The sequence below is a fragment of the Brienomyrus brachyistius genome, chromosome 3, assembly GCF_023856365.1.
Source record: "Brienomyrus brachyistius isolate T26 chromosome 3, BBRACH_0.4, whole genome shotgun sequence".
NCBI classification, from domain to species: Eukaryota; Metazoa; Chordata; class Actinopteri; order Osteoglossiformes; family Mormyridae; genus Brienomyrus; species Brienomyrus brachyistius.
The window spans coordinates 66,266-128,494 of record NC_064535.1 but is presented as its reverse complement, the minus strand read 5'-3'; the positions used below and the strand labels follow the sequence as shown (position 1 = coordinate 128,494).

The window sequence follows — 62,229 nt, the reverse complement described above, 5'->3', positions numbered from 1 at the left end:
CTCGGGGCATATGGAGACATGGCACATAGAGACACGGCACCCAACAGCGCATACAGACATGGCGCATAGAGACAGCGCACTCCGCAGTGCATACAGACATGGTGCATCAAGACACGGCGCCTCGTGGCACATAGAGACATGGCACATGGAGACAGCGCACCCCGCAGTGCATACAGACATGGTGCATCGAGACACGTCGCCTCGTGGCACATAGAGACACGTTACCCAACAGCGCATACAGACATGGCACATAGAGACAGCACACCCCGCAGTGCATACAGACATGGTGCATCGAAACACGGCACCTCGTGGGACATAGAGACATGGCACATAGAGCCACGGCACCCAACAGCGCATACAGACATGGCACATAGAGACAGCGCACTCCGCAGTGCATACAGACATGGTGCATCGAGTCACGGCGCCTCGTGAGATATAGAGACATGGCACATAGAGACAGAGCACCCTACAGCGCATTCAGACATTGCACACAGAGACAGCGCACCCCGCAGTGCATACAGACATGGTGCATCAAGTCACGGCGCCTCGTGCCATATAGAGACATGGCACATAGATACACAGCACCCAACAGCGCATACAGACATTGCACATAGAGACAGCGCACCCCGCAGTGCATATAGACATGGCACATACAGACACGGCACCCAACAGTGCATACAGACATGGCACATACAGACAGCGCACCCCGCAGTGCATACAAACATGATGCATCGAGACACTGCGCCTTGTGGCATATAGAGACATGGCACATAGACACACGGCACCCAACAGCGCATACAGACATGGCACATAGAGACAGCACACCCCGCAGTGCATACAGACATGGTGCATCGAGACACGGCGCCTCGTGGCATATAGAGACATGGCACATAGAGACACAGCACCCAACAGCACAAACAGACATGGCACATAGAGACAGCACACCCCGCAGTGCATACAGACATGGTGCATCGAGACACGGCGCCTCGTGGCATATAGAGACATGGCACATAGAGACACGGTACCCAACAGCGCATACAGACATGGCACATAGAGACAGCGCACCCCGCAGTGCATACAGACATGGTGCATCGAGACACGGCGCCTCGTGGCATATAGAGACATGGCACATAGAGACACGGTACCCAACAGCGCATACAGACATGGCACATAGAGACAGCACACCCCGCAGTGCATACAGACATGATGCATCGAGACACGGCACCTCGTGGCATACAGAGACATGGCACATAGAGACACAGCACCCAACAGTGCATACAGACAAAGCACATAGAGACACAGCACCCAACAGCACAAACAGACATGGCATATAGAGACAGCACACCCCGCAGTGCATACAGACATGGTGCATCGAGACACGGCGCATCGTGGCATACAGAGACATGGCACATAGAGACACAGCACCCAACAGTGCATACAGACAAGGCACATAAAGACAGCGCACCCCGCAGTGTATACAGACATGGTGCCCTGAAGGCTCATAGGGGAAAAGCTCATAGGTACCAGCTGTCCCACAACGCATTGAGACATGACAAATAGAGATACGGCGAATACAGACAATGCACCCCTTGGTTATAGAGAAATGGTACATAGAGACATGGCACCCCACAGGGTATAGAGAAACAGCGCCACACGGCACAATCAGGCATTGAATTTAGAGACACTGCTCTATGGTATATAGAAACATGGTGTATAGAGACACGGCACCCCACTTACTGCACTGCATGTTCACTGCACTGCTTAATAAGGCCCACTGAATTCACTACATATTTCCTTGAACCCTGAAAATACAGGACAAAGTACAAAGTGAGAATTATTTCGCCATTGACTCAGCATGCAATGATGGTGTAAAACATAGCAACAGACCATAAACTGCCATCCAACAGCGCACAGTTAATTGGCCAATTTTGCACATGCAACATCCTCCTTCTTTTGCTTCAAATATTCTGCCACTACTTGCTTTCCATTCCCAACTACTTACATGTGATTTACTAGTTGTTTGGTTTTTTTGCATTAATGAACAAAGTGTTAGTTTAGCAGCACAGAAATCTCTGGGAAAAGAGTGAGATGCATGTGAAGGAAACTTCATTTGCAAAACACGTGTGAGATGTAGGTGTGGCTCTGAGTATTGAATAGTTGGCCCTTGCTTGGGATTTGAACTTTCTACTAACTGAGCTCGTTGCAGTGCCTGTCTTTAGCAGCTCTTACTCTTAGTGGGTGTTTATTTATCTTTATGCTGAGGCACCACATGTCACTTCCTGTGTTAAGATCCAGCGTAACCACTTCCTGTGCTGAACAGTCACCTATCAGTTGAGAACAAGTATGAAGAGACCGATAAGTCTTCTTGACATGACTGAGGGAAACATCTTCAGAAATGTCTCTTCCACTCTCTTCTGTAGTAAGCTGACCTGCTTACTCTGAGACCAGTGATCTTGCTAGTCACATGGGCTGCTGTTTCCTGCCTGTGCAGAAAATGGACATTCAACTCTCCATGATGGAGCAGCCTTTCTCAGCTGACCAATGGAGATTCTTGGTTACTTTTTCTACTGCATGACATCACCCAGTGAACCTTGCTATCTATGTGAACCATGAGAGCCAGAAATTGAGGTCGCAGAGCTGCTGATGCTACAGCACCTCGCTGCTGGTGGAGCTGCCATGGGCTGGAGCAGAAACTTCTATAATCATCCTCAGAGACCCATGTACAAAATTACCAATTGCTCTGCCATCCTGAGCCTAATGCTGCCTGAAACACAGGATTTGGCCATTTTGGGAATATCTGCTAAGAGTATCAGTTCTGCGTTTCAGACGACTTGAGACCTTCCCTCCCGTTTCTGTAAATGTTCTCGGTCGCATAAGAGCTTCTCTTATCAATCCATGTCTCTCTCTCTAAAATCCTCAAAAGTACGTTGATGTATGTTCAGAATGCAGACACATGCTTGGTAGGTAAATCCACATCTCTGAAAATTCCTCTTGTCTCATTTGTTTAATTCACATCTGTTGACACTGGGAGGGTTTTTTTGGACTAAAAATACAGCAAAAATAGTTTTGGCTGAAAGTGAAAGATGAAAGAACAAACACTAGAAGTCAAAATGAAAAAGTGGTTAAAAATGATGGCCTTGTTTTTTGTCAGGAGGGGCTAGTGGGTGGGGTGGAGGTAAAGCCAATTGGAGGTTTGTTGTCATTATTCATTTATTCTATTTACATCTATTGTATAGATGTTTTAAGCAAATAAACCTGCACACATTACCTAGCGTTCATTAGTAAGTTCATGTGTGCCTGCATGAAATTTGAATAGTTGCTTGGTATTTGAAGGGTAATAATTGCACTCGGATGATAAATACCAGCCAGGGACGGATTATGGGTTGTGTGGGCCCCTGGGCAAAACGTTCGCGAGCCCCCACCACCACCACAACCACCATAACTCAAGGGCCCTTAGCAGCCAAATGCCCTCCCTTTAGGGTCAGGGGCCCTTGTAGGCAGAGCATCAAAGACTGTAGGCCCTCTAAAATAGACAAACGAAAATACATTGTTGATAAGCGTTGCAAATTGTTTTGGGCTAGGGGCCCCACGGGCCCCCTGCACCCCAAGACCCCCTGGGCAGCGGCCCCACTGGCCCGGTCCGTAATCCGTCCCTGACCACAGCTTCCTAGACACTATATAACAATCAAAAGAGTGGAGATTGGGTCCTAACTCTGATGGTTTATATTTTATTTGCCTCACCATGAATTCCACAATAATGTTTTGGCATTATGCCTTCAACAGTGTGTCTCTAATAAAATACTAACCAGCAGAGTTTGGACCTGATCTCCATTATTTTGATAGTATGTATGAAATGCATGTAGTGAAATGCCACTCAGACTGTTGTTCAGGGAACCTTTTCCATCACGCACAGTTGTTATTTATCTGCTGAAACATATTGTTTTCATATCTAGTACACTGTCCTTTTTACTAAATTGCTTTAGGGTACAACAGCAATTTCTGTGCTGGGATTTGATGGGGAACATTGACTTATGATGGTTAAAAGGAGCTTTTTAATTCATCATTGGTAAAAATATTAGTTATTATCCATTTCATAATTTTCATTTGTGATGATGATTCAGTCTTAATGATGATGAAATAATACTAATAATAATAATAATCGATACTTTATTGATCTCTGTGGGGAAATTGTCTTTACTGTACGCCTCCCTCAACTTGCTCTTTGTAGAGTAAGCTGTCTGTAAAGGGCTGCCACCCATAGCGGCGCCCAGGGACCTGGGGGTTAAGAGCCTTGCTGAAGGACCCACAGACATGCTGAGGCTGACCTTCTGATTACAGGCACACAGGCTTAGCCCACAGAGCCACATGCTGCCCCCTCAATGTATCACAATGCAACCATGTAAAGCCATTGGGATGGTTCTGAAAGGTTCTGTATGAAAATGAAATTAAATGATGCAATACTTTAAGGTAACACCTCACCCGATTCGTTTGAACTCTTTGGCCAATGAGAACAGCTGCTGGTCTCCTGGCTGTTTTGATTTGAGTACGGGGCAGGGAGGGGAGTGTCCTTTATAAATATTTCTCAGGTCATTATTAAAGTCTCCATGCATGGCTGGGTGATGTTGCCATCGGCTTCAGGCCTGTCCTTTATGACATTCCTTGCATTCCCCACTCTGAGCTGAGTTAATAAAAACTCGGCTGCCTGAAACACTCCTTCTCTTTTTTCCATAATCCAAAGTAAAAACAAAGGCATCCATAAATATAGCCCAGTATCAGCTAAAGTATGACAGTCCCATTTGAGGTGAAAGAGTGGAGAGCTCGTCCACAGAGAGGAAAACAATAACAAAGCGATGAAGTGATGGATCGCCGTGGTGAGAGACCCATTTGCACAGTGAGGCCTTGATTAAGGTTCATAAGGCTGCTCTTAACAGCTTGCCATCCCCTGTATTAAATAACTTCATTTTTCACCTTGATGCATCCCTGGCATTGGGCTTCAGCAGGGCTGATGGGAAAATCCTTGACAGGAACTCAAAGCAGTAGAGCACACCGCAGTGCTTGCGGTCAAAGGCCAGACCCTGCAAATAATGAGGCCACAGAATCGTAAAACACGAGGAAACTGAGTGTGTAATGGTGATAAGTATTGCTGTTGTTCTTGTCACTTTCTACTTTCTTTGATGCAGCTGCTGAGTTGCTGGGACACTAGGCAGGACTTTTCAAGCTCTGAACACCAGATTGTAGTCTATGTATGTCCTAATGAGGCCTTAGTACATTGGGAGTACAGCAGTAAGGCCCTTAAATGTGTGTATATGTGGTGCTGGGGGCACCGTATCTGTGCTGCCAGCATAAAACACACCAGAGAGCTCAGTGCATGAAGCACTGTGGACTGGCTGTGAGAAATTTGTATCTTCTCATCCTTTTCCAGGAAATATAAATGAAATTCGGGAGAATAAAGCCGAAATTACACAACAAGTGACTGCACTGCTGCTCATACTCTGCCTTCAGCAAGATGGGAGTCTCCCCAATCATCGCTGAGGTTTCTCAACTGGATGTCGAATCCACGCTTTGGTTGGAAAAGATGCTGAGTCAGACATGCTGCTTGTTTTGTTGATGACGGTGGCTGGCGGCTTCTGAGAAAGCTCTCCCTCACCCATCTGCCACGGGGAAGCCAGCAAAAAAAAGGCTAGTGAACATGGATCCAGTAGCATGCATACATTATGCTGAAGATGTCACTGGTGTTTAAAATGGAGATGGCCTTAAGGCTGCAGCATGACTGTGTGGGCGGCGATTGTGACATAATTCTCATCATAGGGGCTGGCCTTAAATTCCACGCATCACTTAAAAATGATTACAACGTTCACTGAGGCTCCACTCAGTGATGCAAGCGAACCTTGATCGTTCATTAGCTACAGGAAGTCAAACGTAGTCCAACCAAAGATTATATATAAACACCTTTTCTGCCCTCTGTGATGAGAATTATAACAAAATGACTAGTGGATCTGAAGAATGGTTGACAGAGAAAGTATGAAAATACTAGCATTTATATAATTCCGCCAAATAGGGTTATGAAGAATTCCAGATGGCTACAAACTAAAATGAAATATGTTTGTACTGCAACATCCTATGTATGTTTTTGCATGAGTGCTATCATTTAGATTTTTTTATTTAGTTTTATGTTATTGTTCATTTTCATTTGAAATCTAGTTTAGTTTTAGGTGTAGTTTCATTAGTTTTTATTTTGAAGATATAAATGTTATATATTTTATTTCAGGTTTTATTTCCAGCAATAGACAGAAAGTTTTAGGACTTTGTTTGCTTCTACAGAATGCCACGATGTCATGCAGGTGGCTATCTCTATGGTTCAACTGCATTGCATGACAAGGCTAAAAAATAAAAAAAATATTATTTTAGCTAAATAGTATAGCAATATTATACAGTAGTAATACTAAAAATGGTACCAGGAAGCATTTGACATTTGTTTTTATTTCAGTTAGCTTTGGAAGCAATTCTTGTTTAGTTGTAGTTTCTTTCCTATCTTATAGTGCATGGTTAGTTTCAGTAAAATTCTTGTTTATTTTAATAACATCCATTCCACTTCATACAGTAAATGTGACTTTTAAGAGCGGCTCTGCTCTACGGCGTCTGCCCAGGTCTGACATCGAAGTATATGGTTGCCTGATGTGTTGGCACTAGAAGTAAGAACAACACAGTGGTGTGGAATCCAGGCCCTAGTCACTCAGTATCACATGGATTACCATCATCCCAGATATAACTGGAAACTGCTCCTTTGTTTACAGAACAGTGTCAATGTCTTGCTAACTGAATAACGTTCCATGTGTGGTTCTTGGAATGATGACTATTCTTGAGATATATGAGAAGTACTACTCCTCACTTTCTGCTAAGTAGCGTCTTCCTTTTTAAAAATAAATCTCTTGCAATTTCTTCATCTTGGTGTTGCCTAAGTTTGTTCCATTTCTCTGCTAGAACGGGACACTAAGGTAGCATGAATAGATCAGCACGACAAGCCAGATCCATTGTAGGTATCCAGGCAAAACTCCTGATCGGAGCAAGGGTTGAGCGAAGCACTTTGGAACGAAGCAAGAGTATCACTCTGTGATTGTGATGAACAAAGCATATAAGGGGTGATCTCTGGGTTTCTGGTAAAGGAACTTGCCAAGATGTAGAGACTTTGTAAAAAGTGGAGTCTGAGGAGCAGGGCTGCCTCATTCTGAGTGAAGTTTCAAATGATGGCTCTTGTTTCTTCTCACGTGATTTAATGACATGTTGGCCACTCTGTCGCACCGTAAGTCACCCGCTGCTGTTTATTCCTGTCAGGAGGAAAAACAGTGGTCTGGCCCGAGAAACAGTGCAGAGAGGCCCCACGATAGCGATCAGAGGGGACGAGATCAATGATGAAAAAGGGTTCTGGAATTGCACCATTGCCACACCGCGATTGGCTGGCATGAACGCCCACAGACAGCCACAATGCAAACGGAAATGAAAGAGATAAGACATTATTTCTACATTTTTTTCTTTCTTATTTGAGAAACTTACATGTACAAAAGGCCTTTCTAGTACATGCCCACATAATAGTATAATAAACTGATTATCATTTATTGCTTTACTATAAATGTAATTGAATGCTAATTGACTAGAGAAAGAAATGTTCCATAAAAATATTTTATATACTGTGTTTCATCCAACTGCATTAAACTAGTCTTTATTTTATCTTTAGTATTGAGTTCAGGGATGTCAGAAGCATTTTGAATGTGGGAGGGACACACTGGCATAAAACTAATATTTCATATTAAATGTGGGGGCGGTGTCCAAACGAATAATAATGAAATGTGAGGGGGACACACTGGCATAAAACTAATATTTCATGTTAAATGTGGCCGCGGTGTCCAAACGAATAATTATGAAACGTGAGGGGACACGTCTCCCTCAGTTTTAATGGCGGCGACGCCCATGTTTGAGTTGTTTCTTTTCTGACAAAACATGGTACTTAAATCAGCAGGTCCTTAACCAGCTGTATCTTTTCTACTGTTTTAGTTCACACCTTTTCATGATAACTAAATTGGACAAAAAGAATTACAAGTCTCCTCCGTGTTCTTAATTCGTACTTCCCGCACATCAAAGGTGCTATATTTGTTAGTAATTGGGGGGGCAAGATTCGAAGAAATGCGACAATTTGCCGGATTTAACGGTGAATAAAGAGATTACTGTCGTAATTTCCAGTTGTTAAGTAGAAGGCCACGTGATGACAAAAAAACATATGATCAGCATATTCCGAAGTGTAATTATTCACGGTGTCGTCCCGTCGTCTGTGAAAAAAACCAGAAAGCGAGGTTAAAAAGTACTTTCCGTTTGCGGATGTTTCTGCTGCTTTTTTGGCTGCCGGAAACAGTGACGCGCTCGGCGGATAGGCTCAGTGCACTTGGTGGCCCCTCAGTTCTTTCTCTGCTTTATTATTGCAACTGCCACGTTAGGTAACGGAAAGCCATGGAACTAACCCTGAAAACGACGCTCGTGTTCATCACAGTTTCGTGCTTCCTTCTCCTCGGCGCCCAAGGTACGTCCCGGACATCAACATTTAACTTTTTACACTCCTTTACCCCATTTAAAAAATTTTTAAAAACTCAAGTAAAACATTTCGTCACACGTAATTCACGAAAAGGTTATATATGATAGTTAAAATCTTGTGATAGTTATCGTAACGGATGAACGATAAATATTCATTATGGTTATTTTGAGCTGGACTACTTAAAGTATCTTTACATTATACGAATAGTATATTTAAATCTATACAGTTCTGTTATTTACTAACCTCTGCTTATAATCATTTTTTGGGGTTCACATTGGTCGACAGCGTAGGGATGAACTTTATGTTAAGTCGTAAGGTATTTAGCTGTCTTTTCTGCGACGCAGGTGCTCCAACCAAGGGCAGGTACATGAAGGTCTCCTGCAAGCCAGACGCAAAAAACGCCAACTGTAATGTTATAAAGGGCCCGCTGATCGATATCCCCAACAGCAGGTGGGTTTGGTACACCGAACATAAGGGTCTGCTCTATAAAGGCCGAGGAGCGCACCAGGAGCGTATGGCTGCTGCATTTTAGTATACATTTCATAAGGAGCAATGTATATTGTACAGTTTTCCTCTACTGGAAATAATAATAGACAAGGTAGTCATACACAATGTAGGAGATGAAGAGCAAAAGTGAAAGTAATACTGGATAGAAGATGTTAGTATATTTCTTGTACCAGGTCTGGAAAAAAAAAAAGTTTTTCTGCCGTGACTGAAGGGTTCAACTGAAAAGTGAGTTTTTTTCTGGAACACAAATATGTTTACGTTTGGGCTAGCGTGGCATATTAATTACAGTTGATAACTCTTATCCAGTCTTGAGCTAAAATGCTCATTTGCTGCCAAGCACAATTTCCTCCTTGAACCTGCAACCAAGCTGAGACACCAGTTTGAACTTGAAGGCTGGTTTTAATGTACATAAATGAGTATTTTGTAATGCATGGAAATCTTTCGCATGATGAGTCATTTCCTTAGTTTGCTAAATCATCTGACATCTTCGGAAGCAAACAGAACAGCCCTTGTGCTGAACTAGTAAAAAAATTGCATTATGTTTTTATCTGTGTCATGCTCATAATGTGGAAAGGTACGGGTACGATCCTCAAAGGACATCTTTCTGTCTAAATTAAAGGTGACTTCTGACAAACATAAAAACTTCTTTTATCCATTTTTTTTAGAAAACAATCCCCACCAGAGGACGCTTCAGTTGGGTTTAATCCATAATTAAAATTATTAAAGGATTTTGAAACCGTGTTACACAGATACAGAAAGGCAGACTGACAGTGAAGCAGTGACAGTTAACTTTGTGATCTCAAACCCAGCAGGTTTCTGGTTTGAGTCCCAGTGTTTCAGTGTGAGGTGTTCAAATACTGGGTCATTATAAGGCTTTTTCAATGCAGGCATCGGTAGTTCAACTTTGATATACATTTAGAAATGCAGTTGGATCTTAAACATAGTGTAATCTCATTTTAGTATCTTTCAGTATCAGACAGTAGATAGGTGACACAATGTCCTGTTCCAATGTCACTATAAGCCGCAAGTCCAGTTAAGCAGTGCGTCACTGTGTGCACCCATTTTGTTAGCTTTTCAGAAGAGCCTGTGTCTATTCTTTTGTTATTATACTACTCTTTCTCTACAAATACGATGAGAATTTTTGTCTCATTTGAAAACTGACAGTAACTGACAGCCTTGCATGGAGCTGTCTAAGGCAGCGTTGTGGGCTATACATGGTTAGCCTGCCTCAGGCATCGGCGTGGGCTGGACATGGTTAGCCTGCTTCAGGCAGCACCACGGACTGGACGTGGTTAGCCTGCCTCAGGCATCGCCGCGGGCTGGACGTGGTTAGCCTGCCTCAGGCAGCGCCGCGGGCAGGACCTGGTTAGCCTGCCTCAAGCATCGCCTCAGGCTGCACGTGGTTGGCCTGCCTCAGGCATCGCCGTGGGCTGGACGTAGTTGGCCTGCCTCAGACATCGCCGCGGGCTGAACGTGGTTAGCCTGCCTCAGGCATCGCCACGGGCTGGACGTAGTTGGCCTGCCTCAGGCATCGCCTCAGGCTGCATGTGGTTGGCCTGCCTCAGGCATCGCCGCGGGCTGGACGTAGTTGGCCTGCCTCAGACATCGCCGCGGGCTGAACGTGGTTAGCCTGCCTCAGGCATCGCCGCGGGCTGGACGTGGTCAGCCTGCCTCAGGCATCGCCGCGGGCTGGACGTGGTTAGCCTGCCTCAGGCATCGCCGCGGGCTGGACGTGGTTAGCCTGCCTCAGGCAGCGCCGCGGACTGGACGTGGTTAGCCAGTTTATGTGTTGCATGTCTCCTGTTCTGAGAATTCATATTGTCGATGGAGGAAGCTCATTAAACAAAGCAGTTTGTAGGGAGGGGTTGTCCTACAGGAAAGAGGAAGGGGATGTGACCTCCGCCTCACCCGTTGCTGTATCCGCATTATTATTACAGAGAGAAGTTTAAATTCAGCCAAGACCCTATGGACGAGTCATCCGGTGACGGGTCCGGAGACAGCCAGTCCTTCACGGGCACTGGAGGCCAGCCGGCTGCTGAACGAAAAGTGCTGTCAGTGCTCTCACCAGCAGAGGGTAGCACCGAGCTTGATGAGGGAAGCGCTTTGGGAAACGACTCTTCCAGCATCATCTTCCCTGAAAAGGAGCTAAAGAAGAACCTGCCAGCTGAGAAGGAGTTAAAAGAAGAAGGTTTCATCCTGTAGCTGGCTATGGAGAAACCATCCGCTTCATGTCAGTTTTCAGCACAGCATGGAAAGTCGATCAGCCACATTGCTCAGGATTAAATTCTTATCGAAATGGTGTTTCCTTTACTCTCTTTATTTTGGAGTCTGCCTATTATTTTTAAGTAAAACTTATTATATATTATATATGAGACTACTTTATATTTTTGATAAATCTGGGAAATATACAGGTTATATTGTGCATTTTTGAAAATATGCTTTTTCCCCCAATGAATTCTATAAAGTTTAATGAACGACATAACCTTTAATCTTTTCACTGTCTATATATTTGGCTGGTGTGTCCAGTTATGTATGTTTTGGGTTTTTTTTTGCTCAATATTATAATTGACAATAGTGTTTGCAGGCATTACCTTCACCTGAATGGATCTGTAAGGACTAATATAACACCTGCATGTAAACTTTACTTATGCCAGTAAAATAAATTTACTATATACTCTTTTTAATTGGCTATTTCTGAAGAATGATTTAGATGTTATAAATACAGTATGCAATTTAATACATTCTTTGTGAATAGTATCAAATATTTAAACCAAAAGGATACTTAATGTAAGAGCAAAATTAAACTGTTTAAATGTTGTTCAAGTTTTCAAGTTGCTGATCTGCCGATGTGTATCTATTCAATAAGACAAAATAATAAGCACATTTATTTATGTGCACTGTGAAGAGTGAAGGTTTCTGTAGTTGGAATAGGGCTTGATTGTTCTGTTTTGTTTGTAACATTCTTCCACTGCGAAACGGCTAGTAGCCATGATGATAAGCACTTCCTGTAAAGCTGGGGAGTTCCGTAAGCAAACTACAGAAGCACATCACTGTTGGTACCATTTAACTCTTACATTTCTGTTCCCAAACTAGTTTTCCATGCAGTCCTGGGTATAATTTTGTGAAAGCATTGCCAAAGAAGAAATCTGAATGATTGCAATATGGTTCTGTGGAAGAAAAAAGTTGTTTATTTAAATGTGGCTGACTCCTGTCCTATCCCCCTGAGATGATTGTGGAGACAGGCATTTTGTTACTGGACGAGTGGGTGACCAGTTAGTTCATTTATTGTTTGTCATTATCCTACTACATCAAACAGCTACATTTTCAAGTCTGCAGTTTCTTTCCACCAAAGTCTCCCAATATCTTCCTACCACTTTCCAAAGAATTCTGGCTTTATTTACAAGTATATGACATTCATTAAAAATAAATGACGTGCAAACTTTTCGGACAGTTTAAAACAGTAAATGTCAGGGGCGTGGGTAGAAGTTCTGGGTCACTGACTAAATGTCGTCTTAGGCAAGTAGCTAGGTAATAAAATTACTGGTTTCACCCTCCCGCTTTCGGCAAAAACTACCAAGGGGACCCCCCCGGTCGGGAAAATCTACCGAGAGCTGGGAGGACCTATTTTACCTCACGGCTATGGGGGGACCGGGGGGGCAGGTATCCCGTTTGTCGTGATGTACGATTGGAGTGGTTATTAAATTAATGCCAATGTGGTTTTCCTATGAACCTGAAATGTATTTTATTACTACTGCTTATAATAAATATTTGTATAACCGGAGAAATGAAGCATGAAATTTTAACAGTTCTAATTAATAGCCTACAGATTGCGTTATTCTCACGACTGCGTGGCATTTCATGTTTTGTTTTTCCTTCCTGAGCTGCATTTCCGACATTGCAGATGTTTAACCGAGAAACTACGTTTACGATAAACCATCATTAAACACAATTATTAAAACTGATGCCATGACAAAGAATAATTTACGAAATGATTATTAATGTCTTTGTGTTGGCTTGATTTTTTTTCTTTTTGAAAGAAAATTGGCATCGGGGCTAAAATACTCGGGGCTATAGTGATCAGACCTAACGTCAATCGTGGGTGGATTACTAGTAAACATACTAGTAAACACCAACCCAAACTCCTGTTTTTCAGTGACCTTGACAGGGATCATGGTAAATACCTCGAGTCTGGATAAATACAATCTAGTACTAATTATAACCTTGTGCTTGAAATAAGCTTACAACTGTCTTGGGAGCCCGCACACACATATATACACACATACACACACACACGCATGTATGTGCAAGCAAGTAGGTATTGTGATTTTGGAGAGTATTTTCATTGTTCAAGCTTTACGCATAAAACACCACTTGCCTGAAACACACACTGACCTATGACAAATTGATCACATTCATTTATGACAAAATTCACAAATCAACTTGGTCAGTATGAGACTGAATTGGTTCGTGTGGGTCACTTTTTGGGAGGTTTTCGTCTCCTGCAATTCCACTTAGCCATAAACCTCATTGAAGTGCAATATGCAAAAATTAACAAACAAATCTGCTAAAATACGTTTGTGGCTTTTCCCACAAATCAGTGTTCGTCTAAAGCATTTTAATATGATTGACAGTGTGAGTTTTGGAAATATTGACGAAACGGCTGTTTCAACCCCTTCTGCCTCACGGACATACCAGTCACTGACAAACAAACTGTGTAGACTGTGAAAAAAAAAATCACAAATCAGACTGTTAAGAATGAGCCTGGTTAGACCTGTTTATATGGTCATTTTTATTATTCGAGTTTTTAAAAAAGGCAAAGCAAAATATCGACAGACTTCGAGGTGGGGGGTGACACCATCTGAATTCACAAATCACGAGCAACAAAATGCCACTCTCTTTACTAATGAACGTCACTGCACTCTCTAGATAAATGTATCGCTAACTACAATCTATTTTACTGCGGTACATTAGTTACATGGGGAGTGGACACACACACATGTGCGTAGTTAGATAACTTACTATGGTTTGATTTATTCTTGACATTGTTCATTAAATGGTAAACCTGTTTCAACACTAAGTTCGTTCCCGGTCTTTAGCCCGAGGGTTTGGGGACGAGCCACATGTTAAAAGAAGAGCCCCAAACCCGGAATGGGGGTCATATGACCGGAGCGGGAGTCCCGGGGTGGGTGGGACGAAATCACATGACCGGAGCGGGAGGGACGGGTGGATGGGGCAAAATCACATGACCGGAGCGAGAGGCCCGATGGTGGGTGGTAGTCACATGACCAAGGCGGATATAGCCAAGAGGATTTTTTGCAGGGATCCAGAGGTACGGACTTGGCTGTGCGACGGAGCTTTCCGACATGGTGAGTATTACTGGGCGCTGGTGGAGCGTCTCTCCACCGGTAAAAACCCGCTTCAATTCTTTTTTGGATTCTTTTTTTAAACAGGTCTGTTTTTTATTTGTCGTGGCACGAGCAGGAGGCCCCGGGAAAGTCGATGGGCGGAAATGCGCCGAGGCCGACTGTGTTTACCGCTCCAGTGTCCTCGCAGCTCTGTCCCTAGGTGTCGATGAGTCGCCCCGTCGCAATAAATTACACCGCTCCTCCGCGATATCGCTCCGAAACCACGCTCCGCCTTGGCTGCTTTGGGCAGCCGAGGGTCTCTTTGCACGGCTCTAAAGCAGCCAATTGCACATCTCGGTGGCGAACTTAAACGGGCCACCTGGGTTAGGTTGGGGACAGGGGGTAAAATTTAGTGAATAGATCCGCTTTTGCAAATTTTCGTGCAATATGTCAGGCGGATGACAACTGCAATATCCACAAAGCCCCAGCTCAGGTGTCATCTGCCGCGGTAACAATATCTGAAGGGCACCGTCTTGGGAAGCATGCAGCGTGGCCATGGGTTAGGCCATGGGGAGCGAGGAGGCTGCCGTCAGTTCTGATCTGAGTAAAAAGGCATGTTTGTCAGACCGCAGCGTCCGAATTGATTTTGACGCCTACCTGCGTGATATGTTGGTGCCTACTCACGGACGGAATGTGCTGTCCTTGAAATAGCCATTGGTCTGATGCCGTCTCGTTTTGACCGGTATTTGAGCTATTTAATGCGAAATCTCTAGTTTAACTAATAATTTGGTTCAGACTTGACATCAAACACCAGACGCTCCTTCATTAAGTTATAATTCATGTTGTTCTATAGGCCCAATACATTCGGCCTGTAACGTATCAGTATAGTACGTGTAAAAAGGCAAATTCTCACAGGCTGTTTATTTCTTAGTGCCCAATAGATCAGCTTGCTGTGACTCTGCGGAAATATACCCCCCCCCCCAAAAAAAAAAAAAGCATTTCGTTGCACTTCGCTTGCAGTTGTGCCATGTCTCTTTCAGAGTTTCCTGGGAAGCTTATTCGGCCCGGTGTGTGAGATCGACGTGGTCCTTAATGATGCGGACTCCCGGAAGACAGCTGAGCTTAAGATGGAGGACGGGAAAGTGGAGAAACACTTTTTATTCTACGATGGAGAGTCTGTCGCTGGGAAGGTCAGTCCCCCTGTCCCTTGCTGATCTCTTGGCTTTTCCATGGGGAGGGAATTGGGACCCATCTTCAATGCCTGTAAAACGTCCGGGGAGGTTATCGTTTTCATCTTACCGACTGTGTTCAAAATCAGTATCAGAGTGCGTCGTTCGCAATGACACCAGGTGATAAGTCATTTTTCAGGTTTGTATCCCCCATAATTCGTGTACACTTTAATAACTGTCGCTTGACTAGCAGAAGGAGCTCCTGCCTCTTATTGCCTCTTATTTTGTAACTTCTCCACATGAAATCTCCAGGTTCAAGGTGGCCCACTCGCAGGGTGATTTCAAAAACCTTTCTGGGGAAACGTATGTGATAAAAAGTTATCATCATACACATGGGAATGCACATGCTAATGGTTAGATAGGTTAGAAATATTTGCTGAAAGAAATAAATTCTAGGGCACATAAGTGCTCTATATGGTGCAGAACTGACTTGTATGATTTGGGTGCCGCTGGGTGCTGTTCAGTTTGCTGTCCTGGGTGGTTCCTTTCTTGGAATTAAAAAAGATTTTACGTCACCTGGCCTGGGGGCGGCATGGTGGTGCAGTGGTTAGCACTGTTGCCTCACACCGCTGGGACCCGGGTTCGAGTCAAGTCTCCGCCTGGGTCACATGTGTGCGGAGTTTGCATGTTCTCCCCATGTCATCGTGGGGTTTCCTCCGGGTACTCCGGTTTCCCCCCACAGTCCAAAAACATGCTGAGGTTATTTGGAGTTACGAAATTGCCCGTAGGTATGCATGCGTGAGTGACTGGTGTGTGAATGTGCCCTGCGATGGGCTGGCCCCCCATCCAGGGTTGTTCCCTGCTTCGTGCCCATTGATTCCGGGATAGGCTCCGGACCCCCCGCGACCCAGTAGGATAAGCGGTTTGGAAAATGGATGGATGGTGACCTGGCCTTTTTTGTGCTTTACTCTTCATTAGATTTTCTCAGTAATGGAGGGGCACTTTGGTGCAGTGATTTTATCATTGGGTTGAGGTAATGACTCAGAGATTGACGTGGCTGTTGTTAGATTAATGAAGAAAGGATGGGGACAGGATGAAGTCTTTCCTGCAGAGGGGACAACCTCTGAAAGTGTGTGAAGATGAACAGAACTTTTGCCACAAAATTTTCTTTGAATTAATAATATATCGTTAAGTGTAACAAGTCTATTATTGTAGCTGTCATGTGATGTGGTAATGATCTTTTAAAAGTTGCCCCTGCTGAAAGGGTTTGTATGTGAGGGTTTGCGATCTGCAGTGATCTTCAGTTGATTCCCACTTGTGAATGATCACAGCCTCTTTCCTTTGTGCCATAACATAATGAAAGTCCGAGTCCCCAGGAGAGCATCATTACAGCAGGCTGCTTGCTGTCATTTCCTGAGTGTGTGTTAGGCAGCATGAATCGCCACTGTACCATGTAACTGCCATGTGACCTGCATTCCAGGTGAACCTCACCGTGAAGCAGACTGGGAAGAGGCTGGAGCACCAGGGTATCCGTATCGAGTTTGTGGGCCAGATAGGTGGGTCTTCATCCTGCTGCCGTGTATGGCTGTCGGGGGGTGGGGGGGCAGGGTATACCTTTAAATTCCTGAATATGAGGACAAATTTAACTCTCTGGGTGTGGGGGCAGGGTGGCATTTATAGTCACGGGCTCCATTTCCCTAACAACTTCAGGATAAAGAGCTTAGTGGAGCATGTGTCTGTCACGTGAAGATGGAGGCCTAGAGCATGTTTCTCTGAGCCCCGTAGCCAGGGTTTGAAAAAGAGTGACACCCAGGGGTGAAGGGTGGGTCTCATCAGTCACATTATTGATACTGTCTGTTTCGTCTTTTATTTTTTAATCATTAGTTGCATGAAACGTGAGCCTGATTTTTTTTATTATTTTTTTTTTTATTCAGGTGAAAATTTAGCTTTATGTTTTATTTTTAGCTCTTACCTTCAGCTGCCTATGATTCTGCCTGTTGCTCTCATGTGACGTATTTATACAGGTGGTATTTTGGCCCTTTTTTCTGGGCTTTTGACATGGCTAACAGGAGGCATGGTGGCTCAGCAATTTTATTCAGCCGACGCTTTTATCCAAGGTGATGTATGTTTGCGGAAGCAGGGTCTGCGAGTAACAGGAGCAAGTGGGGGTTAGGGCCTTGTCCAAGAGCCCGATCATGGGCACATGGTCCTCCCAGCCAATCTGGGGGAGGTGCCGGGCTCACAGGTAACTGAGCGTCTTGAATGAGATGATGATGATGATGATGATGAAGCAGCTCCCTCTCCCGTGGCACTCAGAGCTCTTTGGCGACAAGAGCAACACACATGAGTTTGTGAACCTGGTGAAGGAGCTGGCACTGCCTGGCGAGCTGACGCAGAACCGCAGCTACGACTTCGAGTTCATGCAGGTGGAGAAGCCCTATGAGTCATACGTGGGGGCCAACGTGCGGCTCAGGTGGGTCTGGAAGCACGATGGGGTCTTGTTTGCTAGGGCTTGGTCCTGAGTGTGATCTGAGGAATTAGGGTGCAGCAATATGAGTTGTCAGTCTGGATGTGCCCAGGATTCAGACGGTGTGGATGTGTGTGGATGGATGGGGCTGCCCGCCTGTTTTACTCAGCGTTTCAGCGTTCTTGGCTCACATGCCTGTCTCCCCCCCCAAGATACTTCCTGAAAGTAACGATAGTGAGGAGACTGTCAGACTTGGTGAGGGAATATGACCTCGTCGTTCATCAGCTGGCCACGTACCCAGACGTCAACAACTCCATCAAGATGGAAGTGGGCATTGAGGATTGTCTTCACATAGAGTTTGAGTATAACAAGTCTAAGTAAGCATGCCACCGTGTGGCAGTGGGAAACTGGCGGTCTTGAGTAGCTGGTGAACTTAGACTTAATGAGAAACTCGGAGAATAACATGGGTGGTCCTGACACCTTTTTTTTTTGATAATTCAGTCAAACTAAGGTTGTGAGGGTCTAATGAAATGTGTGTTTTGACCATTAGGATGGATGCTTATAATTTTATATCTAATTTTATTTCCTTCCTAGATATCACCTGAAAGACGTCATTGTAGGCAAGATCTACTTCCTGTTGGTGAGAATCAAGATTCAGCACATGGAGCTTCAGCTGATCAAGAAGGAGATCACTGGAATCGGTGGGTCATTGATTCCTTGGAACTTCAGCCAGTTTGGCTATGAATGTACTTCTTACTGGTTTAAAACTGCACTTTACAATTGGTTGATTAATTCACTTCTTTCTTGGACATTGAAAATAAGTCTTAGCAACAACAGCCCTGAGTTATAATAATGTTCTAAATGTATATGAGAATTTAATTGCTAAAGGTCGGTGTCTGTGCCCTTCATCTGAACTTGCAGAATTCTTTAGACTTTGTGTGTAGAGCTACTCTTAGGATGCTTGTGTTGTGGGTGTTTCCTTTTTGAAAGATAACACCAGATTTGTTACAAAGGATGCTGTGGGCAATACACACAAAGCTCAGAAAAAAAGCTTTAGCTTTCTTGCTCTTAAATGTAAATGTAATTTTACCAAGTCACCAAAATAATTACTAGACAAACTAAAGTGCAGTTTTTCTCCATAGGACCGAGTACAACTACTGAAACAGAAACGGTAGCAAAGTATGAGATTATGGATGGAGCACCAGTGAAAGGTGGGTTTCCAGTAAAATTTGTGGATTCTGTGTTCACCAGTGCTGGAATGTCATGGAAACTGTAGTCAAGGAAACAGCAATAGTACCACTCACTGACTCTCCTGTCTCAGGGGAGTCTATTCCCATCCGACTGTTCCTGGCTGGGTATGACCTCACTGCCACTATGAGAGACGTCAACAAGAAGTTTTCTGTCCGCTACTTCCTGAACTTGGTGCTGGTAGATGAGGAGGATCGGAGATACTTCAAGCAGCAGGTAACAGGCCATGCCTTTGGCCTGGAAAACGGGCAGTCGATAGAAACGGCCATTAACTTGATTGAAGTCACCTAGTGTGCTTTCTGCAAGCATTGTTGGCCATCTGCTGCCGAAGTGATGATTGCTGAGGAAATTCCCTCTGATGCAGAAATGAGCCCTTTTACCCCCTTCTGATCCACAGGAGATCGTTCTATGGAGGAAGGCCCCCGAGAAACTGAGGAAGCGTAACTTCCACCAGCGGTACGAGTCCCCGGAATCCCGGCCGGCGGTCTCTGCTGAACAGCCGGAAATGTGAAGGACCGGGGGGGGAGGGACGGGGGGGATTCAGCACATCAGTGGATGGAATGAGGCCGAGAGCAGGTCCACCCCAGCCGTTGCAGTCATCTTTCTCACGTCCATTCTGCACGACTGAAACTGCCACGCTCACTGGCGCCATCTGGCTCCATGTTACAGTCTACAGGTGCCTATGTGTTACATGCAGAAAGGTCAAGAAACACTGGAACATTTCAAAGGTATCTTTTTTCAAATGCTGTTTGGCCCCATCCCCTATCCCTTCCAGACGGAGGAGAATAAGGAGGGAGGCCTACATCAGAGAGTGTTCCTCACACGCATGTGCAATGGTTCATTTGTGAGAGTGAGGAGTCATGTAGATAATGAGGGAGCCTGTTTTTAGGAATGCACCATTTTGAAGGAACACTACTTGTTTCCCTAGGTGTCCTATTCCTGATTTACTGAAATTAATACACGTCAGAATTTATTTATGGTTTATAGTTTGTATAATCTACATTTACTTTTCATTCACCTCTTATCTCTTGGCTGTGTTTTAATTCTAACACGAAAATATACATTTCAGCAAACTGTTTGGAAACGGATGCAGTTTAAAGCAAAAACACTAGAGGACAGCTTACGGTTTTAGAGTTTCTCCGAAGCCATCCGGTCCGCCGCGTGAGCCTAAGAAACACTCTGTACTGTACACGCGCTGTTTCGGGGGGGAGGGGGGGGTCTATTTAGTTTATCCTCAAATAAATATTTTTGTTTGTTATGGGTGAACTGGGTTTTTTTAGTAAGATGGAACACTTAGGAAAGCACTATGTTCTAACATAGTCCAGGCGACGCTGGATCCACTCGCGAATTCACTCTGCTGCAGAAGCCCACCACGGGGTGATCGTCATTCCTCCTCCTGATTTTTGTATGTAAGTGCCTGTAAGGAGCAAATATTACGTACAGTTATGCCAAATAATGTCTTGGCCACTTGCATGTTCACCCAATTTTTACAATGCCTGATTTGAACAATAGAAAAACGAGATTTCTGTACATTGAAAAGCTGTACATATCCACCTCGATATATTTATCCATGTGTCTACAATAAAAGATGAATTTTTACTTGCATAAATGTCTGTCGTCGCTGTGGTCTGTTGGAATGTTATATTGTTTGGAATGGATACAGACAGGTTACGTTTAAATTATTTATGCACATCTTTATTTTACTACAGTTGAATGAGAAATATTTCAGAAATGCTGAACACTGGGATTTAACGAATTTTGATAATACGGAACACCAAAGTACAGATTGCTAGCAACCTTACAACGTGATGCATACAGCTTGAACGATGTTTTGCTGTTCGTTGTTTTCTTAAGTGTTGCCCTTTGACCTTTTTGAGTTTGGGTCCTTAGTCGTTGATGTCATTCGACATGAAACAAATGCCTCTCCTGCAACTGTAGCAAAATTGTTTAAAATATGATGGCTACATATTAATATTGGGTCGAATCGGATTTTATACTCTGCATGTGCAGTGAATTCTATCATAAATTTAGTGCTATCTGGGTACATATTGTGACACGCTTTGTATATTTACAACAGGCATTTCGGAGGACACCTACTCCGAAACGGTCCTTCACCACGTTGACTGAGAGTCTGGTGTTGACCGTCCTCTGCCCCAGTGTATCGCTGTACAAGATGTGGAAATAGAGACTGACTAACTGAAAACAGTCATTTTGTTGGTTTTTGTATTTAAAGATGACCATGAATCGTTATATATTCTTGTTAACACGGGTCCAGCCCCGGGTTCGGCAGATCTCCTTCCGTAATGCTGCTGCTTCAGTAGCTGATCTGAGTCAGCCCAGGCGAATTATACCGATGTACGGAGATGGCAGGACACTGACCATAATTTCAAACCGAAATTTCTCAAGCAGCTCATCCAGACCTCCAGATACGTCTCTCTTTGTGCCAGTGGACATTAAATCTGAGTTTTCTGGCGACGGGACTGTTGGAGTTGAGCTCACCCAGCCGCTGGATAAAAGTACGTGAGCGGGTTTGAGGCAACATCATTTCAACTCCCATTATATTGATAGCAGTAAATGTGCGTGTAAATGATAACTGTGGAACGCAATTTGTTCTATATGGAAGCGATTATGCTTACGATATAGAGCTGCGCATGTCAGTCTGTGCTCATGCGTACGTTCTGTATGAAAGCAAGTTAGAGTTTGTGTCTAGCCGGAGGTCGGACGTGCTGGATCCCTCCTGGTGATGAGTTATTACCATGTTTGTGCCGTTTTAACAGGCGAACTTCTCAAGGCGCTGAACAAGTTCTACAAAAGGAAGGAGATGCAAAAGTTGGCATCTGAACACGGTCTAGACGGTGAGAAAAAAATTTCTAAACTCTTGGCTTCCCATGTTTATCGCTTTGCTTATTTTTCGAAGTAGTTAATTCAGGTTATTTCTCAAACCATTCTCCAGCTACTGGGCTTGCTGGGGGGACTGGAACCTGCCCCCACTAGTAGAGGCCACAAAGCAGGAGTATATTCACTAAGGGATGCTGGTTTATGGCATAGCACGTAAACATGCACATACACAGCGGCACGGTTTAGAGGTAACAGTCACCCCCGGTGCATGTCTTTGGGCTGCAGGAAGAAACCTGCATAACATCAGGACCCCCGCACAGTGAGTGTAGAATTCCAACCCCTGACCCTGTCAGTATGTTGGTGACCACCTTTTGATTATGGGTATAAACTAGGAACAGACTCCCCCTGCCCCTAGCACCACCAGAACATTCTTAATGTTCTACACCAGCAAGAACTGACCCAGATCATTGACTGTGTCCCCTCCTGTCCCTCAGCTCGCCTCTTCCACCAGGCCTTCATCAGCTTCAGGAAGTATGTCTTGGAAACTGAGACACTGGGTGCCGACCTACACATCACCCTCAGTGACATATGCTGTGGAGCAGGTGTTTTTCCGTTTTACTAATTTATATGAGGCTTTTATTCAAAATGATGTAAATTTGGGGGCAGACAATTCCTGGAGCAGGGGTTAAGGATCCAACTGTGAAATCACTCTAACCATGCTGAGATCTGAACTGGTGACGTTCCGATCACAGGCAAAGGGTCCGATCCTGCTGAGCCACCCACCTCACATTTATTTTTTATTATTGATGATTTCTTGACTGATTTCAGGGCACATAGATGACATCTATCCATACTTCATGAGGCACGCCAAACAGATTTTCCCCATGTTGGACTGCATGGATGACCTTCGCAAGATCAGCGATTTGCGTGTTCCAGCAAACTGGTAAGCTCTGCAGTCCCCGGTGCCAGCAAACTGGTAAGCACTGTGGTGCTGGGTTCCAGCAAACTGGTGAGTGCTGTGCTCCTCGGTCCTGGTACACTGGTAAGTGCTGCGGTCCTAGGTCCCAGCTTTGAGAGTCACACCTAGGTTTGTTGCTCTCTAATACATCATGTTTGTCAGAGACAGCTGCTGCTTCCTGTGTAGTGTTTGATATGATGGGGCACCACACCCTGTCAGACACAATATGTCCTGTTCTTTAGGTACCCTGAGGCCAGAGCCATCCAGAGGAAAGTCATCTTCCATGCTGGTCCCACCAACAGCGGGAAGACCTACCACGCCATTCAGAGGTACCTGGAAGCGAAATCTGCCGTCTACTGTGGCCCACTGAAGCTACTGGCCCACGAGATCTTCGAGAAGAGCAACAACGCTGTCAGTATGATTATTCCTGGCCTTCTACCTTGGTTTATCTGCTTATACCTGAAGCTTGAAATTGGCCCGTTGTAATCTCAGTACTAAATGAGCACTCGAGCATGGGATTATGGGAAACCAGCTAGCTTCATGGGCTCTTTGGTGTGTTAAAGAACTGCTTTGCTGCGTGATCTCTCCAGGACCCACTTTTGGTTACTGCCACAGTGACCTTCTCTGTCCCATTCAGTGTCTGGGCTTTTGTCCTCTCAGGGAGTGCCGTGTGACCTGGTGACGGGAGAGGAGCGCTCCTTTGTAGATGCAGATGGAAAGCCATCAAACCATGTTGCCTGCACCATTGAGATGTGCAGCGTCACAAATCCATGTCAGTAGATACTTTCAGCTTTCAGAATCGAGTTCATGCATCCATGCATCCATTTATCTAATCTGTCTTTCATCTAAAATGTAAAAGTTCCGGGTACCCACAAGCATTTTATTTCGCACTCTGGTAGCACAGCCAAATAAGGCAGAGCTGGCATTGTCTGAACTTTGTTGCTGTCCCCACACTCTGGGAAATATGCTGAGAGGGATTGGGTGGGACACACCTTTCAACACCCTCTTTCATTTCCAGATGAAGTGGCAGTGATTGATGAGATCCAAATGATCAGGGATCCCTCCAGAGGATGGGCCTGGACTAGGGCATTGCTGGGTGAGTCAGGTCACATGACCCAGCCCTCACAGAATGAGCTTCTCAGTTTCAGGTATTTTATAATTAAGGGTATACAGTGAGGGAAATATTTTTTTGACCCCATGCTGGATTCTTATGTTTGTCCATTAATAAAAAATGAGAAGTCTATAATTTCACTGGTAGGTTTATTTTAACAGCAAAAGATATATTATCAACAAAACAAGCAAGAAAAAAATCATTATGTAACACTGACAAACCAAATTGTCATTTATCTAGGAAAATAAGTATTTGATCCTTTGGAACACATGTTTTAGTACATGGTGGAATAACCATGGTTTGCAAGCACAGCTGTCAGACGTTTCTTGTAGTTGGTCACCAGGTTTGCATGCAAGTCAGCAGGAATTTTCATCTACTCCTCTTTGCAGAAGTCTCCCAGATCTTTAAGGTTTTTAGGCTGTCAAAGCTTGGGTTCCCTCCATAGGTTTTCTATGGGATTAAGGTCCGAAGACTGGTTAAGGCACTGCATGACCTTAATGTGCTTTTTCTTGAACCACTCCTTTGTTGCCTTGGCCATATGTTTAGCGTCATGGTCTTATTGGAAGACTCGCCCACAATGCATTTTCAGTGCCTTGGCTGAAGGAAGGAGGTTCTCATCCAAGATTTTACGGTGCATGGCAATGTCCATCTTTGTACAGGGGTTATAGTCGGCATTGTTTTCTCTGATGTGATGGGGGCTTTGGGTGGGGATGCTGTAAAGCGCTTTGAGACAATGTAATGTTGTGATACTGCGCTATATAAAAATAAATTTGTTGTTGTTGTTGATGTCTTAAGATATAATATAGTTCAATCTTAGTGTACTTGACCTGATATATTGCTGGCTTGTAGGGAATCAAATTATTATTTCTCTAGATAAATGACAAATTGATTTGTACCTGTTACATAATGTTTTTTTCTTTTTTGTTCAAAATGTTAAAATGTACCTGCCATTGAAATGATAGACCTCATTTTTGTATAAATGGGTGAACTTAGGAATTCAACAAATAATTATTTCAGTCACTGTATTTCGACTAATGATTATATGCACTCAGTGGGTAGCAGCTGAGTGTTCTGTATATAAAGCACCTAAACCAGGTGAGGAAGCTCACTAGCTGTTCCACATACTCGGTGTGCACTCAGTGACTCTCGGTACTATAGCTATACCCATTGTTGATGCTCTGCTGTCCACCAACAGGCCTGTGTGCCAACGAGATTCACGTGTGTGGAGAGGCGGCGGCTGAATGCTTCGTTAGGGAGCTTATGTACACCACGGGAGAGGAGGTGGAGGTGTGTCCAAGCCGGGGGGGATTAGGGAGTGTGTGTGGGGGGGGGGGGGGGTCGAGGGGCCCTAAGCACAACAGAGCAACATTCAGACCAACCAGTCAACTGTATTCGGACGTGGTCTGAAATGCATCCCATGGCTGAAGCTTACTGATAAAAGCGTACAGCCCAGCCAAAAAGAGGCTTTTCCCTGAATAGGTTCGTAGCTACGAGAGGCTCACGCCGTTCTCGCTGATGGACCATGCCGTGGAGTCCCTGGACAACTTGCAGCCGGGCGATTGCATTGTATGCTTCAGCAAGAACGACATCTACTCCATCAGCAGGCAGGTAGAGGCCCGTGGCCTGGAGTGTGCAGTCATCTACGGGAGCCTGCCCCCAGGTAAACCCCACTTTCCCCATCCATTTCCCAGCCTCCTGTTGGCTATAATCTTGTCACATGACCAGTGATGCATTGTACAAATCTCCTGTGGGTCATAACCATTGTCATGTGACTGGACTTTATCTTACCTCCTATTGGACATATGTCGGCATGTGATGCATATTACATTTGAATACTACATTTTTCATGGACAACAGGCACAAAGCTGTCACAGGCAAAGAAGTTCAACGACCCGGTTGATCCGTGCAAAATCCTTGTTGCGACAGATGCCATTGGGATGGGGCTTAACTTGTGAGTATTTGAGGGAACCTGATGGTCACTTGGTCACTATGCTGGGGAGTTATGATCTAGAGCAGGAGTCACCAACGTTTTTGAAACTGCGGGCTACTTTACGTGTACTGAGCCATACGAAGAGCTACCAGTTTGAAACGCCCTCCTAAACTTCATGTATAATAAACATGTTTTAAATGCTTTTTTTAGATATTGTCATTTTTAAATCTATATTAATGCAAATGTGATTAAAGAAGACTAGCAACAGGATCAAATTAAATTTTAGACGCTGCTCACTGGTGAGTTGTGCTATTTTTATAACATGGCGACTCATGTGGGCATCCTGGTGCCCGCGGGCACCATGTTGGTGACCCCTGATCTAAAGGTTGATAAAGCTTACTCTGGGTAGCTATATGTATGTTAATATACCATCTACTTGAAATTAGTATTTAGTTCAAGTATAGCCACATGTCTAGACGTACCTGCAGGAAGTATTAGTGTAGATGCTCGTTAAAAGTCCATATGGGTTTAGCCTGAGTTACCGTGCTCCTCCTCCTCATCCTTCCTGTGAGGGTTTAGCCCGAGCTGCCATACTTCTCCTCATCCTTCCTGTGAGGGTTTAGCCAGAGCTGCCATACTTCTCCTCATCCTTCCCGTGAGGGTTTAGCCTGAGTTACCATGCTCCTCCTCCTCATCCTTCCTGTGAGGGTTTAGCCAGAGCTGCCATACTTCTCCTCATCCTCTCCGTGTGGGTTTAGCCTGAGTTACCATGCTCCTCCTCCTCATCCTTCCTGTGAGGGTTTAGCCCGAGCTGCTGTGCTCCTCCTCCTCATCCTCTTCATGTAGGTTGAACCCAAACTGCCATGCTCCTTCTCCTACTTGTTCTCTTCTCAGGAGCATTCGACGCATCATCTTCAACTCCCTGCTGAAGCCCAGTGTCAACGAGAAGGGTGAGAAGGATATGGACACCATCAGCACCTCCCAGGCCCTTCAAATCGCTGGGCGGGCTGGCCGCTTCAGCTCTGCCTTCCGGGAGGGTGAGGTCACCACCATGCACCGGGATGACCTACCCATGCTCAAGGAGATAATGAGTCGCCCTGTAGACCCTGTGGAGGTGAGGAGGGCTGTCAGTTGGAATTTTGGGGCAGTCTGAGGCCTCCAGTGGCATCCAATGATGCTGACTGACCTTCTTCTTGAAAGCAAACCCTACTTCTGGTAGAACAACCGACAGGCATGTTTTTGTCTTACCAGAGCACACAGACACTGAAGTTATAGTGACCTCCTTCTTGGGACTAGGGCTGTTTATGGGTAGCGGCAGTTGTGTTGTGTTGAGCTGTCTGCTCTCACTTAGGAGGAAGGTGACCATATCACCGTAACAGCAAATAGAGACCGTGTCGAGCCCATACTGACACGCAGGTCAACCCAATTCCACTTAAACTGTCTATCACTCTGTTTGCAGATGGCCGGCCTGCACCCAACCGCTGAGCAGATTGAGATGTTCGCCTACCATCTGCCAGAAGCCACACTCTCCAACCTGATTGTAAGCTAAGTGAAGGACAGTGTCTCTATGGTTCAGCTGCATCATTTCTGTAGATGCAAGCTAATGCTTGTTATATAGTTAGTCTCAAGGTACTGGGGGCCCAGCGGTCATCAGCGATCTTCCCCCACGGCTGAATTAGAATGTTTTCAGGAAAGGTGGCATGTATGGCATTGTGATAGATAGGACACAACTCCTGTTCTCTTTGCTTTTGCCTGTCCTGCAGGAGATATTTGTGAGCTTGTCCCAGGTGGATGGCCTCTACTTTGTCTGTAACATCGAGGACTTCAAATTCCTGGCGGACATGATCCAGCACATTCCGTTAAATTTGCGCTCGCGATATGTCTTCTGCACTGCCCCCATCAACAAGAAGCAGCCATTCGTCTGTACCACCTTTCTTAAGGTTCGGGCTTTGATGTAGACCATCCTCCAGACCCCTTAGGGGGGATTTAATGGGGGTTCATTGTTCTGTTTTCTTTCTAGGGGTAGTAAGATAATTATTCTAGTAGTGCAAACTTTCTGACGTTATTTCAATGATGAATGCAGTCACATTCATATGTAAGTTGTCATCATTGGCAGCCATACAGTTTTAAACACAGATCATGCACACTTTGGTGGGAAACGCCCTGCCCTATGGTAACCATTTTAATGTGGAGCTCTACCTCCAGTTTGCTAGGCAGTTCAGCCGGGACGAGCCCCTGACCTTTGACTGGGTGTGCAGGCATGTGGGCTGGCCCCTGGTCCCACCCAAGAACATCAAAGACCTGGTGCACCTGGAGGCTGTCCATGATGTACTCGACCTCTACCTGTGGCTCAGGTGAGGCTGACCCCCATCCCTTTGCACGTCGAGGCTTCGTTCTCCTGTCACCCGCTGTGAATTGGCGTGAGCCTGACGCATGTCCCGTATGGGAGTTTAGCGTCTTGTTTGCGGCCAGCATGGGGTCACCTTAATGCGTGGATTTAATGGTGGTAAATGCCCTTGTTGTTCTGTCTCCAGCTACCGCTTCATGGACATGTTCCCGGATGCCAACAGAGTGCGGGACATCCAGAGGGAGCTGGATGACATCATCCAGGCTGGTGTCCACAATATCACACGCCTCATCCGGGCCACAGAGGCCCATGGCTCTGAAAATCTGGCTGAACCCCAAATGCAGGCCTCTGGCCAGGCCCGGCGCCGACCGCGGGGAACCCCGGGCCCACTGGTGGTGGATGCTGGAGGTGTCGGCTCTCTGAGCTCGCGCTTGGTCCAGGAGGGCCGACTGACTCGGGAGCTCCTGCAGCAGCTCCAGAGGGAGTGGTCTCAGGGGGCCCAGCCAGGCAGAACTATGGGCAAGCAAGCGAAAGGTAGCATGGCCAAAGGCAAAGCAGCAAAGAAGAAACCTAAATAACACCCCCCCCCCATATTACTGCCATGGCCCCCAGTTACACCCTTGAAGCAGAGGCCTTTGATGAAAGGCCAAGTAGCCTCAGGTCTTTTTATTCATGGCAGCAACATTGAGGGAGATGATTTGCATTCTGGGAATATTTTGGAAAATCATACTACAGGAGGAATGTTGTCATCCTGTTTGCATACAGCTGGGGAGGGGGGGGGCGCTGAACGGACCCTGTTAACTGGATGCACCCATGTCAAATGACACGTATATGTCAAAGGGTGCGGCAATGCCTTCGCTCCCCGGGAGCAGGGAAGGAAGGTGGAGTGGAAGCCTAGACCTTCCCCGTGGGGAATCCTGCTATTCCTCACCACTCGCTTCCTGGTCTTCATCTCCATCTTAGGTGGTCTAGTGACAGAATGCAGCCATGCTCTGTCCGTCTTTTTGGCTGCTTGACTGGCTGTCCTGCTAGTCTTTTAATCTCTGAGAATTAAATTAGCAGATTAAAAATACGACTCTCGCTTACCATGTCTGTTAATGGATAAGCTGAAGTGTAATTAAACATTGTACATAATAAAATATTCAATATTTTGACCAATTTGTCCCACATTTTATTAAAGTTTGACTGGAATGTAAAATACACCCGGTTAATAGTGGGCAGTTAGTAAACATGAAACATGAAGTGATTATTTTACAGTTTAATCTGTTTGCCTTTAAACTCGATTTATCTTTTTTTTGTAGTATGTGGGTTCCATTTGTGTGACTGATCTAGTCCCACTCTTAATCACAAAGTCACCGTGTGCACAAAGTCGTGAGAGGGACAGGTAGGCTTAGGCTTAGGGTTAGGGTTAAAGGTTAGGCTTAGGGTTAAAAGTAGGCCTCACTTCCTTGTGCACAGTAGCCTTTGAACTTCTATCTGTCCAAATCATTGTTCGGAAACATAGGAAAAGCTTCATAAAATGCGCATCAACGTGCTTTCTGAGTGATAAGAATTGAAGGTTTAATTTACTCTCCAGCCCAGGACCGCTCTCCTCTGCGCTCATGTTTTTCCCTTTCTGATTTCACATTATTGCTGATTGGGTGCTTATCACCATGGAAACCTTCCTCCAACCTCTGAGTTAAATCGGTAATCTTGAAAACATGCTGCGTCATGCTGGGATCACCAGGGCTTTCATAGGGTGCCTGTGGCTTTGGTACATAGCCCTTCAACCTGCTGTGTAGTGCATGCGTGATTCCCGTTTGTGCTGCTAATACCTTTGTCCTGCCAGGTGAAATGTTCGAACTGGGAATATTGCAGTTGTGCCTGTGGTTGTGTTCTGATTAAAGTCAGTCCTTTTCTAAATGTGGTGATACTTCAGCCACCTTTCCAGAAATGTGCCACGCTTTGCGGTTTGGTCATTCAACAAGCGTGTAGCCAGACTGCCTGCCCATTTTTGTCGGACAACCTGTACTACAAGTGCTCCTCTGCCCTGTAGGGGGCCCCACCCCCCGGCATATTTTCTGTGCCAGGCTGAAAGTGGCATTTTTCAGATATGTCCAGCCTGTGTGGCTGTGCTATCTGTGACCAGTCTTAATTGTAACTGCATTGTGCGTGGCTGTGCTGTATGTGACCAGCCTATGTGTCACTGCACTTCCTGGATGCACTGTGATTGGCCCTTGTGTCTGTGCTGCTTGCTTCACTGCCTGTGTGGCTGTGCTGTGTGTAATCAGCCCATGTGTGGCAGCACTGTGTGTCGCTGCACTGTATGTGACTGACTGGCCCGTGTGGCTGTGCTGTGTGTGATCAGCCCATGTGTGACAGCACTGTGTCGCTGCACTGTATGTGACTGACTGTATGTGACTGACTGGCCCATGCGGCTGTGCTGTGTGTGATCAGCCCATGTGTGACAGCACTGTGTGTCGCTGCACTGTATGTGACTGACTGTATGTGACTGACTGGCCCGTGCGGCTTTGCTGTGTGTGATCAGCCCATGTGTGGCAGCACTGTGTCGCTGCACTGTATGTGACTGACTGGCCCGTGTTGGCTGTGCTGTGTGTGATCAGCCCATGTGTGGCAGCACTGTGTCGCTGCACTGTATGTGACTGACTGGCCCGTGTTGGCTGTGCTGTGTGCGATCAGTCCATGTGTGACAGCACTGTGTGTCGCTGCAATGTATGTGACTGACTGGCCCGTGTGGCTGTGCTGTGTGTGATCAGCCCATGCGTGACAGCACTGTGTGTAGCTGCACTGTATGTGACTGACTGGCTCGTGTACCTGTGCTGTGTGTGATCAGCCCATGTGTGACAGCACTGTGTGTAGCTGCACTGTATGTGACTGACTGACCCATGCGGCAGTGCTGTGTGTGATCAGCCCATGTGTGACAGCACTGCATGTAGCTGCACTGTATGTGACTGACTGGCCCGTGTGGCTGTGCTGTGTGTGAACAGCCCATGTGTGACAACACTGTGTGTAGCTGCACTGTATGTGACTGACTGGCCCATGCGGCTGTGCTGTGTGTGATCAGCCCATGTGTGACAGCACTATGTGTCGCTGCACTGTATGTGACTGACTGGCCCGTGTGGCTGTGCTGTGTGTGATCAGCCCATGTGTGGCAGCACTGTGTGTCGCTGCACTGTATGTGTAACAGCACTGTGTGTCGCTGCACTGTATGTGACTGACTGGCCCGTGCAGCTGTGCTGTGTGTGATCAGCCCATGTGTGGCAGCACTGTGTGTCGCTGCACTGTATGTGACTGACTGGCCCGTGTGGCTGTATTGTGCTGAATGTGATCATTCTGTGTGTGACTTCACTGTTTGTGGCTGTGCTGCATGTGGCTACACTGTGATGGTCCCGTGTGGCTGTGCTGTGTGTGACCAGCCCATGTGACTCTGCTGTATGTGATCATCTTGTGTATGACTGCGCTTTGTGTGGCTATGCTGCATGCAGCAACACTGCGATGGCCCCGTGTGTGTGGCTGCACTGTGTGTGATCGGCCTGATTGGAGCTGTGCTGTGTGGGGGTGTATCTTTATTGCAATGTGAACCGCAGGCCTTGCTCTAAGAACTTGATCTCCAAGCCTGTGGCACAGAAGCAACCCCACATGCGACCTTTAGCAGATGCAACGTGGTGCTTTAATTGCCGCAGATGATGCATTTAAACGTTATCTGCCTTGATAAGTAGTGATTGCGGTTGGGGGGGGGGGGTTGACGTATTTTATTGTCTGGCCTTTCCATTGTTGAGTGAAAGGTTTGTTTCTCTGCGGGTGGAATTTGTGTACAGAGCCCAGATTAGAGCGGTAGGTCAGACAGCTACTCTGCTTTGAAGGAGCCATCAGGGATGTGCTGCGATCTCCGGCCCCGCCGCCTGATCTTCAGGTTAATCATTCTCTATGGATGTTGTCATGCTCATAGGAGGAGTATGACTGACGCTGTCATCCGCTTTGCAGGCTGCCATTCTCAATCCAGTTCCCTTCCCATGTGCTGTTTTCACAGACGTGACCAGATCCGTGAGGGAGGTCATGGCCCCTGGAAGGGAGCCAGCACATTGCTAGGTGAAAGCTTAGAGCAGGCAAGCCAGCGAGAAAAAAAACTGTTAATTATTGAGCTGAGGGGCGGAGCAGGCTTGGTTAAACTCTCACAGGCGGGTGGGGGTGAGCCCCAGAGAGAAATTCCTCCTTCACGCTCACTCTAGGAACAGGCAGTGGGGAGAGGGAGGAGGCTTTAAGCAGTGGGCCAGGGTCTCTGCAGAATCGCAAACAGCAAGTCACACCGGAGAGAGATTCCTTCATTGGGCACGTCTTACTCCTTCTGGGAAACTTTTCTCAACTCATTCTTTGGACAGGCCACTGGGGGCACCACTAATGATGCTTGCTGTACACCTGCTCTCCTTCTACTTCTCCAAACTGCAGGAGGACCATGTCAAAAAGGTGTGTTGGTAACCTTCTCCTTTATGGTCGGGGATGGGGGACTGTGCTTTTGTGGAGGTGGAGGCTTGTGTGTCTTTTCCAGATGAATCTTGCTGCTAAGCATGCAGAATGTAAGACAGGGTGTTGGAGACTTTCTGGGATATGAACTTTGTGTCATTGTGGCATTCAGGGTCTCAGATGCTGAGAGAGTCTAAGGACCAAGCAGGGCAGTCCTTTTAGAATTGCTCAGACTATAAACCTTGACCAGGTGTGTGTGCTAATGTGGATTTATCTGATTCAGGGTGACTTCGGGAATAATTAACCCACTGGTCTCTGGGGTGTGAAGCTGCTGGGGAAGGGGGTTTGATCGTGTGTGGATATGTTTTAGGGCTAAAAATAACAGGAATGGTAAAGATGTTATGTACTGATCTATTCAGTATTATTCAATATTTCTGTGGAGACTTTCCTGTTTAATGACTAATGTTGTTGTAAATCACCAGCCCTGCATCTTGCCCTGTTCGAGTCTTTGGTACGTTTCGCAGGGAGGTAGACACAGCCACCAGAACCGTAACATTTCCATTTCAGTATGCTCTCTTTGCTTTTTTGCTGGCTTTTATGCTTTTGTTTAGAAACATAGACAAGTACGCTTTGTTAAACAGGAGCCTTTGTGTTTAAAACACAGGAAATCCTGCCTCTTTATGTTGGGGAATTGTCATGTAATTCATGAACATAAATAAAAATGAAAACTATATTTACCATAAACTGTGTTGGACTTCAAACTGCAACAAGTTTCACCACACCATCAACGTCTTTTTACCTAGTTTAACTACAGTATCTCATCTTTTTCAAGCAGTCGTGGCTGCTGAGCTGTCATTTTCTTCACTGCAACTTCAGTGCTTATCGCTTCCGTGGTATAACAAACCAGTGATGTTTAGCGTGGTCCGCTAACCGAATTTAATAAGCATGAGGATATGCTGAATATATGCAGATGGCTAACTTTTAGGTATCGCAGTACACCTCACATTAATATTTTAGGTGCACTACTAATCTGCCTATCGAATTCTGGGCATATGTAATATTGACGTCTGTATAGTGGCAAAAAGCCCGATGACAGTTTGTTGTCAAGATAAAATTAATGAAACAGTCAATTGTTTATATCAGGGGTGTTCAACTAAAATTTAAAGAGGTCTAGTTACAGAAAGTTTCTTGAAGCCCAGTTCCAGAAAATTATAATGTCTAAGTATTTAGTCCAGGGATCATCAACATAGTGCCCGTGGGCACCAGGATGCCCCAAAGGGCCACATGAGTCGCCACGGACCTGTTCTAAAAATAGCACAACTCACCATTGAGCAGCGTCTAAAATTTAATTTGATCCTGTTGCTATTCTTCTTTAATAACATTTGCATTAATATAGATTTGAAAATGACAATATCTAAAAAAAAAAAAGCATTTAAAATATGTTTATTATACATGAAGTTTAGATACATTAGGTCCTAAAACTTAAACTGGTAGCCCTTTGTATGGCTCAGTACCCGTGAAGTAGCTCTCAGTTTCAAAAAAGTTGGTGAACTCTGATTTAGTATGATATATATTTAAGTAGCCTATTAGTTGTATCAGCATTGCATGTAATCGATACCTAATCAATCAAAATCTAATTTTAGATTTATAATGGAATAATATAGATTTGCCATAAGATTTCCTGCGTGAGAGTCATGCCAGATGCTGAAGCCCTGAAAACTGACATTTTTTGTTTTGACCTGAGAATTGATTTATATAAGAAATAACATAAAATTATACAGCTGATAAAAAGCAGAAACTTCAACGAACATGAAATCACCAATAAACTACTTTACTATTAATCCAACATGTTATATGATACAAACTGTGTATGAAAACTTAGTTGTAGGATTTCAGGACTGAGCAGCCACTCAGTTAGGAGCATTACGACTAATGGCACATTAGCACAAACAAAGGGCTGCATACGCCGAACTACGTCTTGCTTAGCGGTTAAAAGCGTTTGACCTTCATTTGCATGGGAAACGGCAGTTCTAGTGCTAAACTACTACCAAAAAGACTACAGCAGCTGTGCCGGTTAAAATAGAACCGCCCGTCAGGTTTTAAATCATAACTTTTTGTTTTGGCTATTGGTCCAGGTCCGTATGGGACAGCTTCTGGGTCCAGTCCCAGACCACGATCCGCCTGTTAGTGACCTCTGGTTTATATCAATCGACCCATTAGTTCACATTAATTGATTAAAAAATAGTCATAATTGGCAGCCCTAATCAGCAGTGAAGTCAGAAGCTCTTCGTGGACTCTTTTCCCATCTGGCTGTGGTCAATCTTGCGTTCCTCTGACTGCAGGTTGATCGCTTCCTGCATGCCATGCGCCTCTCCGACGAGCAGCTGCTGGACATCTCCACCCGCTTTCGCGCCCAGATGGAGAAAGGGCTCTCTGCTGAGAGCAATGCCACCGCTTCCGTCAGGATGCTTCCCACACACGTTCGCTCCACCCCCGATGGCTCAGGTGTGTCATGCTTGGCACTCAAACCCAGACAGTGTTTCTGAATATGGGGAACTCACTGTGTGGAGGTTGAGTGGGCTGGGAGTCTGACAGAGACCATCAGGTCTGCAGCTTGAGTCCATATCGCCTGGGACCCTTTCGTCATCATGACAATGCTCTATGCACATCCCGAATGCGAACTGCTAGTGTTTGCCAACACGGTCTTCCTCTGAACCCCAGAGAAAGGTGAGTTCCTGGCCCTGGACCTCGGAGGCTCCAAGTTCAAGGTGCTGCTAGTGAAGGTGTCTGAGGATGGCCGGGGGAAGGTGGAGATGGAGAGCCAGAGCTACCCCCTCCCGGAGGAGGTGCTTGGGGGCCGTGGCACAGACGTGAGTCACGCACACGAAGGCGTTGCCGTGTGAATAGTGACAGGGTGGAGTGCCCTGTGTAGCTGACAGCTGATTGGCTTTTTAAGCTTTGTAGCTGAATAAGGATAAAGATTTAAACAAACAAAAAAATAATCAGGCACCTCTGGGATTTCTTTTCTGGCCCTAGGCAGTATTTCATATCTGTATGTGCTTTTTTAACATACATTTTGGGAAAGCAGGCTCAGCCAATCCCTGGAACAATTCAGGTTAAGGACCAACGGTGACATTCTTCTGTCCCTGGGATCTTTGATCAAACAACCTTCCAATCACCGGAAGTAATCTGAGTGCTTTGAAGCTGTGGGTCTGCTTGTGTCATCCCACAGATGGCAGATATGGCTTCTCCCCATATTTTTTAGCTTAAAAAAAAGATTTTGTTTACCAAGCTACCAGTTACGCTTGGAATAGTGTTCAGAAGTCAATAAGAGCGCAGGGATTCCTCTCATCATCCGGTGACCCTTAGCCTCAGGGGCGATGCACTAGGGGTCCCTTAGGGGGCCTGCCGTCACTACCCCCCCACACTAACATGCCCTGTGCACCCTGTGGACCTCCTTCCCCCAGCTGTTTGACCATGTGGCTGAGTCCTTGAGGGATTTTATGGAGAGGAACAAGTTGGATCTCAGCACTCATGAGAGAAGGTCTTTGGGATTCACTTTCTCCTTCCCCTGCAGACAGACCAAAGTGGATGAGGTATGGAGGGATGCCCCCCCCCAAACCCAGATACTCTACATCCTATATAAATGGGTTTTCAACACAGCACCCTAAATACTATACCAGGTATCTTTGATATCGTCTGTCTGAATACCTCTCCCCCTTGTGCCTCCACATCCTCCCATCCCAGGGTGTGCTGCTGTCCTGGTCAAAGAATTTCAAAGCCAGGGGGGTCCTGGGCACAGATGTGGTGGAATCTCTGAGGCAAGCTGTTGACAGAGTCGGGGTAAGTTTGAGGGAGTGATCACACAATACAAAAACACCAAACACCAAATTTTCATAAAAATACCAAATGCAAAAGATTGTGTCTGGATGATGCCAGAAAGCCAAAAGTCACATTTGGTAATGAGTCCCATGCCACTTCCAAGGCCGATCGTCCCACTAGGATCGTCGAGCCAGTTGGAATATGCTTTCTGGGTCAGATACTACGCCGAGCCAGGCTGCCAGTCTCAGAGCAGGAGGCCAGGTCAACTAAAATCTTCTGTCCCAGTGGATAGGTGCCAACATCCTGCTCTGGATCTTGGACATAATCTGCCCAATTAGCTCTCTGCGTTTACTTTTGATAAAGCAAGGCATTGTTTTGGAGGTAAACTCTCTACCCAAGCCAGCGTTGTACAGGCAGGTTCAGCTATTTCTGCAAACTCCTCCATCCTATAAACATTATAGTACAATTGTGATGTGGATAAGCTTTACACCCTTTATGTCTTTAAATGTATATTTATACAATGCCCCTGCCCAGATAGTTGCATGTCGTCAGTAAGCTGGGGGAGGGGGGTGTTTTTCTGCTCAGGACCTGAAGGTGAATGTTCTTGCCCTCGTCAATGACACGGTGGGAACCATGATGACCTGTGGCTTCGATGACCGCAACTGTGAAGTCGGGGTCATCATAGGTGCTGAGCCCCTCCCTCCCCGCCCGACACCCCTGCCAACACTGCCACATTGATATTATTCTGGACCAGTCTCACCCCTGGGAACACTTCTGCAGGTACAGGCACCAATGCCTGCTACATGGAGGAGATGAGGCACATCGACCTGGTGGAGGGAGATGAGGGTCGCATGTGCATCAACACTGAGTGGGGTGCTTTTGGTGACGACGGCACACTCGATGACTTCATCACCGAGTTTGACAGGGAGATTGATGCCGCCTCGGGCCACCCGGGCAAGCAGACGTAAGCCCCTCCTCACATGTATGTCCTGTGTCACTCATATGCCTCACTTGACATGTAAGCTCCGCCTCATGCATTACCCTGCTTTATGTGTATGTCCCGCCTCACACGTATGCCCTGCTTTATGTGTATGTCCCGCCTCACGCGTAAGCTCTGCTTTATGTGTATGTCCTGCCTCACGCGTAAGCCCTGCTTTATGCGTATGTCCCACCTGACACAAATATGCCCTGTTTTGTGCGTATGCCCCGCCTGACACGTAAGCCCTGCTTTATGCGTATGCCCCGCCTCACACGTAAGTCCAGATTTATGTGTATGCCCTGCCTCACGCGTAAGCCCTGCTTTATGTGTATGCCCCGCCTCACACGTAAGTCCTGATTTATGTGTATGCCCCGCCTCACGCGTAAGCCCTGCTTTATGTGTATGCCCCGTCTCACACGTAAGTCCTGATTTATGTGTATGCCCCGCCTGACACGTAAGCCCTGCTTTATGCGTATGCCCCGCCTCACACGTAAGTCCAGATTTATGTGTATGCCCTGCCTCACGCGTAAGCCCTGCTTTATGTGTATGCCCCGCCTCACACGTAAGTCCTGATTTATGTGTATGCCCCGCCTCACGCGTAAGCCCTGCTTTATGTGTATGCCCCGTCTCACACGTAAGCCCTGCTTTATGCGTATGCCCCGTCTCACACGTAAGCCCTGCTTTATGCGTATGCCCCGCCTGACACGTAAGCCCTGCTTTATGCGTATGCCCCGCCTGACACGTAAGCCCTGCTTTATGCGTATGTCCCGCCTCACGCGTAAGCCCTGCTTTATACGTATGCCCCGTCTCACGCGTAAGCCCTGCTTTATGCGTATGCCCCGTCTCACACATAAGCCCTGCTTTATGCGTATGCCCCGCCTCACGCGTAAGCCCTGCTTTATGCGTATGCCCCGCCTGACACGTAAGCCCTGCTTTATGCGTATGCCCCATCTCACACGTAAGCCCTGCTTTATGCGCATGTCCCGCCTCACGCGTAAGCCCTGCTTTATGCGTATGCCCCGTCTCACGCGTAAGCCCTGCTTTATGCGTATGCCCCGTCTCACGCGTAAGCCCTGCTTTATGCGTATGCCCCGTCTCACGCGTAAGCCCTGCTTTATGCGTATGCCCCGTCTCACGCGTAAGCCCTGCTTTATGCGTATGCCCCGTCTCACGCGTAAGCCCTGCTTTATGCGTATGCCCTGTCTCACGCGTAAGCCCTGCTTTATGCGTATGCCCCGCCTCACGCGTAAGCCCTGCTTTATGCGTATGCCCCGCCTGACACGTAAGAATTGCTTTATGCGTATGCCCTGTCTCACGCGTAAGCCCTGCTTTATGCGTATGCCCCATCTCACACGTAAGCCCTGCTTTATGCGCATGTCCCGCCTCACGCGTAAGCCCTGCTTTATGCGTATGCCCCGTCTCACGCGTAAGCCCTGCTTTATGCGTATGCCCCGTCTCACGCGTAAGCCCTGCTTTATGCGTATGCCCCGTCTCACGCGTAAACCCTGCTTTATGCGTATGCCCCGTCTCACGCGTAAGCCCTGCTTTATGCGTATGCCCCGTCTCACGCGTAAGCCCTGCTTTATGCGTATGCCCCGTCTCACGCGTAAGCCCTGCTTTATGCGTATGCCCCGTCTCACGCGTAAGCCCTGCTTTATGCGTATGCCCCGTCTCACGCGTAAGCCCTGCTTTATGCGTATGCCCCGTCTCACGCGTAAGCCCTGCTTTATGCGTATGCCCCGCCTCACGCGTAAGCCCTGCTTTATGCGTATGCCCCGCCTGACACGTAAGAATTGCTTTATGCGTATGCCCTGTCTCACGCGTAAGCCCTGCTTTATGCGTATGCCCCATCTCACGCGTAAGCCCTGCTTTATGCATATGCCCCGTCTCACGCGTAAGCCCTGCTTTATGCGTATGCCCCGTCTCACGCGTAAGCCCTGCTTTATGCGTATGTCCCGCCTCACGCGTAAGCCCTGCTTTATGCGTATGCCCCGTCTCACGCGTAAGCCCTGCTTTATGCGTATGCCCCGTCTCACGCGTAAGCCCTGCTTTATGCGTATGCCCCGTCTCACGCGTAAGCCCTGCTTTATGCGTATGCCCCGCCTCACACGTAAGTCCAGATTTATGTGTATGCCCTGCCTCACGCGTAAGCCCTGCTTTATGTGTATGCCCCGCCTCACACGTAAGTCCTGATTTATGTGTATGCCCCGCCTCACGCGTAAGCCCTGCTTTATGTGTATGCCCCGTCTCACACGTAAGTCCTGATTTATGTGTATGCCCCGCCTGACACGTAAGCCCTGCTTTATGCGTATGCCCCGCCTCACACGTAAGTCCAGATTTATGTGTATGCCCTGCCTCACGCGTAAGCCCTGCTTTATGTGTATGCCCCGCCTCACACGTAAGTCCTGATTTATGTGTATGCCCCGCCTCACGCGTAAGCCCTGCTTTATGTGTATGCCCCGTCTCACACGTAAGCCCTGCTTTATGCGTATGCCCCGTCTCACACGTAAGCCCTGCTTTATGCGTATGCCCCGCCTGACACGTAAGCCCTGCTTTATGCGTATGCCCCGCCTGACACGTAAGCCCTGCTTTATGCGTATGTCCCGCCTCACGCGTAAGCCCTGCTTTATACGTATGCCCCGTCTCACGCGTAAGCCCTGCTTTATGCGTATGCCCCGCCTCACGCGTAAGCCCTGCTTTATGCGTATGCCCCGTCTCACACATAAGCCCTGCTTTATGCGTATGCCCCGCCTCACGCGTAAGCCCTGCTTTATGCGTATGCCCCGCCTGACACGTAAGCCCTGCTTTATGCGTATGCCCCATCTCACACGTAAGCCCTGCTTTATGCGCATGTCCCGCCTCACGCGTAAGCCCTGCTTTATGCGTATGCCCCGTCTCACGCGTAAGCCCTGCTTTATGCGTATGCCCCGTCTCACGCGTAAGCCCTGCTTTATGCGTATGCCCCGTCTCACGCGTAAGCCCTGCTTTATGCGTATGCCCCGTCTCACGCGTAAGCCCTGCTTTATGCGTATGCCCCGTCTCACGCGTAAGCCCTGCTTTATGCGTATGCCCTGTCTCACGCGTAAGCCCTGCTTTATGCGTATGCCCCGCCTCACGCGTAAGCCCTGCTTTATGCGTATGCCCCGCCTGACACGTAAGAATTGCTTTATGCGTATGCCCTGTCTCACGCGTAAGCCCTGCTTTATGCGTATGCCCCATCTCACACGTAAGCCCTGCTTTATGCGCATGTCCCGCCTCACGCGTAAGCCCTGCTTTATGCGTATGCCCCGTCTCACGCGTAAGCCCTGCTTTATGCGTATGCCCCGTCTCACGCGTAAGCCCTGCTTTATGCGTATGCCCCGTCTCACGCGTAAACCCTGCTTTATGCGTATGCCCCGTCTCACGCGTAAGCCCTGCTTTATGCGTATGCCCCGTCTCACGCGTAAGCCCTGCTTTATGCGTATGCCCCGTCTCACGCGTAAGCCCTGCTTTATGCGTATGCCCCGTCTCACGCGTAAGCCCTGCTTTATGCGTATGCCCCGTCTCACGCGTAAGCCCTGCTTTATGCGTATGCCCCGTCTCACGCGTAAGCCCTGCTTTATGCGTATGCCCCGCCTCACGCGTAAGCCCTGCTTTATGCGTATGCCCCGCCTGACACGTAAGAATTGCTTTATGCGTATGCCCTGTCTCACGCGTAAGCCCTGCTTTATGCGTATGCCCCATCTCACGCGTAAGCCCTGCTTTATGCATATGCCCCGTCTCACGCGTAAGCCCTGCTTTATGCGTATGCCCCGTCTCACGCGTAAGCCCTGCTTTATGCGTATGTCCCGCCTCACGCGTAAGCCCTGCTTTATGCGTATGCCCCGTCTCACGCGTAAGCCCTGCTTTATGCGTATGCCCCGTCTCACGCGTAAGCCCTGCTTTATGCGTATGCCCCGTCTCACGCGTAAGCCTTGCTTTATGCGTATGTCCCGTCTCACGCGTAAGCCCTGCTTTATGTGTATTCCCCGTCTCACGCGTAAGCCCTGCTTTATGCGTATGCCCCGTCTCACACGTAAGCCCTGCTTTATGCGTATGCCCCGTCTCACACGTAATCCCTGCTTTATGCGTATGCCCCGTCTCACACGTAAGCCCTGCTTTATGCATATGCAGGTTCAGGGCTTATTTGGTCTATTGGACCATTGCTGAAACCAAATATATGCTCTTGGGCATATAGGCTATAGGGCCTCTTCAAAAATCGGAGTAAACCTCTGTAAATTATGCTTTATTTAGCATTTGTACACATTTGAGTACAGGTATATTGAAATGCTTCTTTTCAAATATCACATCATGTTCTTTGAGACATAAACATGCAGATACAGGTGAAAATACTTGAGGTTCAAGCACGGGGTCAGTCATTTATAAAAACTTCCCTAGAACAATCTGCCAGCCATGGGATTAGAACTGGTGTTACCACTCTTTCTTTTCCTATATGTATACAACTCTCTTCAGTATCTAATTGGGCATTTCTTGTGGCTCAAGATTTGAGAAGATGGTCAGTGGGATGTACCTGGGGGAGCTGGTCCGGATCGTTATGCTGAAGATGGCCAGGAGGGGGCTCCTGTTCGGGGGCCGTGTGTCGGACGCTCTGTGCACCAAAGGGAAGCTGCAGACAGCACATGTGGCCCTCATGGAGATGTGAGCATCTGCTACTCTGCCCAGGTGCCACCTTCTGGAGTGCCACGCTCCTATGAGCGCCTGAACCCCCCAATTCCCCTCTGATCCCTCCCCAGGTATAAGGAGGGCCTGCGGAACACATGGAACATCCTGATGGAACTGGGACTGCAGCCCTCTGAGGACGATTGCGTGGCTGCACAGCATGTCTGCACCATTGTGTCGTTCCGTTCAGCTAACCTCTGTGCAGCAGTACTGGCAGCTATCTTGACACGCATCCGCGAGAACAAGCGGCTGAAGAGCCTGCGCACTACTGTGGGCATGGATGGCACTGTGTACCGCACCCACCCACAGTAAGATTCCCAGCAGCACACACAGACACAGACCACTCTGGGCATAAATGTTTACTGTCCTAATCCCCCTGCCTACTGTAAGGTGCCCATCAGTGAACACGTTTATGAATGCCCCCCCCCATAGTAAGGAACCTGGCAGCACACACACAGAGATCACCTTGCACATGAATGTTAATTGTCCTAATCTCCCATCACAATAAGTATCCTGGCAGTACACACAAACAGATCACCCCAGGTATGAATGTTAACTGAAGTAATACCCCCTCCCCCAAGGTATGCCAAGCGGCTCCACAAGGTGGTGCGCCGCCTGGTGCCCGAGTGCCACGTGCGTTTCGTGCTGTCTGAGAGTGGCAGCAGCAAGGGTGCCGCCATGGTAACTGCAGTGGCAGGGCGGCTGCACTCGCAGCGACTGCAAGTGCGTCACATACTGGCACCCTTCTCACTGAGTGCCGGCCAGCTGCAGCAAGTGCGTGACAGGATGCGAGTTGACCTGGAACGTGGCCTTAGGGAGGACACACACACTGGTACCCCCGTCAAGATGTTGCCCTCATTTGTGTGCACCCTGCCCAGTGGAAATGGTGAGTCCCCGCCAAGTGGTCATCCTCTACCTGACCACAGTGCCCACATGTCCTTTTCTGGTGTGTGATGTACGTATTCCAGACTTCCTGCATTGATATCTAGAGCATTTTGTAGTGATGGGCAAGTGAAGCTTCATGAACCATTTGCTGTATTTTCTGACCCCTCCAGATAATGCTCTCTGTTCATAAAAGAGCTCAAAGCATGACACAAAGTAAACCAAGAGCACCATCTAATGGGGAAACAAAAAACAGCAAATGGTTCACAAAGCTTCATTTTCTCATCACTAGCTTTTTGCAAAATAAATTTAAGTATTTAGGAGTGTAGTGGCCAGTAACATATTGACTGTCCATAACATAACTAACATTAATTATTCATTAATTAATCATTCATTAATGATTCAGAAATGTTAAATTATTAGTAATTTATTATTTAGTTTTATTACAAAATTAGAATGGAAAAATGTTATTGGTAGTTATTACATTATTGGCAAATATAACAGTACTGGCAGTTATAACAGTATTTATTTTATCGCCTGCAATAGCTTTAGCTTTCTTTTGTTTCAGAATGCGGGAAGTATCTGGCCCTGGATCTCGGCGGAACCAACTTCCGTGTCATGGTGGTTAAGATCCGCAGTGGCTTGCGCCGGTCCGTCCGCATTTACAACAAGATATACGCCATCCCCCTGGAGATCATGCAGGGCACAGGGGAGGAGGTGAGCAACTCAGCATTGCAGGTGGTGGGGGTGCATCTACAACTCTGGGTTTGGGCTAAATGGCCTGTTTTTGTTGACTTGCATAGCCTGACAAGCTAACTTGTGCCCAGAACTTCTGGAAACTCCTTCAGGACTGTTGGAGAAGCATTTCAGGTGGCTCTGGAAGCTTGCTGAAAGAATGCAGAGAGTTTGCAGTGCTGTTATTGAAGCAAAAAATGGGCTGTTTTGAAGGGGCTAAAATTTGAAAAATTAAGATTTTCAGATGTTGAACACTATTCTTGGTCATTGCAATATTTGATATGTATTACTTCACTGCCTTTTGTTGGGCTCTACACCCAGTAGTGCTGGAGGTAGTGATGCTGAAGGTGCTAAAGCACCCCCTCTGATTGTTAGTGGTAATGCAGTGTCAGAATTCTGCAGGGCAGCCTGTGCGTGCCTATAAAGTCAGCCTATATTTTTATGCTTAAGTTAGCTGATGGTAGCTACCGAACATACAGAAGAACTCTTGTGAAGTTCATTAGTCACTCAGGCTCTAAGCATCTCTGCCTGTTCGTCTTTCAGCTCTTTGACCACATTGTCCAGTGCATCGCCGACTTCCTGGACTACATGGGCATGAAGAACACCCGGCTTCCCCTGGGCTTCACCTTCTCCTTCCCCTGCAGACAGACTGGCATTGATAAGGTGCTGCTTTCCTCTGCCAATCTTCAGCGCAGTCAGGGGTGGGGGGGGGTTGTCTTCTTCTCCACATCCACCCATTCCCCTGCAGAGTCCCATTTTCTGAAGGGATTGACCTGTGTATTTTTTCCCCTGTAGGGGACACTGGTCAGCTGGACCAAGGGGTTCAAAGCCACAGACTGTGAAGGACACGATGTGGTGGACATGCTAAGAGAGGCTATCAAGCGGAAAAATGTGACTATTATTCATGCATGTGTATGCATGTGGGCGTGTATGTGTGTATTTGCATGTGTATTTCTGTCAGTGTATCTGCACGTGTCTGTGTGCGTATGATTGAGCGTCTGTGTGTGTATCTATGTGTTTGTGTGTGCGAAACTCACCAATCTTAAAAGTGTCACTTGTAATGAAATTAATAAAATGTGACTGAACCTTACCCTTGACTCTCTAACACACACACACACACACACACACACACACACAGGAATTTGATCTGGACATTGTTGCCGTGGTGAATGACACCGTGGGAACCATGATGACCTGCGCATACGAAGACCCCAAATGTGAAATAGGCCTCATTGCTGGTGCGTGTCTTCCAAAATAAAAACAGATGGTGGTATGCACAAGGAGTGGGTCCCACTAGGCTTTCAAAAAAGTTTTTGCCATTGCAATATTCACAGTGAGAAGATGGTGATTCATATTATTTATATTAATTATTCTTTCCTGCATTTAATTAGAGCATGTTAGAATTTATGCAACATATTAAGGGGGATATCCTTCTTGACCAATCCATGGATTCCTCAGGTAGATGGTTCTGGAGGCAGGGCAGCCATCCTTAACTTGTGCTTGCAGGTACAGGCAGCAATGTCTGCTACATGGAGGAGATGAGGAACATCGAGTGCATGGAAGGCAATGAGGGCAGGATGTGCGTGAACACGGAGTGGGGTGGCTTCGGAGAGGATGGTGCACTGCAGGACATCTGCACTAAGTTTGACCAGGAAGTGGATGAGGGTTCACTCAACATGGGGAAACAAAGGCAAGAGTGGCCTGAACATTTTGCTGATGGACACAAGCTGCCACCAAACACCAAGGGCACTTTCCACAGCACCACGTACCTTACGTTTGGTACCATCCTTTTGGTACCATCCTTTTGGTACTGTACTTTTGGTACTTTCCTTTTTCCATTGACTTCCGGTCGAGTATCAGTACCAAAGTTTCCACTACTTAAAGTGCCAAACCAGCTGGGGTAATTTTTTGGTGATTGGGGTGGGTCTTGCTACTGCTTTCTTTGTCAGTTGGTTATGCAAATAGCCTGCCTCTGAAATACAGTACAATTGCAGTCTTGAAAAAAAAATTGCAATCTCAGAAAACAACGATAAACCAAGTAAAAAGACAATAAATAAATAAAAATAACAGATGCGTGGACAAATGAAGCTTTGCGATCTGGTTTTAAGAACAGATAAAACAAAATCAAGTGCTGCAATGTGATTTTGTTGTAATACGAATCATGTAAGCAGCAAGGATGAAAATGATTATGATTGTCTCGGAATAACGTATGCAGTGCTCATGCAAAGGCAGCAGAAGTAAACTTTAAACTGATTTATATAAAAACTTGATTTTGAAAAAATCTTGAAAGAAATAATCATTAAAGTTTTTTTTCCTATGATAGAATAATAATGTTTTAGTGAAACTAATGTCCATACAGAACTAAAGATATGAAAAAGGTATCTTTAATATAGCTGACTAGCAATGTAGAATTGCATGTGCTCTTCAAGCTATATAATATATCATAGCCATTTTTCAAATCCAGTACAAAATACTCTACCTCGTGTTGTGATGTCATTTAGCCCTGTTACCAGTTTTTACACTTGTGGAAAACCAACACCTTGAAGTATTGTACTTTTGGTCCTTTCTTGAAGTACCAAAAGTCCCAAGATACAGTGGCACTTGTACAACTTATTCACTAGATGGTGCCAAATCACTAGAAATGGATTTATACAACTGTCACATGTCAAATGCAAAAAGAATGTAGGCATAATTTTATATTGAAATATTTAATGTGTGTAATTGACTAAGCTTGTGGGGCTGTAGGTTTGAGAAGATGACAAGCGGCATGTACTTGGGAGAGATTGTCAGGCAGATCCTCATCGAATTAACCAGCCAAGGTCTTCTGTTTCGAGGACGAATCACAGAGCGGCTGAAAACCCCCGGCATCTTCGAGACCAGGTTCTTATCCCAGATCGAGAGGTGAGATGGGCAGCCACTTTATTTTTGCTGTTTATGACTTCAGCACATTTAATCATGCTGTTTCCGTTCCATGTTGTTGTTTTGTGTTTGCTGTAAACCTCATGATGACTATATTAGTGAAATACAGAATAGCTCAGGTTGCTGGGGAGAGCCTCAATCTGTTCTGATGAATTAGAGGAAAATGTCTGTAGTAATACAATGTGTTTCTGTAACACTATCGCCTTCTAGTGACCGGCTGGCACTCCTCCAGGTTAGGGCCATCCTGCAGCAGCTAGGCCTAGACAGCACGTGTGACGACAGTATCATCGTCAAGGAAGTGTGCGGGGTTGTGTCCCGTCGGGCAGCACAGCTCTGTGGGGCTGGCCTAGCTGCCGTTGTTGACAAGATCCGGGAGAACCGTGGGCTGGATCACCTGAATATTACCGTGGGGGTTGACGGCACACTCTACAAGCTCCACCCACAGTGAGTAGTGCAGCCTAGATCTTTGGACCTGTGCTTAAATGGTAGCAAGAAATGATATCATTACACAAAGGGCTATGCATACAGTAAAACACAGTCAAAGATGTTCATTTGGGCAAATCTCAAAATAAAAGTTCTTTACTTAAACACAGAGAATGATGCTAGCATGATTTCAGCTGGACTGAAGACTGAACAGCAGGGGTCTCAAACTCCAATAACTTGGGGACGCTGCCCAGGGAGTGTTTAGCTGAAGTGGCCTCACTGTGACAGCAAGGTCCCAATGCTGATTAGAGGACTGACATTACTCCACTCCATTCTCTGCTCTCTGTGGGAAATGAGATTGACCTGTGGGCCACTAATGAATTAAAAAGGTGCCATAGGACATACACTAGTGACCAAAATTGTGGAAACGCGTAGCATTTTTGGCATTATTCTTTAAAAATCACTACCCAAATATCATGCACTGGATGATTAAATAAGTAGCAGTTGAATAAAGTTCTGCAATCCCTAAAAACTGGAAGTGTTTCCACGATTTTGGTCACTAGTGTACAGTGAAGCCCCAGTGTTTCTTTGGGCAAGATTGATTTTGTTGTTTTTTTTTTTTTTTTACTCAGAAGCAGGAGAATTAATGATGTGAGACCCTCTCAGAGAGTTTAGGGATGTGAAACAGTGGTTATTCAGCTCCTAATTCTTTTTTAACAATCCCATAAATCCTGCACTCAATTTTACATAATCGGGACTGCAGTTAATTTTAATGTATAAAAAAGTATGAATTCATAGGAAGTTATTTTTGCAGATGTTCTGATCTACAGTAAATTTCAGGTGTTTGTTTTATATGCCATCTCTCTTTTTGTGTCCCTGTCCCTGTGTGTATCTCTGTCATTTCCTGTCCTCCTATCTCTGTCTCTCTCTCTCTCTCTCTCTCCCTCCCCCCATGTACTTATGTGTGGACTCACTCTCCTTTTGTATTTCCCTCTGTCTGTTCCTATTCCTCTATCTCTCTGTCTCCTTTGTCCCTGTCCCTGTGTGTATCTCTGTCATTTCCTGTCCTCCTATCTCTCTCTCTCTCTCTCTCTCTCTCTCTCTCTCTCCCTCCCTCCCCCCATGTACTTATGTGTGGACTCACTCTCCTTTTGTGTTTCCCGCCGTCTGTTCCTATTCCTCTATCTCTCTGTCTCCTTTGTCCCTGTCCCTGTGTGTATCTCTGTCATTTCCTGTCCTCCTATCTCTCTCTCTCTCTCTCTCTCTCTCTCTCTCTCTCTCTCTCTCTCTCCCTCCCTCCCCCCATGTACTTATGTGCGGACTCACTCTCCTTTTGTGTTTCCCTCTGTCTGTTCCTATTACTCTATCTCTCTGTCTCCTTTGTCCCTGTCCCTTGCTCTCTTTCTGCACAGCTTTTCCACCATCCTGAAGGAGACCGTGAATGCCTTGGCGCCCCTGTGTGATGTCACTTTCGTCCTCTCAGAGGACGGCAGTGGGAAGGGGGCTGCCCTCATCACGGCTGTGGCATGTAGCCTCTGCAGAGGGGTGTAACTGCCTTTTAGCACATAGAGCGTGTAGGGAGGCGGTATAAAATATGCTAGAAGACAGGACATTTTCAAGGATCCAGGCCACTCTTCTGACAGCTGGGTATTTTTAATATCAAACACACTCATAAAACCACATTACTTTAAAATTATTGATTTTTGAATGTTTGATTTGTTCGTATTTTTTAGTTCATTTATGATTTTTGGTGATATAAGTGCTTATATTACATCCAGGTTGATCTTTATGCGTTGCATACAAAATTAATAAAATGTGGTTTTTCAACAATTGGACAAACTAGCTGTGTCTCATATCAGGTAGGAAGCAACATTGAACACTGAGCTTAAGATGTTAAATAGGATATTTTAGATGCTTAGCTGATATGATGTACATTGTATGTTTGCCTAGCATAATTGTAGCATTAGTAAAATACCAAGAATCCATGTCAAATCGTTGGTTCCCTGACCTTATGTTAATGTTATCTGATTTGTTAGCATTTCCAGTATGTAATTGCCAGGGTTCTCAAGTTTAATTGAAATTTTGTAGTGAGATCACATCTATTAGGGATGGAGCATGTGTCTCATGGTCCAAATTGTGAGATTTGAGAACCCTCCCTACTGCACTCATCCTATTTTGTTCTTTCACCCTTACCTTGTCTGCACTCTATCTGTGTGCAAAACCATATAATAATGTGTTTGTAGTAGGATGACATGTAACTGTGATTGGCTGGTAGGTGGCTATTAACTCTTTATAACTGGAGACAGCTATGAATGTGGTGGAATACTCCATATGCCTGTGCATCGTTAATTCTGTACAATAGGACACCTTGGTGGGCATTAACCCTAACTTCTCAGCGTGAGAAACACAAGGTGTGGCGTGTGAGCATGTAAAATAGTTGAAATGCATGTGTCTCACAGCCAATGTATATTATTTGTTAGCATTAGCATACTGGAAATGCTATCTGCTTTGTTAGCGTATTCAGTGTGCTAACACTATCTGCAGGGATGCACATAACTGGTATGACTGGTCTTGTCATAACATAAATATAAAATATGAATTTGTGCAGCTACGACAAGAAATCGCAGTGGCTATCACTTTATATGGTGAATACATACTTACGTGCCAGTCATGTGCATCTCTGGCTCTCTGTATTGCTAGAATTGCTATCTACTTGGTTAATTGCATAGCAAATTATGTTTTTCAGTTATTATCCACATGACCCGGTATACATATAGTTTGAATGTTGAGAAAGACTTATTTTGTGTATATGAAAAAATCATGTAATTATCCATATATAATTTGACTGTCCTAAATTAATGTCTTATATTTATCTCATTCTATGGAAGTGCTCCATGTTTAAAAACCTCATTATAAAAATCCTTTAGCTAAAGACTTAGCAGATTACAAGACAAATCTTATTCTAGATAACAAAAGTTTTATACACCTATTTGGACCTAAATTTTATGAAATACTGTTCCGATAAGAGTCTTCATTGTTTTTGAGGTACAATGCTGCTTCTCTTTAGCCCAAAGTTGGTGCAACAAATTGTACTGAAGTGGAGCCACATAGGCACGTATGCACATGTTTGTATTTATATCTTTGTGAGGACCATCCATTAATTTCTGTGGGAAAAGCCCTAATGGCAAATATCTGCTACCCAGTCCTGACCTTAACCAATAAGAAACCAAACAAAATACAAGATTTTTGCCATTTTTAGTGTTTTGATTGCAGTCACAGAAAATTGAGAAAGTAAAATCGCCCCTTTTGTAATATATATTAATGTAAATTGATATATTAGAAAAAATATTGAAAATTGAATCTCGTAACAGTGGTCAAATATTATTGTACTTATATGTAAATGTATAAAAAGCTCCACTTCAAATGTTGTGGTTATTCCTTTGAGCCAAATCAGGAGTTAGGAATTGCTTGAGTATAATTCCAAAGTCAGTCTTTTATTGCATCCACATGGGTTACATCCGAGACTGGACACCCTGCAGGAGTGTGTCTCATATTGAATTATACTAATAATAATAACTGATTCTTTATTGATCCCTGTGTGTACTCTTTGTAGAGTAAGTTGTCCATGAAAGGCAGCCTCCTGTAGCAGCACCCAGGGAGCTGGGGGTTAAGGGCATTGCTGAAGGACCTGAAGATGTGCTGAAGCTGGGTTTGAACTGGGGACTCGATTACAAGCACACCAGCTTAGCCCACAGAGCCACATACTGCCCCCCAATCATTCCAAGCCTCATCTTTCTGGACCAACTGCAATAATTGTGCTTCCTTTCCAGGGCTTATCAGTGTCTTCACTGTTATTTTGTCTTTTGGGGTCCAGTTACTTCTCTGCCCCTATATATAATTTCCTGTTTTGGTCAAAACTTCCAGAAACACAGTCATAGCAAGATGGCCTCCACAATGTTTTATAGTCTTAGCAGAGATCCCAAAACCGACCAAGGGCATTACAGGGGAGACTTGAGCAAAACCCTCAAGGAGTACCATGAAAACCCAGGTGTTTTCAAAAATGACAATTGATAATCTTAGCACTGTCAGCTGGCTATAAGTTGCTTAGCTACAAAGCCAGTTATATTCTTAGGTCTTCAACATAGTGATAAGCTTCAGCACCAACAAAGGCACATAGTTATACATCCAAGGTTAAAATACGATATAGATACAAAAACTTCAAGGTTATCATTAGGTGCAGAAAGACGTATTTTGGTTACATCATGTAGCAGTAATTAGTCTGCATGCTCTAAAGATTCAGGTCACTCTCTGTATGGTTTACATCAGCTTCTGGTTCTTTATAACATCCTAATGATTACATTTCCTAAGTGTTATAGCGGGGCTCTAGACAAAAAGAAAAAAAAACTAGGAACCATTGGCTCCTAAACCCAAAATATTTAACAGCCAAATGTTTTTTAGGAGCCATAATCTCCATCACATGCCAAATGTGAAATAAGTAAAAATACATGCAAGTAAAAATACTTACATGGCACATTTTGTCTCTGGTCTAACACTGCCTTTCCTTTCTCCTATCTGAACTAACCGATCTGCCTACTTTTGCCTTGACACCGAAATATGCAATATGATGGTGAATGGACACCATAATGCAGTTATTAATAAATATGTATAAAACCACACAAAATGCCAGTTACATGGTGTGCATCATCCCCCATAGTTTAATGCTTAAAGCACGCCTTATAGGATATGTCTGCATCATTTAGGCTTATACTTATTAGTCCATAGATAAATTCTATATTTTGTACTTTACACAGTGCAGTTATTAATGGTAATGGAAAAGTATTGTGAGGTCTCACAAAACTCCATCCCATCTTTGCAAGAATACATTTTTTTCCCCAACCATTGATTTTTTTTCCCTCCATGACCCTTCCAGAACTCCATACAATCTGCAACAGGCTGCCAGATAGTGTGACAAGATTCCAACACAATAATTTAACAAAACCCACCAAATCTGTCAACACTTCTCTGGATTTACACACACTTTAATTACAAAATAATGTAGCAGGAAAGGCAGACATAGGTTAAGAGTGCATGTAAGTAAAAGGTGCCACTATTCTTACCTTTTTACTATTTATTTTTTCTTGGGTTGTGCAATGCAGACACCATTGACTCCTAAATGTGCATTTTCCATTAACCTCGAGTCGACGGCATCGTCAGCGATGCAGTGTATCTTTCCCATGTAATTCAGTTCATAACTCATTGAAGTTTTATTGTAGAAACATGAAAAAAAAAAACGCTGACTAAATCTGTAATCTGTCTTCTTTTCAAAACATCAGTTGTCAGATGTATTAAGTTTTTAAATGTAGGTTAAATTGGCAAAAAAATTAACCATGTTCCCTTTGTTTTACCTGCATCGGGGGTGTGTAGCGCCACCCTCACCTGAAGATCGCTATTCACATTCTAAAGAGCCGCATTTCTGCATATGCATGGTAATTTGATGAACACAATGGTGAAATGTGGTCCATGCTAATGTAGCTATTCAGAATGTGAATAGTGATCTTCAGGTGAGGGCAACACTACACGCCCCCAATCAGGGACAGATTACGGACCGGGCCAGCGGGGCCACTGCCCAGGGGCCCTTGGGGTGCAGGGGGCCTGTGGGGCCCCTAGCCCAAAACAATTTGCAACGCTTATCAACAATGTATTTTCATTTGTCTATTTTAGAGGGCCTACATTCTTTGATCCTCTGCCTACAAGGGCCTCTGACCCTATAGGGAGGGCGTTTGGCTGCCAAGGGCCCTTGAATTGTGGTGGTTGTGGTGGGGGCCTCGCGAACGTTTTGCCCAGGGGCCCACACAACCCATAATCCGTCCCTGCCCCCAATGCAGGTAAAACAAAGGTGACATGGTTTGTTTTTCTGCTGATTTAACCTAATTTTAAATACTTTAATACTTTTGACAATTGATGTTTTGAGGACAGATTACAGATTTAGTCAGTGCTTTTTTCATGCTCTACAATACGATTTCAGCAAGGCATCAGAATCACATGAAGGGGATGCAAAATGTTGAAAAATTTCATAATTATAAACACATAAAAATTTTAAAAACTTGGCAGCCGAGACTGGTGCAGTGGTTAGTGCTGCTGCCTCACAGCAAGAAGGCCCTGGGTTTGGTCCCGCATCCATTCTGTGTGCATGCTCTTCCTGTGTTTGTGTGGGTTTCCGCCGGGGGCTCTGGTTTCCTCCTATGGTCCAAAACCTTGCAGGGCAGGTTTATTGATGAGTCTAAATTGGTCCTTTTAGTTGTGTGTGTGTGCACTCTGTGGTGTGTTGGTGACTGTCCAGGGTTGGTTCCCACCTGTGCCCCTTGTTCCCCGGATAGGCTCCGGTCCCCCCTGCACCTCCAGTTGAGATTAAGCAGTTACAGGGATGGATAGATGGCAGCCGAGGCACCCTAACAGGCAAAATAGGCTACCAGACTTCAAAATTATTCTGATAAATATGTTTTGCATCAAAAGGATGCATAATGTTGAAAAAATTTATACCTGGCAACACATCAAAATTTCAAAGACATGGCAGCCTAGGCACCCCCCCAAATTGACAAAATAGGCCACCAAATAGCAAAATTACTATAATAAATGTGCATTTTGCATTAAGGGAATGCAAAATATTGAGAATATTGAGAAAGTGAGGAACCAAATGGTGTCTGTAGGTAGGTGTAGGTCGGGGGTTGAAGTTGAGGGGGGTTTATATATAGGGCTACAGGTGAACTTTTGAAGTGGGGGGTCTTTATGATTAGGGGAGACGGTGGTAAAGTGGAGTCCCTTAGGGTTAGGGATGAAGGGGAAGAACTATGGGGAGAGGGGATAAAGGGGGGTCTTAGGGTTAGGAAGGGAGGGTGTTAGGGGTTATTTTGAAAAAAAAAATCAGATAAATTGTAAATGGACTTTATACCTGTGGTGACGACCAAGAAACGGGAGCAGGGATCCAGATGTGCGAGCAACCCAAGCCTTTATTGGGTGCACGAGAGCAGAGGTACAGGTAGGGCTAAGCAAACAGGAGGGTCGAAGTCGAATAGCTGAGGTCGGAAACCGGGAGGTCTGTCCAACGAAGAAGCACAGGACACAAGTACACAGGGACTGGGGCACGAGAGGAGCCGGACTCAGCGGGGAAGGCTTGTTCAGGTACGGGAATGGGTCTGGGGAGAGGAAAGGAAAAGGGAGCGGTAAATACACTAGGCAAACGGAATAGGAGGGAAGCTGTGGGAACACGGAGTACACAAGATTGCTTAGTAAGGCGCATGAGCATGGCTCAATACTTCGCGTGGACTCGCTGGTGATCAGTCCCTAAAACTGCTCCGTCATCTGTCTCACGCGAAACACCCGGCAAGTCCCGCCCTTGGGGCGTGGACTAGGTGGAGTCTCCGGCGAGCTCTGCCGGTCTGGGTGTGACAGTGCCCCCCCCTTGATGGTTGCCTCCTGGAGGCCGGTGTCGCTTGCGAGGTCTGCCTCGGGGCCGTGGAGCTGGCTTAGAAAGAAACTGAGCAAGGAATGCGGTTCTAATAGAGGGGTCGATTGGAGAGCTGGCAGCGACCCAATTGCGGTCCTCGGGAGCGCTCTCTGCCCATTCCACCAGGTATTGCAGCTGTCCCCGACGGCGACGGGAGTCTCGGATGGCTCGGGTCCGACAGGTAGATGTCTCGCCGGGGTCTGCTGCTGTCACCTCAGTGCCGGACCCCAATTCAGGCCATAGGGGACAACGTTTGACTGGCTTAAGAAGGGAAACGTGGAAAGTTTGGCAGACACGATATATCCGGGGCAATTGAAGTCTTACGGCCACGGGACCTACTCGGCGCAGAACACGAAAGGGACCAATATAGCGGGCGATGAGCTTACGGCAACCCGGAATGCGTAGATTCTTGGTTGATAGCCAAACCATCTGTCCCGCCCTGTATGTGGGTCCTGCTCGTCGATGGCGATCCGCCTGGGTCCTCTGTCTCTCTACATGACCACGGAGGGAAAGCTGTACCCGCTGCCAAGCCGCTCGGCTACGTCGATACCACTCCTCTACTCTGGGTTCTGGTCCCTCAGGAGAGTCCCATGGGAAGAGGGGGGGCTGGTACCCCAGGACGCACTGGAAGGGGGAAACATTAGTGGAGGAACTCACCCGGGCGTTGATTGCATATTCAGCCCAGATAAGATGCGATGCCCACCCAGCGGGTTCTCTATGACACAGTGTCCGGAGCGCTTTGGCTACCTCCTGGTTTGTCCATTCCGCGAGTCCGTTGGTTTGGGGATGATAGGCAGAGGACAGATTAAGAATGATACGAAGCTTCATGCAAATCTCCTTGAACACTCGTGCACTAAACTGGGGTCCGCGATCAGAAACGATCTCCTCAGGAAATCCGTAATAGCGAAAAAGGGTCTCAATTTGTATTTCGGCTAGACTGCTTGCACAAGGAAGTTTGGGTAGAGCAACAAGGCGGCACATCTTTGAAAATCGATCGACAATGGTTAGCACGATGGTTTTACCTCGTGATCGTGGCAGGTCCGTGATAAAGTCCATAGCGATGTGGGACCAGGGGCATGATGGAATCAGAAGTGGTTGCAAACGTCCCGCTGGAGCCTGGTGGGATGCTTTCACTTATGCACATTCAGGACAGGAATCCACATATTCCTTCGTGTCTCTCCTCCAGCTGGGCCACCAGTATCGACAAGACACCAACCGCTGTGTTGTGCTCACCCCTGGATGTCCATTGCCTTGAATCGAGTGAACCCACATCAGTAACGCCTTGCGATGTCCTCTGGCCACGTACTGAGGTGGTGATCGCCTCTCGTTCTTCTGTCTGATGGTTTCATCCAGGGTCCAGGAGATGGTGGAGACGAAACATCTGGGACTAAGGATAGGAGTTCCCTCCTCCAAATTCGAAGGGGAATCGTATTGGCGAGAACATTTTTGTTACCGGGTCGGTATTGTACTTTAAACTCAGAGCGTGAGAACCACTGCGCCCATCGTAGCTGACGTGCAGAAAGTCATTTAGCCGACTGAAGGTACTCCAATTTCCGGTGACCGGTCAGTACCAGGAATGGATGCCAAGCTCCCTCTAGCCAGTGATGCCACTCACCTAAGGCCAGTCTAATAGCCAGTAGTTCCTGATCTCCTACCGAATAGTTATGTTCGGCGGGTGAAAGTTTTCGGGAGAAATATGCGCAAGGGTGTCTCTGCCCGGTGTGTGGGTTGCGTTGTATTAAAACGGCTCCCACTCCGACGTCAGAAGCATCAACCTCGACCTCAAATGGGAGGTCCGGATTAGGTTGTGTTAAAACCGGGGCGGTACAAAAGGCGCATTTGAGACGTTCAAAGGCCCCGGTAGCCTCTTCCGTCCAGGCTAGACGGGATGATGCTCCTTGGGTCAGTGAAGTAAAGGGAGCCGCTACTTGGCTGAAATTCCTAATGAACCTATGGTAGAAGTTGGCGAAACCAAGGAATCTCTGTAGTTCCTTCAGGGTCCGGGGTCGGGGTCAGCTCCGAATAGCTTTCACCTTACCCTCCTCCATGGCACCCTTCCCGTATCAGAGCACATAGCTGAGGAATTGTACCTGAGTCTGATGGAACTCACATTTGCTTAGTTTAGCGTAGAGATGATGTTCTCGTAACAGCTGGAGCACCTGTCGGACATGCTGAACATGGGAGTGTTTGTCTGGGGAATAGATGAGAATATCATCAATGTACACAATCACGCACTTATGGAGAAGGTCCTGAAAGATACTATTCATGAACGACTGAAAAATAGAACGGCTGTTAGCCAAACCGTAGGGCATAACTAAGTACTCATACTGCCCCCTATTGGTGACAAATGAGGTCTTCCATTCGTCCCCTTAAGCGCTTCTCAAGTCTAATTTTGTGAAAATCCTAGCCTCTCGTAACTGTTCCAGGGCGGAGGGAATTAGAGGTAGGGGTTCTCTTCTCTTAATGGATATCGCGTTGAGTGCGCGGTAGTCAATGCATGGCCGTAGTCCCCCGTCCTTCTTCTTGACGAAGAAGAATCCGGCTGTGATGGGTGAGGTAGAAGGCCTAATGATCCCCTATAGTACGCTCTCCCGAATGTATTTCTCGAGCGCCTCCTCCTCGTGGATAGATACGGGATATAGTCTTCCCTTAGGCATAGTCGCCCCTTCTAGGAGGTTAATGGCGCAGTCACAGTCCCGGTGTGGTGGAAGGGTAAAGGCTTGTGATCTGCTGAATACATCGCGGTAGTCCCGATACTTCTTGGGGATCTGGTCTCGATCCTCTGACTCGGGACTCTCTATGCAGGAGGCACGACAAGAAACAGAGATACAGGTAGAAAGGCATTTTGAGGACCAGGCAGCTAGCTCACCAGTTTTCCAGTCTTCTCGGATTATGCTGCTGTAACCAAGGGACCCCCAAGATGATAGGATCCTTAGCATGCGGGAGGATGTACATCTCGATCCTTTTCTCATGGAGAACTCCTACCCTCAGAGTAAACGATAGAGTCCTGTATTGAATTGTTCCCTCCTGTAACTTCCTCCCCGTTACTCCAAGAACGGTAAGGGGACGGGCGAGTCTCTGACAGGGTAAACCCAAACGTTGCGCCAGAGTCTGGTCGATGAAATTTCCAGCTGCCCCACTGTCCACAAGCGCTTGTGTCCTCACCGTCTCTCCGTTCGCCCCTAGGACTACGGGAAGAGTGAGTTGGTGCTTATTAGGCATTACTACCAGCGGGGTACCTACCGGAGGTGAGTTCCCCTCTCGATGTGGACTATGGGGGCAGCTCTGCCGAAGGTGTCCTGCCTCCCCACAATAGAGGCATAACCCTCCCTGGGTTCTCCTCCGTCGTTCGGCTGCGGTGAAGGGGGCCCTTCCTAGTTGCACAGGCTCCGAGGCCTCCATGGAGGGTCCCGGCGAGGACCGATGCACCTCAGTCAGGACTCGCCGACGCCTCCGGTCCCGGACAGTGTTGTCCAGACGCACAGCTGAAATGGACAAACTCTTCAAAAGAAAGCGTCTCTCCTCAGGAGGCAAGCTCGTCCTGTAAATCCTGATTCAATCCCCGACGGAATATGGTCATTAAGGCATCATCAGGCCATTGTAATCCGGCACAACTCAAGCGAGTTGCGGAACTCAAGCGAGTAATCCGCCGCCGAGCGATTACCCTGCCTGCAGTCCAAGAGACGATCACCGGGTCGTCTCCCTACTGCGGGATGGTCGAATACCTCGAGTAATGCCTGATGGAAATCTCGAGCGGAATCCACCAGGGGACTCTGGGTTGCCCATAATGCCGTTGCCCACTCTCTATCTCTGCCACTGAGGAGGGAGATGACAAATCGCACCTCGGCTGTCTGGGAGCGGAACATCTCCAGGTGTTCTTCGACATATATCCTGCACTGCATTAAAAAGCCTCTGCAGGTGTCGGGATTCCCATCATAACGCTCAGGTAGTGCGATGGGTACAGACGGGGTTGATCGGGGTGGAGAAGCCGGTAAGGGGACCTGAGCCGCTTGGGTGGCCAGGAGTTGTTCCACTGCTGCCAACCGGTTCTCCAAGGCTTGGCTGCGCGCTGGATCCATAGTTATAAGGCAAAGTATTCTGTGGTGACGACCAAGAAACGGGAGCAGGGATCCAGATGTGCGAGCAACCCAAGCCTTTATTGGGTGCACAAGAGCAGAGGTACAGGTAGGGCTAAGCAAACAGGAGGGTCGAAGTCGAATAGCTGAGGTCGGAAACCGGGAAGTCTGTCCAACGAAGAAGCACAAGACATGAGTACACAGGGACTGGGGTACGAGAGAAGCCGGACTCAGCGGGGAAGGCGGTTCAGGTACGGGAATGGGTCTGGGGAGAGGAAAGGAAAAGGGAGCGGTAAATACACTAGGCAAATGGAAAAGGAGGGAAGCTGTGGGAACACGGAGGACACAAGATTGCTTAGTAAGGCGCATGGGCATGGCTCAATACTTCATGTGGACTCGCTGGTGATCAGTCCCTAAAACTGCTCCGTCATCTGTCTCACGCGAAACACCCGGCAAGTCCCGCCCTTGGGGCGTGGACTAGGTGGAGTCTCCGGCGAGCTCTGCCGGTCTGGGTGTGACAATACCACTACAGACACTGTAATTTGTAATTTGACCGTCACATCTCTATATTATCACTGACCTTGGTAATACAAGATCCTAGCAGAATCTGGAGAAGTATTAAAAAAATACTGAATGCTAAATATTTGTTATAAACGCAGATGCCCAATTTATACTCGTTTTGGGACGTTTAAGTTCAATTAGAATTTCGGTTTGTTAATATATCAATATATGAATTTAATTTGAGTTCTATGACTGTTTATACCATCGACTGATACTCATTGTCAACTAAACAGAATAATCCTGCTCAATACATGTTTATCTGTTAAATGCCGATAGGATGATTAGGTCCGCTTGTGCCTGGCAGTGCACATCTGTGATACTTTGGGCTTTATCGACATAGATACGGAGTTTGGGTTAAACCTTCAATAACTGAAAACTACCAAAATAGAGAATTATTAGCATTTAAATATAATTATCATGATCTTTATCAAAGTATAAATTTAAAATGTGTTATTTTATTGTGAGATTAATAATCAAAAGTGTTTTGTCTAGAAAACACATCATATCTAACAGCTTTGGTGGAATTATATTATATTTTGATAGTTAATAAATATGTAGGCCAGAGCGAGTAATTGCATTTATGCTGTGGTTCTTGTTTTGAATAGGCTATACTGTGTTTGCATTTATGTCATGGAAAAAGCACTCTTTCATAGAAAGTAATATTTTGTCTCCTCAATTGTCCTGAAATCCAGAGAGATATACACTCTTGAAAAATTCCTTGAGTTCCTGGAGTCTCAACGCACAAAACAAAAAGAGCAGTTTGGTGACCGTGACCGAGAATACAGAAAATGAAAAAAGAGAAAACATTAGAGATTTATATAGCGTAATTATTTAAGAGTGGTGTAGTAATGTGCTAATTACAGCAATTAGAAAAATCATATAAAGAAGTTATTTAACGATATAAGAATCACAGTTTATGTGCATCAGTTAAAATAATTTATGCAGTTTATTTGCACCTGCAGATTGAATGCTTAATTATCTATCCATTTTCAAAACGTACTAGGTCGTGGTGGGGACCGATCCCGGAAGCAATAGGCACAAGGCAGGGATGGGGAGCTCACACACCATTCACTGTGTCATGCATTCCTACGGGCAATTTAGCAAGTCCAATTAGCCTCAGCATGTTTTTTTTTGGACTGTGGGGGGAAACCGGAGTACCCGGAGGAAATTATTACTTTTTTTACTTTATTACTTTTTTAAAAGTAATAAAATACTTTTTACATGCTTGGGCTCTGGAACCAGTCTCCTTGAGGGGGGTTGGACCCTTTTCCACTCTGGAGTTGCCCGCGGGGAGAGGCGCCGAGCGGGCATGGGCATACTTATTGCCCCCAGGCTGGGCGCCTGTACATTGGGGTTTACCGCAGTGGACGAGAGGGTAGCCTCCCTCCGCCTTCGGGTGGGGGGACGGGTCCTGACTGTTGTTTGCGCTTATGCGCCAAACAGCAGTTCGGAATACCCACCCTTTTTGGAGTCCTTGGAAGGGGTGTTGGAGAGCGCTCCTCCTGGGGACTCCCTTGTTCTGCTGGGGGACTTCAATGCTCACGTGGGCAGCGACAGTGAGACCTGGAGGGGCGTGATTGGGAGGAACGGCCCCCCCGATCTGAACCCGAGCGGTGTTTTGTTATTGGACTCGTTATTGGAGCCCGTGCTCGTCACGGACTGTCCATAATGAACACCATGTTCAAGCATAAGGGTGTCCATATGTGCACTTGGGACCAGGACACCCTAGGCCGCAGTTCGATGATCGACTTTGTAGTCGTATCGTCGGACTTGCGGCCGCATGTTTTGGACACTCGGGTGAAGAGAGGGGCAGAGCTGTCAACCGATCACTACCTGGTGGTGGGTTGGCTCCGCTGGTGGGGGAGGAAGCCGGCCTGGCCTGGCAGGCCCAAGCGTATAGTGAGGGTCTGCTGGGAACGTCTGGCGGAATCCCCAGTCAGGGAGAGTTTCAACTCCTGCCTCCAGCAGAACTTCTCCCATATCCCGGGGGAGGCGGGGGACATTGAGTCCGAATGGGCCATGTTCCGTGCCTCCATTGTGGAGGCGGCTGACCGGAGCTGCGGCCGTAAGGTGGTCGGTGCCTGTCGCGGCGGTAATCCCCGAACCCGCTGGTGGACACCGGTGGTAAGGGATGCCGTCAAGCTGAAGAAGGAGTCTTTTCGGGCCTTTCTGGCCTGTGGGACTCCAGACGCAGCTGACGGCTACCGGCAGGCCAAGCGGAATGCGGCTTTGGCGGTCGCTGAGGCAAAAACTCGGGTGTGGGAGGAGTTTGGTGAGGCCATGGAGAACGACTTCCGGACGGCTTCGAGGAAATTCTGGTCCACCATCCAGCGGCTCCGGGCGGGAAAGCGGTGCAGCATCAACACTATTTATGGTGGGGATGGTGCGCTGCTGACCTCAGCTCGGGACGTTTTGGGTCGGTGGAGGGAGTACTTCGAAGACCTCCTCAATCCCACCGACACGCCTTCCAATATGGAAGCAGAGTGTGGGGACTTGGGGGTGGACTCGCCTATCTCGGGGGTGGAGGTCGCTGAGGTGGTCAAAAAGCTCCTCGGTGGCCGGGCCCCGGGGGTGGACGAGATTCGCCCAGAGTTCCTCAAGGCTCTGGATGCTGCGGGGCTGTCCTGGCTGACACGCATCTGCAGCATCGCGTGGACATCGGGGGCAG

General features: G+C 46.5%; 4 protein-coding genes across 5 annotated transcripts; all 4 read left to right on the top strand.

Moving 5' to 3' along the window:
- The first annotated feature begins 8,296 nt into the window (after positions 1–8,296).
- On the top strand, positions 8,297–12,531 carry srgn (serglycin). The gene is made up of 3 exons (XM_049007191.1): positions 8,297–8,569; positions 8,926–9,031; positions 11,026–12,531. The coding sequence occupies exons 1-3, from the start codon at positions 8,500–8,502 to the stop codon at positions 11,288–11,290; spliced, it is 441 nt and encodes a 146-aa protein (XP_048863148.1). The 5' UTR covers positions 8,297–8,499; the 3' UTR covers positions 11,291–12,531.
- Positions 12,532–14,309: 1,778 nt separating this feature from the next.
- On the top strand, positions 14,310–20,926 carry vps26a (VPS26, retromer complex component A). Its single transcript, XM_049007190.1, has 9 exons — positions 14,310–14,454; positions 15,474–15,623; positions 17,083–17,158; positions 17,919–18,075; positions 18,282–18,446; positions 18,664–18,770; positions 19,212–19,280; positions 19,391–19,533; positions 19,715–20,926. The coding sequence occupies exons 1-9, from the start codon at positions 14,452–14,454 to the stop codon at positions 19,826–19,828; spliced, it is 984 nt and encodes a 327-aa protein (XP_048863147.1). The 5' UTR covers positions 14,310–14,451; the 3' UTR covers positions 19,829–20,926.
- A 290-nt stretch (positions 20,927–21,216) lies between these two features.
- supv3l1 (SUV3-like helicase) lies at positions 21,217–29,655 on the top strand. Its single transcript, XM_049007189.1, has 15 exons — positions 21,217–21,833; positions 22,095–22,172; positions 22,650–22,757; positions 22,984–23,098; positions 23,356–23,524; positions 23,774–23,885; positions 24,132–24,209; positions 25,420–25,511; positions 25,704–25,884; positions 26,082–26,175; positions 27,049–27,268; positions 27,614–27,694; positions 27,918–28,094; positions 28,360–28,508; positions 28,689–29,655. The coding sequence occupies exons 1-15, from the start codon at positions 21,551–21,553 to the stop codon at positions 29,077–29,079; spliced, it is 2,328 nt and encodes a 775-aa protein (XP_048863146.1). The 5' UTR covers positions 21,217–21,550; the 3' UTR covers positions 29,080–29,655.
- Positions 29,656–29,802: 147 nt separating this feature from the next.
- Positions 29,803–51,604, top strand: hkdc1 (hexokinase domain containing 1). 2 transcript variants are annotated; one of them, XM_049007187.1, is made up of 18 exons: positions 29,803–32,965; positions 35,305–35,467; positions 35,684–35,832; positions 36,430–36,558; positions 36,710–36,805; positions 37,370–37,469; positions 37,565–37,748; positions 42,285–42,440; positions 42,536–42,769; positions 43,043–43,347; positions 43,912–44,060; positions 44,622–44,741; positions 44,874–44,969; positions 45,217–45,316; positions 45,585–45,768; positions 46,824–46,979; positions 47,208–47,441; positions 48,833–51,604. In XM_049007187.1, exons 1-18 carry the CDS (start codon positions 32,900–32,902, stop codon positions 48,969–48,971), a joined length of 2,760 nt encoding a protein of 919 aa, XP_048863144.1. In that variant the 5' UTR covers positions 29,803–32,899; the 3' UTR covers positions 48,972–51,604. The 2 variants fall into 2 exon arrangements, with proteins under 2 accessions (XP_048863144.1, XP_048863145.1); XM_049007188.1 differs by lacking the exon at positions 48,833–51,604 and having other exon boundaries at positions 47,230–47,391.
- The last annotated feature ends 10,625 nt before the right edge of the window (positions 51,605–62,229 follow it).

Coding starts and splice junctions, on each gene's coding strand:
- srgn (XM_049007191.1), top strand. CDS start 8,500: ATGGAACTAACCCTGAAAACGACGCTCGTGTTCATCACAGTTTCGTGC. Junction 8,570..8,925: donor CCTTCTCCTCGGCGCCCAAG/GTACGTCCCGGA, acceptor TCTGCGACGCAG/GTGCTCCAACCAAGGGCAGG. Junction 9,032..11,025: donor ATCGATATCCCCAACAGCAG/GTGGGTTTGGTA, acceptor TTATTATTACAG/AGAGAAGTTTAAATTCAGCC.
- vps26a (XM_049007190.1), top strand. Junction 15,624..17,082: donor GAGAGTCTGTCGCTGGGAAG/GTCAGTCCCCCT, acceptor CCTGCATTCCAG/GTGAACCTCACCGTGAAGCA. Junction 17,159..17,918: donor CGAGTTTGTGGGCCAGATAG/GTGGGTCTTCAT, acceptor CGTGGCACTCAG/AGCTCTTTGGCGACAAGAGC.
- supv3l1 (XM_049007189.1), top strand. CDS start 21,551: ATGACCATGAATCGTTATATATTCTTGTTAACACGGGTCCAGCCCCGG. Junction 23,886..24,131: donor GTGCAGCGTCACAAATCCAT/GTCAGTAGATAC, acceptor TTTCATTTCCAG/ATGAAGTGGCAGTGATTGAT. Junction 24,210..25,419: donor CTGGACTAGGGCATTGCTGG/GTGAGTCAGGTC, acceptor GTCCACCAACAG/GCCTGTGTGCCAACGAGATT.
- hkdc1 (XM_049007187.1), top strand. CDS start 32,900: ATGATGCTTGCTGTACACCTGCTCTCCTTCTACTTCTCCAAACTGCAG. Junction 44,742..44,873: donor GACAGACTGGCATTGATAAG/GTGCTGCTTTCC, acceptor TTTCCCCTGTAG/GGGACACTGGTCAGCTGGAC. Junction 44,970..45,216: donor AGGCTATCAAGCGGAAAAAT/GTGACTATTATT, acceptor ACACACACACAG/GAATTTGATCTGGACATTGT.